The following is a 72,089-nucleotide window of genomic DNA, read 5'->3' as shown; positions in this document are numbered from 1 at the left end:
AAGAACAGAGGGATGATGACGCTAAGAAAATACATACAAAGCAGACAGGTAAAACAATAGACAGACAATTAAAAAAAAACACGGCGACAGTCTGGTTTCTGTTCGCAAAAGACATAAAATTCACACCCAGCGACAGCATGGTTTCTGTTCGCAACACGAGAAAGACGAACAACACTGAACAGTCACTGGAACACTGCACTAAAAAGTTGGCAAATGTGACATACCACAGCCGAGAGCAGGTGGGGGGAAACTGGACAGATGATGGGAAAATAAAAAAAAGGGGGGAGCAGGGAAAGGAGCTGATGGAGGATGAGGACCCATAAGAGGGGTGGGGGGCGCTGGGCAGACGCGACAGGGAGTGGGGTAGGGAGAGGAGGGGAATACAAAAGGACTTGGGGGGGGGGGAGAAGGGAGGTAGGGAGAGGTTTAGTCGGGAGAAAACAGGACAGAAGGGGGGAAGAGGGAGCCCAGGGAAAGGACAGAGGAAAGGAGGGGGAGTGAGGATCAGAGTTGATAGGAGGGATAAATGGAGGGAGAGAGGGCATCATTCGGGAGGGGGAGTTCATGGAAGCCACCTTGGGAAAGGAGATGTAGGGTGTAGAGATGGAGGGTAGGGGGGACACAACGGTGAAGACGTGGCAGGGGGCGGGGATGGGAGAGGAGAGGAGCAACCAGGGGCTGAGGGGGTTCAAGACGGCGGGAGGTGTAGAGGATGTGGATATGTTCGAGGAATAGGAGCAGATGGGCAGATGGGGGAGAGAAATGAGATCATAGAGGATCTGCGTGGGGGACGGGAGGGGGGGGGGCAGATATCCAGGCAGGACTGGCATAACAGAGGATGGGACGGATTAAGGATTTGTAGGTGTGGAGGATGGTAGAGGGGTGCAACCCCCATGTCCGGCCAGAGAGGAGTTTGAGGAGTCGGAGGCGGTTGTTGGCTTTGGATTGGATGGAGCGGAGATGAGGGATCCAGGTGAGGTGACAGTCAATGGTGAGGCCAAGGTAGGTGAGGGTGGGGGTGAGGCGGACAGGACGGGCGCAGACAGTAAGGGAGAAATCCAGGAGCCGGAAGGAGCGAGTGGTACGACCTACGATGATTGCCTGGGTCTTGGAAGGGTTGAGTTTCAGGAGCCACTGGTTACACCATGCAGCAAAAAGGCCAAGGTGAATCTGGAGAAGGCGTTGGGACCGTTGGAGGGTAGGAGCGAGGGCGAGGAATGCGGTGTCATCAGCATATTGCAAGAGGTGTACTGGGGGGGGGGGGGGGGTTGGGGCATATCTGCCGTGTACGGGAGGTAGAGGAGAGGGGAGAGGACAGAGCCCTGGGGCACACCTGCAGAGGGGTAGAAAGTGTGGGAATTGGCATTATGGATGGTAACATAGGAGGGGCGGTGGGAGAGGAAGGAGGCCACCAGACGGATGTAGTTGGTAGGAAGGGCATAGGTTTGGAGTTTAAACAGGAGACCGGGATGCCAGACACTGTCGTAGGCCTTTTCGAGGTCAAGGGAGACAAAAATGGCGGAGCGACGGGAGTTAAGCTGGAGGGAGAGGAGATGAGTGAGGCGGAGGAGTTGGTTATCAGCAGAGAAGGAAGGTCTTTACACCAGAGGAAGCTATCATTATTTAACCATACAGTAGAGCTGCATGTCCTCGGGAAGAATTACGGCTGTCGTTTCCCCTTGCTTTCAGCCGTTCGCAGTACTGGCACAGCAAGGCCGTTTAGGTTGATGTTACAAGGCCACATTAGTCAACCATCCAGATTGTTGCCCCTGCTGTGGTATCGATAGCAATGATGCCACGGCGTAGGGCAAGTTCAGAAGTTGGTACTACAAGACACCGACGACAGCACCCTCTAGCCGGCGCTGTGGAGCTCTACGAGCGTCGCTCCGGACTCAGCCCATTTGATTCCGAGGAGACGACCTAGCAACATTGTTTCTATTTCACAATGGGCGATCCACTACTTGTACGCAAAGTTAAGTAAAAAGTGATTTTAATTCACACTGCAGTGCCGAGAGTTCTATCTCACCTCCTCCTCCTAGCTTCCTACCTTCGGCCTACCTTTCAGTTTTCAGGAGCAGACCCAAGCGCCGCCTTCCAAGAGGGATTCAAAACCTGCAACTATTGAAACGGGACCACACGTTTTTCTGGCCTCTCAACAAACACCTCTCCGTTGTGGTTGCACCTACGGTACGGCTATCTGTATCCCTGAGGCACACAAGCCTCCCCACCAACGGCATGGTCCATGGTTCATGGGGAGGAAGGAGGGAAAGGGGGGGACTGTGCACTGTAAGATTAAAACTCAATTTTGTGTGGAGTATTGACTTTCGGTAGTTTATTTGGGAATTTTATACTATTGATCACAAATAAACTTCTCAAAGTCAATACTGCAAACAAAAATGAAGATTCGAAGAGAAAGAATTGTTTTTTCTTAAACGTACTGACACTTGCTGAGGCCAAACTAACATACTAGTGTTGTGAAATGCTTCTAACTATACCAAGCACTACAGGGAGGGATCGAGTTGGAGCGGGTAAGCCGTTCCGGGTATTCCGGGGTTGTAGGGGAGGAGATTGGAGTTCCATATAACATTTTTTTTTTCAGGGATTAGACTACTTGCCTTATATTTTAGAAGATTCAATTATCTTTTAAGGCAGTAAAAAAATGATGCTGAAAATTCTCCAGCAGTGTTATCCCTCAAGACACAGCAAACTTTGTTTTCTTCCTGTCGAACTTCTTACTGGCACACGAGACGTTCTTAAACTTTGCTAATCAAGAATGAAATGTTTAGGATTTTGTTCCACCTTGGATGAATTTCTGCCGACACCCATGCTTGTGCCGGCCGGTGTGGCCGAGCAGTTCTAGGCGCTTCAGTCTGGAACCGCGCGACCGCTACGGTCGCAGGTTCGAATGTCAATGATGTCCTTAGGTTAGTTAGGTTTAAGTAGTTCTAAGTTCTAGGGGACTGATGACCTCATATGTTAAGTCCCATAGTGCTCAGAGCCATTTGAACCATTCGAACCCATGCTTGTGTGGTAGTGCCTAATCTAATTTCTGCTTTAATCATACCTGAAGGTGGCAGGGGTAAAATACAGGGAGCGAAAGGCTATTTACAATTTGTACAGAAACCAGATGGCAGTTATAAGAGTCGAGGGACATGAAAGGGGAGCTGTGGTTGGGAAGGGAGTGAGACAGGGTTGTAGCCTCTCCCCGATGCTATTCAATCTGTATATTGTGCAAGCAGTAAAGGAAAAAATGGTTCAAATGGCTCTGAGCACTATGGGACTCAACATCTGTGGTCATAAGTCCCCTAGAACTTAGTAAAGGAAACAAAAGAAAAGTTCGGAGTATGTATTAAAGTCCATGGAGAAGAAATGAAAACGTTGAGGTTCGCCGATGACATTGTAATTCTGTCAGAGACAGCAAAGGACTTGGAAGAGCAGATGAACGGAATGGACAGTGTCTTGAAAGGAGGATACAAGATGAACATCAATAAAATCGAAATGAGGATAATGGAATGTAATCGAATTAAGTCGGGTGATGTGAGGGAATTAGATTAGGAAATGAGACACTTAAAGTAGTGAAGGGGTTTTGCTATTTGGGGAGCAAAATAACTGATGATGGTCGAAGTAAACAGGATATAAAATGTACTCTGGCAATGGAAAGGAAAGCATTTCTGAAGAAGAGAAATTTGTTAACCTTGAGTATAGATTTAAGTGTCAGGAAGTCGTTTCTGAAAGTATTTGTATGGAGTGTAGCCATGTATGGAGGTGAAACATGGACGATAACTAGTTTGGACAAGAAGAGAATAGAAGCTTTCGAAATGTGGTGCTACAGAAGAATGCTGAAGATTAGATGGGTAGATCACATAACTAATGAGGACGTATTGAGTAGGATTGGGGAGAAGAGAAGTTTGTGGCACAACTTGACCAGAAGAAGGGATCGGTTGGTAGGACATGTTCTGAGGCATCAATGGATCACCAATTTAGTACTGGAGGGCAGCGTGGAGGGTAAAAATCGTAGAGGGAGACCAAGAGATGAATACACTAAGCAGATTCAGAAGGATGTAGGCTGCAATAGGTACTGGGAGATCAAGAAGCTTGCGCAGGATAGAGTAGCATGGAGAGCTGCATCAAACCAGTCTCAGGACTGAAGACCACAACAGCAACTCATACCCTTGCCTTACTTTGGTTTACTGTCAATCCGTAAGTCCTCGCTCTGACGTCACAGAGAGCACTTGGAGCGGTTTCGTCCAGAAAGGGTAGGCAGCTGACGTGCGGACAGTGTGGGTTCGCTTCCGGGCCAGCCCGTCGGCTGCTGCAGTTCTCTTGAGCAGGACCCGGTCGGCTCCGAGGCAGATAGATGTATGGGAGGCGAGATCCGCGCGCCGGGCCCCATGCTGCGCTTCCCGTGTCCGCTCGTTTCTGATTGGGCACGGATCGCGGGCTTATAAGAGAATTATGGCCGCGCCGCTATTGATACGCCGTACAAATGGGTCCGCTCAGTCTTCCTGTCCGGCGGCTCGCAACACGAGGCCGAGCCAGCCACCCACGGCCACGAATTGATTCGGAATTGAACCCGCGAGAGAGAGAGCGGCCCGGCGTCTGGCGGGGGGAGATTTACTGCGCGCGCCGCGGCTGACTCGCGAGACTCCGCGCCAGCCCCTCAAAGCGCGCGCGCTCAGCCGTTTTTAGTTCCAATCCGACCGGCGGGCTACCTAAAAGTCAGGCCGCGCCATTCTGCCGTATAAATCACTCCATCCGCTCGTTCTTCTTACTCCACGAAAGGCAGGCAAAAGGAGTAGAAAAAAAATAAGGCCTCAGAGGAGAAGCAGAGGGGAGGAGAAGAAGGAGGAGGAGGAGGAGGCCGTTAATAGCCGTGGCCTTCTATTTTATTGCAGTCATACACACCTGGGAGATATAGACGAGCTTTATTGAGTACGGTAATTCATTTGTAACGCCGGCCGCTGCTTCCAATGAAATGTTTGTGATAATCGAATATAAGATTTAGTGGGCTTATTTGCTGCCAAACTGAGTTATGGGGCGAGACGCGGGATGGTCGCCGCCGCTGCCGCCGCCGCCGCCTCTGGAATGCCATCGCGATGACGGAGACGCGACGACTCCCACGCAACCGGAGGGCACCACAGCCGCCGAGCCGCTCGGCCTAACTCTTCAGCATCGGACAGCGTTGCAGGAGTCGGGCTCAAACAAGGGTATTTTGTGTGGAAACTCGTGGCTAGGGACAAGGGAGAGATACGGAGAAGGGGTGAGGTCTTAAGGCATGGCCGGCCGGAGTGGCCAAGCGGTTCTAGGCGCTGCAGTCCGGAACAAAGCGACCGCTACGGTCGCAGGTTCGAATCCTGCCTCGGGCATGGATGTGTGTGATGTCCTTAGGTTATTTAGGTTTAACTAGTTCTAAGTTCTAGGGGACTGATGACCTCGGATGTTAAGTCCCATAGTGCTCAGAGCCATTTGAACCATTTTGAACTTAAGGCAGGAATTTTGGGAAATAGATGAGTCTGGCAGAAGAACCTTCAGACTGTTGCGAAATGTTAAAGAAAGGTTAGGCGTGAGGTACTTCGAACCAACCCGGGGTCTAATTCATTTTCTCACTGGTCATGGACCCTACCCGACCTATCTATGTAGGTTTGGGAACAGGGCTACACCTGAGTGTGACTGTGGCGCTTCGGAGGGTACTCCCGACCACGTGGTTTACGAGTTCCCTCTTTTCGAAGATTTAGCAGTTATATTAAGACAACAACCACCAAACAACAACACATATGACTTATTAAGACATGAAGAGACTTTTGAAACCATGAACAACCTGCAAATGAGGTATCACGTAAAGTTCTGACTCCACACCTGAGGGACTATCGCGATTAGAACCAACCACTGAACGTGTCCTAGTACCCTAACCCTACACCGCCTGTGCGTGGACAGATCTACTTGTTAGTAAGAATCCGCCACGTGCAGGGCTAGGGGGACGAGGGTGCACCAATTCACGATCATGACAGCACCGGATTTGGCGTAGGTTAGTTAGTAGTTAGTAGGATTAGAAGTAGATACTAAACTAGGAACCTGCAGCGACCAGTAGTTTGGCCTGCCCAGTGTCAGGGGCACGCTCATCGGGATTAGCTCGATCAAAAAAATGGTTCAAATGGCTCTGAGCACTATGGGACTTAACATCTATGGTCATCAGTCCCTTAGAACATAGAACTACTTAAACCTAACTAACCTAAGGACATCACACACATCCATGCCTGAGGCAGGATTCGAACCTGCGACGCCGGCCGAAGTGGCCGTGCGGTTAAAGGCGCTGCAGTCTGGAACCGCAAGACCGCTACGGTCGCAGGTTCGAATCCTGCCTCGGGCATGGATGTTTGTGATGTCCTTAGGTTAGTTAGGTTTAACTAGTTCTAAGTTCTAGGGGACTAATGACCTCAGCAGTTGAGTCCCATAGTGCTCAGAGCCATTTGAACCATTTTTTTGAACCTGCGACCGTAGCAGTCGCGCGGTTCCGGACTGAGCGCCTAGAACCGCTCGGCCACCGCGGCCGGCTTAGCTCGATCAGCAAGGCCTTGAAGTAGGTTTATATCTATGGTGACACACCTATAACGCTGCAGACACTTAGGATTACTGACAAGTAGGTAGTAGTGAATAGTTTCACAAATCGTAATTTGCCCATTAACATGCACTGTGTCGCACTGTCTGTAGCTCACAAATTCACTGTAATAATTGTAATAACTGCAATAGCTGCAAATAACATATAATATTGTATTAACATTAGAATACACTAATCATTAAGGTTGTGGGTTAATTTGTATAATTATTATTATTATTGCAATAAAGATTTTTTTTAAAAACCTCATCGCACCGTCAAAAGCTGCTGTAATGAACACACTGATGGGAAATAAAATCGCAACACCAAGAGGCAGTTGTGCGACATAAGCGAAAGTTCGTAGGCGTGTTTCGACATCTCAAAGATGACGTCTACTCAAAATTCGCACCAGTAGCATTACAGTGGCGCTAGCAGTGCCACTACCACGATGCAAATCAGGTTTGCTTTAAATACGCGCTGTAGATGTCATGGGCGTTAGTCACTTTTGAGATTGGATGTGGCGAGTTGATGTTAGTCAAGAACGCCTTTAAGGCGACAGAGACACCTCACTCAGTTATAACGAGTTCGTGTAACAGGGCTAGAAGGAGCTGGAAGTTCCTTCTGCGATCCTGCAGAAAGACTTAGCAGGAATGTAATCACCTGTGTATGATTTTGGGCAGCAGTGCAGCAGTGATCACGAGAATGTACGGTCGCAAGAAGAAGAGGCTGCGGACTGCCACGTGGCCTTCCCGGGAGGAAAGACCGTCATGTTCAGCGTATGGCTCTGGCGCATCGTGCTGCATCTGCAGCAGCAATTTGAGAAGCAGTTGCCAGCACAGCGACACAACGAATTGTTTCAAATCGGTTACTTCAAGGACAGCTCTGAGCCAGACATCTTGCAGCTTGCATTCCACTCACCCCACACCACAACCATTGAGACTTCAGTGGTGCCGGCCGGGGTGGCCGTGCGGTTCTAGGCGCTACAGTCTGGAACCGCGTGACCGCTACGGTCAGAGGTTCGAATCCTGCCTCGGGCATGGATGTGTGTGATGTCCTTAGGTTTAAGTAGTTCTAAACTGTAGGGGACTGATGACCCCAGAAGGTAAGTCCCATAGTGCTCAGAGCCATTTCAACCATTTTGAACTTCCGTGGTGTCAAGCGAAAGCTCATTAGATGACAGGGGAGAGGTCTGTTGTGTTCTCTTATGACAGCTGGTTCTGCGTTGATGCCAGTGATGGCCGTGTGTTGGTTAGGAGCAGGCCAGCTGATAGCCTTCGCGCTACACACACTGTACGTACACCTGGAGCTATGGTCTAAGGTGCGAATTCGTATGACAGCAGGAACACTCTCGTAGTTATCCCATACACATCGACTGAAAATTTCTACATCAATCTGGTATTCGACGTGCTGTGCTAGCACTGATGAACAATATTCCATGGAGAGTTTTATGAGAGATACCACTGTTGTAACCCAAGATGGTCTACAGAGAGTCGACATGTTGCCTCGATCTGATCTGTCACCACATCTGTCTCCAATCGTCCACGTATTGGATATCATCGGAGGACAACTCCAACGTCAGCCACAGATAGAATTAACCCTCCCTACACTGACGGCATTGAACTCCATCCCACAAACTCACATACAGCACCTGTTGAACTCATTGCTTGCATGCAGCGTTCTGGTGGCCACATCGATTATTAATGTACCAGTATTTAACATTCGCAGTGGCTTGCCTCGCGCTTACTTTAACCTGTGATCCTGCAATGTTAATCACACATACATTACCTAGCCGATATTTCTTTACTTTGCATTAATCATCTTTGTTCAAAAATGGTTCAAATGGCTCTGAGCATTATGGGACTTAACATCTCAGGTCATCAGTGCCCTAGAACTTAGAACTACTTAAACCTAACTAACCTAACGTCATAACACAGATCCATGCCTGAGGCAGGATTGGAACCTGTGACCGTATCGGTCGCGCGGTTCCAGACTGAAGAGCCTAGAACCGCTCGGCCACCAGCGGCCGGCAATCATCTTTGTCACTGCGTTTTTTTCAAGAGTGCACTTATTCACAGACAAGAGCACTAACTGGACAAATGTATCGAGACAAACATATGTAATGCGAAATTGACCACATAATATCACAGGAGACGGATCCCCCAATACAGATGGGGGCGTCTAGTACTGCGTTGTTAGTGGAGCCCTGTGGCTTCGCACGTGAACTAGTCACCGGGTGTCACCTGCCTAACAAATCCATCAAGCAAATTTCAACTGTTCTAAAGTAGCACAGGTCTGACTGCTGTTGATGTGATTGCACAATGGAGACGTGAAGGAACAGCCACTTTTAAACCGAGACCAGGCAGATGTAGCGTCGATTGTTGTGGAGGGTAGTTGTTAAACATCGCATGAAATCCGCCGAAAGAATCACTCGTGAGCTACAAAGCGCTACCAGCAGTACAGGTAGCAAAAAGACTGTGCTGATTGAGTAAAAAAGAATGGGGTACGATGTTCACCTACATCTCAGAAGCCACATACGAAGACGTGGTGAAAAGTAATGCCTCGAATGCTTTATGTGAAAATGCTTAAAACTTTTATATAAAACAATCGTTATTGTTGTTGTGTTATTTTGCTCACCAAATAGCAAAAGTCCTTTACCACTTAAAGTGTCTCATTTCCTAATCTAATTCCCTCAGCATCACCCGACTTAATTCGACTACATTCCATTATCCTCGTTTTGCTTTCGTTGATGTTCATCTTATATCCTCCTTTCAAGACACTACCCATTCCGTTCAACTGCTCTTCCAAGTCCTTTGCTGTCTCTGACAGAGTTACAATGTCATCGGCGAACCTCAAAGTTTTTATTTCTTCTCCATGGATTTTAATACCTACTATTAAGATTCTGCAAAACTTTTCTTCATGTCTGTATATTTATTTCTCACCATTGTCACCCTGACGACGAACAAATTCTCCCAATGAGAGGCCACTTTGTTCATACAGCCACTGTAGAACGTCTCACTGAGTTGACGGAGCCAAAAAATCACCTTTGCTTGCACCGCTTCATCACTGTCAAAATGAAGTTATGAAACGTCTTCTTTACGTTCTGGAAACAAATGAAAGTGTGACGGGGCCAATTCGGCAGTGTATGGGGAATCATCGATGACAGTTAAACCCAAGGCCCGGAGTGTCGCAGAAGCCGCAGCGCTCGTGTGTGGACCAGCTTTGCCATGCTGAAGGAATGGGTGCTCCTTTTGTAGATGAATCCTGCGAATTCGTAAAACTTGATTACGGAACGCTATTTCTCAAGTGCTGACATAGTTACGTTACAAACGGCCATGTCAGACGCTTCAATTCGGTCACCTAGAGGTGACGGCAGACGGCTGGCAGTAGGTAGACGCGAAGAACAAAGGTGTAGAACATTATTAATGTTTGTTTTATTCAAAAAACTTTGAGAGTTCACATAAAAAATTAGGAGGCACTACTTTTCAGCACGACCTCGTATTTCTGTAGTCAGTCTAGATGAGACTAGACGTCACAGGACAGAAGATGACTGGTAAAAAGTGATTTCGGGTAGTGAATTACGCTATACCCTGTGACAATTCGATCGAAGGCTTTGGGTTTCACGAATACTTTGAGAATGTTACCTGTCAAAATACGTAGCACCATCAGTGAAGTTCGAAGAAAGTGGTGTTACGGTACGGGATGTTTCTCGTGGTTGGGTTGCGTCTCCCATATTACGCTTAAGAAAACACCAATTGCGGAAGAATATGAATAAATTTTACGTAACAGCGAACTATGTACGACAGAGTAGTATCTCAGATACGATGACTGTTTATATCAACCTTACATTTCACCCTGTCAAAAATCTGCATCTAGCAATCGTTTGTGGACTGTAACATTTCTGGAGCGGACTAACCTGCCTCAGACTTGACCTGAATCCAATGGAATACCTTTGAGATGGATTTATTTATTTATTTTTCGAGTCCAGGACATAAAATAATTACAAAAACTAATAAGTATTGATTCACATAACAAATTTGCGAAATTAAATATGTACAGTAGTATTTATGACACAGATTCCAAAATATATACAAACACGCAACAGTGAAACATACCCTTAGAAAAATTATAAATGACTGTGCTTAAACTGACACACAATATTTTTAGCACAACGCGATCTGACTTTCAAAAATCCCTACAAAAGAATGGCCCTGACTAACAATAACCTACACCTTTCATGGATCACTTACGTCAGAAAAATCTTCGTTACTCAAACTACTGCAATACAGCGTGCGCCAATACTGCCAGCTGAATAAAAGATTCTAACTACTAAAGGCACTAACTACTGATAGACATAGTTAGCAAATGAAAGATTTTGATAGAGAACAAACAATGTATTTACCTTAATAGTGTTCAAAAGTCATAATGTATGTATCAGTTCATGATATCCAGTATTACAAATTTACTCTTTCTGGCGGACACACGTCCAGATCGTCCGCTCTTAAAATTCTGCCATCTCTCTCCCCACATCCACCACTGGCGGCGGCTCACAAACTGTGCAACGCTATGCGCTGTTCGCATCCAACTGCCCACCACTACAATAGCGAATATTTCAGCAATGCCAACCAGCCACAGACTGCATACAGCACAGCCAGTGATTTTCATAGAGAGCGCTACGTGGTGTTACCAACATAAAAACCTAAACAGCCTACTTACAGCAGATAAACAAGCAGCAAGATGCTTATATTTTTTGAAGGGGCCCAGTATTCGGCGGTTGTCACAGCAGTTTCGCTGGCTGCGGCAGGGTCACAGATAGTGCATGCAGCCGGTAGGTTCCTGCAAAGTAGCAGATGTTGCTCGTCCTGTATATCACCACACTGACAAGTTTCCTCCTTATTACTGAAGCCTCACTTCCTGAGGTTGGCTTTGCACCTTGACACCCCAACTCGTAGTCTGTTCAAAGCCTTCCGGGTCACGTATGACAGGGGTGAACCTTCGGCTATTGGGATGAATGATTTGAGAAAACCAGCCAAACAGGTATAAAGGTTTATTAATAATCTTTGACTGTGGTTTTAGCAACTACGAAACTGTGTTCTTCGGAACTACTTGGACGCGTATAACCACATATTGGCGGCGACAAATTTCAGAACAAGGAAGTTCATGTCAAGTAACATGCTATGTGTAGCCATCAATAAAACCAAAATAAATTCCATTAAAAACATTTCCGTTGGAGCCGGTCTAAGCATAAAGGTCTTCACATTAAAATGTACATGTAATTAATTGAAAGGCAACGAAACGGTCTGTACGTGGCTGGTGCCGTGGGGTGGGCTGGAAAGTCGACTTCCTTCGAGACTCCAACGTAAAACGTCACTATCTGCTCTGGATATGGCTCTTGTCGAAGAGAGGTTTGCCATTTCTCCACAGACATTCAGTCACATTGTAAGTATCCGCAACAGAGTTTAAGCCGTCATGAAGGTGAAGCGTGAACGGACCCCACGTCAAATATTCAGAAACAGGTGTCTGGATATTTTTAATCAAAAAGTGTAGTTTCAGTCAGGCCAACATCTTCAGGTGACGAATTTACACTGCATCCACATTAAGGAAGGTTTCTTGGTGTCAGGTAGATAGCTGCAGCGGGGTTAGTTCAATTCAAGGTACGACTTTCACAAGATATTACTCTCAGCTCTGCACTATGCTGTGGACTTTGGCACACGGGGACTGATGAAAAACGTGTATCATAAGAAACACGTGTATACGTGGCAGATGCTGCAACTAAACTCAGTTACTGCGAGTAGGAATGAATTTGCCTCAGAGGGAGTTTAACCTTCATGCGCTCGCGCTAGAAATAGTCACGCGAGCGCTCGCGCGGGCGGTCGGCCGACCGCCCGAGAGTTTTCATCAGTCTCTTGAGGTCTTCCGGTTTTAAAGGTCATATTTACATGAAATATCGACATAGGATATCTCACACAATATTGAAAACACATTTGTAATCAAAATTATTTATTTAATTAGAAAATATACAATGGAATACAAAAAGGAAGCCAAATACCCAAATGAAATGTAAGAACATTTTTTTAATTGTAATGTTTTGGGACTATATAGTGTCATACTTCAGACTAGAATTATTCACTGTCTTAACTCGTCACAAGAAAAGCTTATTTTGCTTTGAAAAAAGAATTTTTGATTGAAAACGTGACAAACATTTCTGTCAGATGAAAAATGCTGATCAGTCTGTATGCATTTCATTTTCGTTTTGAGGCTGACAACAATTATTGCACGTAACTGTCGTGGTTGAACGTCGTAGACAGACGTTTCTTCCACATTCTCCGCATTCTCGCTTTGATTTTATATTCTTTTTTGAGCCACACAAATAACATATTCCTCTCCTTGTAGGGGTTGATACAGCTGGATAAACTACGTCACTCTCTCTGTAATTTTCCAAAAATACTAACAAATCTTTTGGTAAATGCTTCAATTTAGCTCTTTCTTTCCGGTTTTCGCTCATCAGTTCCAAAGTTAACGCATGTAAGAATTGTCTTCTCGTTTTTTCTTTCATATTACCTGTGTTGAACAGAAAAATGCGTAACGAATTTATTCCTGTCAAGTCAAGTAAGCGGAAAAATATAATGCAGGCCACCTTTGTGTTCTTCTTGATGTTGAAATTCTGGAGCGTATGCACATTCACTAGAGAATTGGAAAAGTCTATAAAATTGAAGAATTATAGGAGAATTATAAAAAGAAATACTTACATTCCGAAGTAGACGAGTAGAACACAAGTCTCGTAAGCGCTCGCAAGGCGGTAACTGACCGTTTTTGTAGGTGCCGCAAGCGCTTGCAAGGCGGTAAACTGACCGCCGAACGTGTTCGGACCTATTTGAACTTGTCCTGAGAGGCAGAGACGCGCGACTTGGACGAACTTTGAGCAGCATCTGTCGAAAAAAAGGTGCAACTAGAGAATACATGTCCCTCCAGCCGCCTCGTTACCTTTGTGGAGTAAGTATGGCGCGAAATTGCAAAGAGGCGGTCACTTCAGCGCATGAAGGTTAAATGATCTTCCATTTCTTTTTACTTTAACGTGATCGATTTCGAGGCTACTAGCCCCATCTTCAGATTTATCTTTTCACATCAGTTACAGCAGGCCAGTGCATACAACAAACAGTTGCACTACTTATTGATTGCGAGTTACACCCTCCTCCGTCTCTTCTGGCCGTGGGATTGATTGATGCGCTAATGTTCGTGTCAAATATGTATGTAATTGCAATTTCTCACAATCAAAGGCGAGAACTATTATTGTAGTGCAATTGTCTAATTTGCATATATTAAATATCATAAAGACACAGAAATATAAAATCGTTCCATTTCAGAACTCTAAAATACCATGGTGGAGTTCTTCTATCAAAGTATTGTGAAACATTTACCCAGTAGCAGCACTTCATACGCTGCACACACCGTATTGGTGGGATGTGACACACATAACAACTTGAATTTCACACTGTTCTGTGCTACATGAGTTGGATGGTCATAGGCTAAAATTAGGTATGTTGTCAGCTGTCAGTACATAATAGTGTGAGAACATTACTAAAACCAACCAGGAGTTGTTACTTTTAATGCACGATATATTATATTGTTCTGACATATGTTTAACCTAATTCCTTGATGGTAACTACTTGTTCTTTTTCCTGAGTTTGTACCACATCTTCACGGGGTCAGCGTATTAAGCAGGATTTGGTAATGGTGCCCGGTTGCCCCCACCCCTGCCCCCGCCTCCCTCCCCCTTGTCTACACCTAGGTCTTTCAATGCTCTCTCAAATTTCTCTCGCATTTAATTTGGCTTCTATTTCTTCATGCGCCCTTTCGCCCTTCCCCTCCTTACCTCCAGGCAGTCATAAGACAGTATTAAAAATGAAAGAGCCAAGGAATAATCGAAGATGGAGGAGATAGCCCAGTTGTCTTAATGGAATATTAGAAATCCTTTCCTCACCTTATCTCCAGCTAATCATAGCACAGCGTTACAAACCCACGATGACGGAAATAGACCAGTTGTGCTTTATACATCGCCCCTACAGCGGTTACAAATAGTACTGGCGATGTAATGAAAGTGCGAATAATTTTGAGTATTTCCAGGTGTATGGCTGACGGACACTTTCACCAACAACAATTCAAACGTTTAAGTTGGCACTTCCACAGTCTCTGGCTACGATTACCGCCGAAACAGTCTAATTCATTAGTATATTATTTGCCCTTTCAACAGAATTATATTTACGTCTTCTGTCTTGAAGAAAAGGGAACACATTCCATTACCGTGATAAAGAACGCCATCGTTTTCGAAGACTACAGGTTCTTGTTCTTGTGGGTATAGGTATCTCACGCTACAAGTCAGAATCACGAACGGGAAAAAGATAGTTGATGACTGAAAAAATTGATACTGGCTAAAGAAACATTAGAAGGTAGATAAATATTCATTTTTGCTTCGTACACATCTCTTCTTGGCGCGGGCATATTTATGTGACATCTTTATCCCGCACAGTGCTCCGACATGTACTAAATAACATTTGTTTTATGGGTAAACCAAAACAGGATCCATCACACCCCTCTCCTCTTTCCTTGCAGTTAGAGTGTAGTATTTAGATGTTGTGTGAAAATGGTGTCAAATTACATTATTTATGATCTTCGTATCAAGCCATGCTCCCTTTCCCCCTCCTTCCTCCCCGTCGCCTGCGTAGTGTTAAGTGTCACAACACCAATAGGGGAGGGGGTATTACTTTACGCCCATCTTTTGAAAATATTGTCATCTGGTCAGTTAATCTATACTTTAAAATTAAAAAATACATTTATTATTTTTAGTGAATTATTCTACCATATTCCACAAGTATTTCAAAGTTTTCAGATAAACGTAATTCAAAAATTTAAATCTTAGAAGTAGAAGTCACTTTCTCCAGAGAATGTCATATTCAGTATTTTCAGGTTCAGGATCTTAATTACACAAAATGTCTCTTTAAAAAGTATGTTTTGAGTAAAAGTAAACAGTTCAAGAATTTTTAATTTTTTTATAATGGGTATAAAGTAAACAGTTCAAGAATTTTGAATTTTAAACTTTTTTTATAACGGGTATAAGATACCATCCATCCCACCCAGAGTCATTAGTACACATTACTGAAAGTCCGTTGATATTGCTAAGAGTGTGCAAAAATATATTGTCGTTTATGGCTCTGGAGCCTACTTACACATCAGTCCCTCTTTAAAAACAGTCCATAATATTTAAAGAATTTTGTCTATTTCTTTAAAGTGTGTATAAAGTAACGTGTGTTGTGGAAATTGCATTGATATTGCTAGGGTTAAAATGATGCACACGTTTAAAGTCGAAGACATTCATTATTTCCCGTTAAAGACATAATGTGAAAATGAAGCGAAGGTCAAAATTAGGTAATAATTACCTACATATAGATACCTCTGGTACAATATTAAAATGACTCCAAGATCAAAGACATTGTTATGTGCAGACCACACAGAATATTTCTGTATTTGCTAAGTCAAATATAGTTAAGTTTCGTACAAAGTAAATCATTTGTTTTTATTCCACTTTCTCTCTCTCTCTCTCTCACTGTCCCTCCCTTCCCCCCCCCCCCTCCCCCAACACACCCACCCACCCACTCACACACCTACCACCCGCCCACACACACACATCAAATACTGTAATCCCTATAAACATAATTATGTATTTCTTCTACTGCATCATCTTGGTTTTCAATACTGTGCTATGACTGGCTGGAGATAAGGAGAGGAGAGGATTTTTAATTTTCTGTCAACAGCTATTTTTCCCACCTTGCACTTTTCATTAGCTCTTTTACTTATAATAGTGCAATGTAGAGGGGGAAAAACTGTAGAGAAAGACAAGGATTGGAATACATCCAGCAAGAATTGGGGACGAAGGTTGCAAGTGCTACTCTAAGATGAAGAGGTTAGCACAGGAGAGGAATTCGTGGCCGGCCGCATCAAACTATTCAAAGAACCAAAAAAAAAAAGGGAAGGGAAAAGGGGGCGTGGCTTCCCAATGATAAGGATGTTGATATAACGGATACAGTAAAAAATTGTGCAACTGTCAATGGTGACATCAGTAGATCAATGACCTCAGACATTTCATGTAAACAAAGTCCGCCAGAATTCCCAATATAAAAAAGTGCCCAGGATATGCTTAGGCTTGCTTTTCACGCCCCTAAAGGATATACAAAAATCGTGCTGCCATCTTTCGTTTAGGTCTCTCCAGCGGCGTACTACAGCACTGTGGAGATACAGTTTTCAATATTTACCAGGATTACTGATAGGTACCTGAAAACTAAAATTAATTAGGTGACTTAATTTGTTCGTGGTCATGTAAGTTGGGAGGTACCCGTGGTCTAAGGGTAGCGTCTTTGATTCCTATTCAAAAAACGTCTTCGATCCCGGGTTCGATCCTCGCCACTGCTTAAATTTTGATAAATAATCAGCATTGGCGGCCGAAGACTTCCGGCATAAGAAGTCAGCCTCATTCTGCCAACGGCCTTGTCAAAGAGGGCGGAGGAGCGGATAGAGGCTCAGGGCACTCTCTTGTCCTAGGGGTGGGAAATTGCCCCTGAAGGCGGAAGAATCAGCATTGATCAACGACATGAGGATGCAGAAGGCAATGGAAACCACTGCATTAAAGACACGTAACGTGTATCCACAGGACATGTGGCCTGTAATTGAAGAAGTGTCATGATGATCTCTCCATTGGCAAAAGATTCCGGAATAGTCCCCCATTCGGATCTCCGGGAGGGGACTGCCAAGGGAGAGGTTACCATGAGAAAAAGATTGAATAATCAACGAAAGGATAACGTTCGACGAGTCGGGGCGTGGAATGTCAGAAGCTTGAACGTGGTAGGGAAACTAGAAAATCTGAAAAGGGAAATGCAAAGGCTCAATCTAGATATAGTAGGGGTCAGTGAAGTGAAGTGGAAGGAAGGCAAGGATTTCTGGTCAGATGAGTATCGGGTAATATCAACAGCAGCAGAAAATGGTATAACAGGTGTAGGATTCGTTATGAATAGGAAGGTAGGGCAGAGGATGTGTTACTGTGAACAGTTCGGTGACCGGGTTGTTCTAATCAGAATCGACAGCAGACCAACACCGAGAACGATAGTTCAGGTATACATGCCGACGTCAGATACTGGATTGTAAGGCGTACCCAGGAGCAGATACAGACTCAGATCACAATATAGTAGTGATGAAGAGTAGGCTGAAGTTTAAGACATTAGTCAGGAAGGGTCAATACGCAAAGAAGTTGGATACGGAAGTACTAAGGAATGACGAGATACGTTTGAAGTTCTCTAACGCTGTAGATACAGCAATAAGGAATAGCGCAGTAGGCAGTACAGTTGAAGAGAAATGGACATCTCTAAAAAGGGCCATCACAGAAGTTGGGAAGGAAAACATAGGTACAAAGAAGGTAGCTGCGAAGAAACCATGGGTAACAGAAGAAATACTTCAGTTGATTGATGAAAGGAGGAAGTACAAACATGTTCCGGGAAAATCAGGAACACAGAAATACAAGTCGCTGAGGAATGAAATAAATAGGAAGTGCAGGGAAGCTAAGACGAAATGGCTGCAGGAAAAATGTGAAGACATCGAAAAAGATATGACTGTCGGAAGGACAGACTCAGCATACAGGAAAGTCAAAACAACCTTTGGTGACATTAAAAGCAACGGTGGTAACATTAAGAGTGCAACGGGAATTCCACTGTTAACTGCAGGGGAGAAAGCAGATAGGTGGGAAGAATACACTGAAAGCCTCTATGAGGGTGAAGATTTGTCTGATGTGATAGAAGAAGAAACAGGAGTCGATTTAGAAGAGATAGGGGATCCAGTATTAGAATCGGAATTTAAAAGAGCCTTGGAAGACTTACGGTCTAATAAGGCAGAAGGGATAGATAACATCCCATCAGAATTTCTAAAATCATTGGGGGAAGTGGCAACAAAACGACTATTCACGTTGGTGTGTAGAATATATGAGTCTGGCGATATACCATCTGACTTTCGGAAAAACATCATCCACACAATTCCGAAGACGGCAAGAGCTGACAAGTGCGAGAATTATCGCACAATCAGCTTAACAGCTCATGCATCGAAGCTGCTTACAAGAATAATATACAGAAGAATGGAAAAGCAAATTGAGAATGCGCTAGGTGACGATCAGTTTGGCTTTAGGGAAAGTAAAGGGACAAGAGAGGCAATTCTGACGTTACGGCTAATAGTGGAAGCAAGGCTAAAGAAAGATCAAGACACTTTCATAGGATTTGTCGACCTGGAAAAAGCGTTCGACAATATAAAATAGTGCAAGCTGTTCGAGATTCTGAAAAAAGTAGGGGTAAGCTATAGGGAGAGACGGGTCATATACAATATGTACAACAACCAAGAGGGAATAATAAGAGTGGACGATCAAGAACGAAGTGGTCGTATTAAGAAGGGTGTTAGACAAGGCTGTAGCCTTTCGCCCCTACTCTTCAATCTGTACATCGAGGAAGCAATGATGGAAATAAAAGAAAGGTTCAGGAGTGGGATTAAAATACAAGGTGAAAGGATATCAATGATACGATTCGCTGATGACATTGCTATCCTGAGTGAAAGTGAAGAAGAATTAAACGATCTGCTGAACGGAATGAACAGTCTGATGAGTACACAGTATGGTTTGAGAGTAAATCGGAGAAAGACGAAGGTAATGAGAAGTAGTAGCAATGAGAACAGTGAGAAACTTAACATCAGCATTGATGGTCACGAAGTCAATGAAGTTAAGGAATTCTGCTACCTAGGCAGCAAAATAACCAATGACGGACGGAGCAAGGAGGACATCAAAAGCAGACTCGCTATGGCAAAAAAGGCATTTCTGGCCAAGAGAAGTCTACTAATATCAAATACCGGCCTTAATTTGAGGAAGAAATTTCTGAGGATGTACGTCTGAAGTACGGCATTGAATGGTAGTGAAACATGGACTGTGGGAAAACCGGAACAGAAGAGAATCGAAGCATTTGAGATGTGGTGCTATAGACGAATGTTGAAAATTAGGTGGACTGATAAGGTAAAGAATGAGGAGGTTCTACGCAGAATCGGAGAGGAAAGGAATATGTGGAAAACACTGATAAGGAGAAGGGACAGGATGATAGGACATCTGCTAAGACATGAGGGAATGACTTCCATGGTACTAGAGGGAGCTGTAGAGGGCAAAAACTGTAGAGGAAGACAGAGATTGGAATACGTCAAGCAAATAATTGAGGACGTAGGTTGCAAGTGCTACTCTGAGATGAAGAGGTTAGCACAGGAAAGGAATTCGTGGCGGGCCGCATCAAACCAGTCAGTAGACTGATGACCAAAAAAAGAAAAAAGATGTAAGTTAATGATGAACCTTCGTACTCGACAATTTTCGGAGATGCAGAAATGGTTAGGTTTAGTCCCGTTGAAATGCGATCGCTGGTGACCCCAACAACTGGGGCGACTCTGCTCTGCGAACGGGCACGTGATCGGGCCGGCTCGTTCGTCTCTTTGCTATTCAGCGGGAGTCTCACGCCGCGGCCGCCAGATGGATGCACTGGCGAACGCTTTAGCACTCGCTTAGAGCGAGGGCCCGTAAATCAGAGGCGCGTCTCTTTCCAGCTCCCACAGCGCTCCACGCCTCCAGCCGCTGGACTCTGCTGGAGAGCTACACTGCTGGAATCGAGAAGAGGACCCGCCGCGGAGGGGGACGAGGCGTCGACCGCGAGGGCAGCAGAGCAGCGGATTCCTCGGAGACAAACCCATTCGTAATGCGGCACTCCATAAATATCTGACGCTAACGATATACGCCCGTTACAATTGGCTATGCGCACTTTGTATTTCAGAGCTATCGTTATACTTCTCTCGCTCCCAGAGCCGTTTGTTTCGTCTCACTTTTTTTCTCATCTGTCACAGTTTCTCGCTGCTTCTTTTGTGTCGTCGTCTTCCCTTTTTCCCTGTTACCCCCTTGTGTGATTCTCATCCGCGGCCGAGTGCGCCAGCAGAAACACACACACACACAAACACACACACACATAGAAATACCGATGTAATTTATGCTCTGTTTGACCCGGGTAAAACGAAACGCTTTAAAACAAAACACGACGAAATATCACATAGTTCCGTGTCGTCTTGAATTATCTAAGAGACAAAAGAGAAAACGCCGTGTAAGTAATGGGCGCCAGTTTTAATCGGGGGACTTTACATAACGGCATAAATTACGACCGCTCGCAGCTAGCTCGCGCGCTCCACGCCTCTGGTGTATCGGCGCTGCCCGCTGCTGGACCGAAAGCGTGTGGCGATGATCGAAGGGCGTTGGCCGACCGGACGGGACCCCCGCTATCCCACCCCCTTCCCCCTTTATATATATATATAAATATATCTGCCGAGCGCGTGCGGGGGTGAGGGAAACAGACCTCCTCCCGATTCCTACAAAACTACCTCGTGTAATTACCACATTTTAATTAGATCATAAATTACATCACTCCCTATAAGGTTCGGAGCGGGCCGCTGCGTGATTGGTGGCCATCCGTGGCTCCTCTCCGACGATCTGTGAGACACACACACACACACACACGCACACACACACACACACACACACACACACACACACACACACAAGGAAAGCAGAGAGAGACAGACTGAATCACAGTCAGGAGTAGGGAAGGTCTAGCCATCTCCGACACCTATCTTCGTCATTAATGTACTCGCGCTACCTTGAGAGCGCCGCGTCTGTTTTGACAAATGTCACTGAGGCACAAAACCGATGGTGTATCCAGTGAGGGGCAGCTTTCGCCATCCTCACACTCCCCCCAAATACCTACTAAAAGTGAAAATCTTTGCAAAACCAAGTCGTACAGTTTCCAATAAATAGCCAAACATATCACTTCGGTATTTTTTTATATGCATTTGTCATGTTCCGTAGGACCAAAGTGAGGAATAAGTCTTCATGGTCATAGAATGAAATATAACAGAAGGGAAATGTTGTTGTTGTTGTGGTCTTCAGTCCTGAGACTGGTTTGATGCAGCTCTCCATGCTACTCTATCCTGTGCAAGCTTCTTCATCTGCCATTATCTACTGCAGCCTACATCCTTCTGAATCTGCTTAGTGTATTCATCTCTTGTTCTCCCTCTACGAATTTTTACCCTCCACGCTGCCCTCTAATACTAAATCGATGATCCCTTGGTGCCTCAGAACATGTCCTACCAACCAATCCCTTCTTCTTGTCAAGTTGTGCCACAAACTCCTCTTCTCCCCAATTCTATTCAATACCTCCTCATTAGCTATGTGATCTACCCATCTAATCTTCAGCATTCTTCTGTAGCATCACATTTCGAAAGCTTCTATTCTCTTCTTGTCTAAACTATTTATCGTCCACGTTTCACTTCCATACATGACTACGCTCCATACAAATACTTTAATAACAAATAACAAATGAAGCGTATATCAATCCTACGTAAACGACAAACCATAAGTTTAAATAACCATAATCAACAACGTAGCACAGGTGTTAGCAACTCCTCGGAAGAACAGAAGGACTGAGCCATGAGGAAACTCTTCAGTTTGGACTTGAAAGTGCGTGGATTACTTCTAAGTTTTTTTGATTTGGGTTGGCAGCTTATCGAAAAAATAATTCAAATGGCTCTGAGCACTATGCGACTTAACTTCTCAGGTCATCAATCTCCTAGAACTTAGAACTAATTAAACCTAACCAACCTAAGGACATCACACACGTCCATGCCCGAGGCAGGATTCGAACCTGCGACCGTAGCGGTCGCCCGGCTCCAGATTGCAGCGCCCAGAACCGCACGGCCACTCTGGCCGGCCCAGCTTATTGAAAATGGATGTAGCAGAATGGTGCACGCCTTTCAGCACAAAAGTCAAAAAGATGCGTTCCAGATGCAGATTGGATTTCTGCCTAGTATTAACTCAGTGAAAGCTGCTAACTCTTGGGAATAAGCTGATATTGTTAACAAGAAAGACAGTAAAGAAAATATGTATTGACACACCAATGTCAGAATTCTCAGACTACTGAACTGGGGGTCGACAAGAGATTTGCGAACTTATACCACATATTGCCCGAACCACCAGTTTCTGAGCCATAAATACCTTGTTTGAATCAGAAGAATTACCCCAAAGAATAATACCGTACGCCTTGAGCGAATGAAAATAAGCGAAGTAGACTACTTTTCGTGCTGACTATCACTTCATTCAGATACTGTCCTAATGGTAAATAAAGCGGCATTTAGTTTTTGAACAAGATCGTGGACATGTGGTTTCCACGACAGCTTACCTATCTGTACGCCGAGCAATTTCAGTTTCACTAATCATATGCCCATTCTGTATAATCAAAATGTCAGTTTTTGTTGAATAGCGTGTTGAAAAAGGTAAAAACTGAGTTTCGCTGTGATTTGGTATCAATTTATTTTCTACAAGCCACAAACTTATGTTTTGAACTGCATTATTTGATTATCAATACTGCACACAACAACATTCATTACCAATCTGCTGTTATCAGCAAGCAGAAATATTTTAGAAACACCTGTAATACTAGAAGTCCTATCACTTGTGCGAATAAGAAAGTGTAGCGGTGCCAGCACCCGCTCCCGGGGCACCGCCCACTTAACTGTGCCCCAATGGGACAGCACGTCGTAGCCATTCCTAGTACTGTGGAGAATGACCTTCTGCTTTCTAGCCGGCCGAAGTGGCCGTGCGGTTAAAGGCGCTGCAGTCTGGAACTGCAAGACCGCTACGGTCGCAGGTTCGAATCCTGCCTCGGGCATGGATGTTTGTGATGTCCTTAGGTTAGTTAGGTTTAACTGGTTCTAAGTTCTAGGGGACTAATGACCTCAGCAGTTGAGTCCCATAGTGCTCAGAGCCATTTGAGCCTTCTGCTTTCTGTTGTTACGGCAAGACATGAGCCAACTGCGAGCTACTTCTCTTAGTCCTTAATGGTCCAACTTCCGCAGTAGAATTTTGTGATCAACACAATCAGACGCCTTAGTTAAATTAAAGAAGACGCCTAGCTCTCGACCATCCAGAGTCGTACTGGTGAAAGGCAATACAGAATTTCAGTTGTTAAACCACTTCTAAAACCAAACTGTACATTTGACAGCAAGTTATGTACCATTTTGAAGAAAGTCAGAACAAGACATGGCTCCTGACTAGTAGAGGGTTATACCAAAAGTCATTTGCCATCGGAGTTCAAAACTAGTTAGCACAAAACTTACAAAAATGCCCTTCGATTGCCCTCAGCCCTCGTATTTTCATGAACAAAACTGCAGTACTAGGTGCCATAATCGTGAAGACTCCTTTAAATAACAACACATGCACCAAAACGACTGACTTATTTATTCTTCTTCTGTTGGCCGATTTCGTCGTTACCGTTTGAATACATAATAACAACACAATGAGCATCTAACAGGACAGAATGACTGTGTGCTGCACTTGAACAAAGCTGACCACATTCAACATACAGGGTGGATCGGAACTCCACCGACAATCTTTCAGAGGTTATGGCATGGCTCTGAGGTGCTTACCTTAAGAGCTATGAAAACTTGTTCATCATCGCTACTGTGTAACACATCAAGTGCTCATAGCTGTTAAGGCACGCGTTTTAGAGCTCATGTTTACTGGGAATGTGTTTCTTGTTTTGGCCCATATTACCTCCTCCGAAAATATTGAAAGCAATGAGCTTTCAATAGAAGAGGTGTGCCTCATAATGTCGAAGATGAACAAGTGCACATAGCCCTGAAGGTATGCACTTTCAAGTCCATATTTAGTTGCCTTTCTTTCTTATTTCAGTCCTGTGAAAGTTTATCGGTGGAGATCTGGTAGACTGGTTTAACGGTTAAATAACGAGATAGTATTGTAGTTGTATGACATGAATGATGTTATTACTTTGGTATGGTGTGTGCAGTAAATATTGAACGTTGTTCTTTCTATTAGACTGTGAATGTTTACGTTACAAAAAGTAAAGCAGTCGCCATTTGCAGGGTATTATGAACACAACAGTGCTATACTAGCCACCGTCCTGTTGGAGGTGACATGCAGTTGTCTTTCTTCGCCCTCTGAACTGTCTTAACCAGCCAGTTGGATACCGACCTAAAGTTAACGCGGATTCCGAACTATGGTGCTGCTCGACATTTTTCACTCCAAAGAACATTTTCAGAGGTGAAATGAATGTTAAGTGACAGATAAAAATCCTAGGACTGAGTTGGGATCGAACCGGACTTTTGGACTGGAAGTTTGGCACGTTATCGCCTTTTTACCCCTTTTCTCCTTTCGACCTGTTTCTTCGTCGTTTATCGTCAGCGGTTTTGCGCGGATGTCGCATGACATCTTTCAGCTTCCATCGATGAGAACGTCACTCAGCTGTTTATTACAAAGGTCAACATGACACGGTATATACGCGGGAGTACCCCAGGGAAGCGTCCTAGGGGCCCTACTGTTTAACCTCTACATAAACGATCTCCCAACCACACACAACACAACGATGGCAATCTACGCGGATGACACAGCCATCCTTGCGCAAGATTGGAAACCATGAAACATTACGTCACGCCTACAGACTGCACTCAGAGTGGCTGAGCCTTGGTTGGAGAAATGGCGTGTTAGAGTAAACGTCGACAAGTGCGAAGCCGTTCTGTTCACTAGAAGACCGAAGCAACTGCGCAAACACCGCTACTGCAGACCAATAACTCTACATACACGCCCAATACGTTTCCGCGAGAAAGTCAAATACCTCGGTGTCTGGCTGGACCGGAAATTACTCTCGGGGAACCACATACAACACATGACCAACCGAGCTAGCGCGAGGCTCAAACAGCTCTATCCTATGCTCAATAGGCGTAGCACACTGAACAGAAGGGTGTCGAGGTCCATGTACATGACATTTATCCGACCCCTGTCTGGGGATACGCTGCGCCTACACGCCTGCGCCGTCTGCAGCTCATACAAAACAAAGTACTCAAAATCATAAGCAATGCTCCGCGATACTCACGCATCGCGGACCTTCACCGGGAATACCGACTTGAGACTCTCACGGAGGTAATCCACAAACTCACCACAAGACTATACAGAAACTCCAGACATTCGCAGAACCCGTTTATTCTGAATCTGGGGAACTACGACCACAACCATAGATGGAAACATTAAAGACCAAAAGACATACTTGTAAGGACCTAGCATCTATGGCCAAGCATACGCAAACATAACGGTACAACCGGCCGAAGTGGCCGTGCGGTTCTAGATGCTGCAGTCTGGAACCGCGAGACCGCTACGGTCGCAGGTTCGAATCCTGCCTCGGGCATGGATGTGTGTGATGTCCTTAGGTTAGTTAGGTTTAACTAGTTCTAAGTTCTAGGGGACTAATGACCTCAGCAGTGGAGTCCTGTAGTGCTCAGAGCCATTTTGAACGTAACGGTACAGGCGAGCCCCTGTTAATCAGACACTGCCAAATAACTGGCACCACACAGGGAAGCCGTACCGTACACTGCATGCAGACAAGCTCCACACATCCCCCACACATTGAGATGATATATGGCCGATCTTCCACTACTGTATAACGATCTTGATTGTTCCAGGAATGTAGCAGCTGCAGCAACTGGTATACATCGCCATCGCTTGCCACGGTAATGATGCATGATACCCATACTAACAAATCCAACCTTGCATGAACTATCGCAGCTAGTAAGCCACTACTGCTCTTACTGCCCATCCCACTGTCGCAGAGGTTTTTTCCCCTCGGCACGAGCCATGGCACTTTTTTCCCTCTGCTCTTCAAATCGCTACCCTCACTCGCGTTTCGTCCACTATCTATCACCTGATGGACCGTGTTAATGAGTAGTCTTACCCAGACGCACGGATAACATCACAGTCCAGCATCCTGTGATCCACTTACTAGATAACTAACATGTTTACAGAGGTGACAGTAGAACTTTTGGTTTGGTCATCACGTTGGTGCGGGCGTGGAAGGGCCCCATCTCTAATTTTATTTAATTTGGTCTGCCTGTCCTGTAACTAAACAAGCTGAGCCACCGTGCTGGCACCCTTGAGTCACCGACACACAGGTTTTGAGCTACACGACAACTGACATATGACTGTTCGAGCAGAGAGGGGGGTTACGTGTGACGTACAAATTTGATCGATGAAATCAGTATTTCAGTTTTTTTTTTCATTTTTTGCCTCCACTTTCAACTGAGCCAGCTCTCAAGCTATTCTCAGTGCCCTGTGTTCTGCACTGACAAGTTCCTCGTAGTGAAGAGGTTTGACAAGACGGCGTGGCTGCTCACTATTTATTATTGTCTTGAATTGGATAGTCTATTCACTGTTAACCTACGTGGCTAATAGCAGAGACTAGAAGAAATGGTGGAACGCTGTTGCGATACAAGGAATCGCGGGATTGCAATTAATTTGTAAAATTTGGAAATGCCTATTCCTTCATTTAGAGGAAAGGTGTAAGAGATGAAAGGGAATGCTCACGTGAACTAATGATAACTGAACAAATGTCTCAGACAAGTATGCTGAGTCAAAAGTAGTCGAAAGAGTTCTGCCTTCGTTTAGAACATAACTCTGTCTGCGTTTCAGTTTAAAACTCTAGGTACTTGTTCTTCGAAGAAGTGGACTGAATAAAAGAAAACTCTTCTTGTGGTAAATTGTTATTCCTGCAAGCTTCACATTAGGCTTTTCTACTCTTCCAACCGACACACTTCTATTTTTCTCCTTCGTATTTTTTGTCTGAGCTATCACAGTAACTTTTTGTTCTCTTAATGCTCAACATCACCACTGAACAATCATAGAACTGACGTTTACAGTAGTTACTTGTCGCTTCTTTAACGGGTATTGTAACAGAAGATTTTGCCCTCTTCCTTTCATTGTAGTGTATATCGTTAATTGCCTTTCAATTCATGGTTCCCGTGAACAGTTTTTCTGTGGCACATGTGGCTTTACCGGTGGCTGTGCTGGTCATCTACATCTGCATCTACATCTACGTTCGTGCTTCGTAAGCTTCTTACGGTGTGAGGCGGAGAGTACTTTGTGTACCACCATCACTTCGTCCCTTACCGATCCAAAAAAAAAAAAAAAAAAAAAAAAAAAAATGTAGGTTCACATGGCTCTGAGCACTAGAGACTTAACTTCTGAGTTCATCAGTCCCCTAGAACTTAGAACTGCTTAAACCTAACCAACTTAAAAACATCACACATATCCATGCCCGAGGCAGGATTCGAATCTCCGACCGTAGCGGTCGCGCGGTTCCCGACTGTAGCGCCTAGAACCGTTCGGCCACCCCGGCCGGCTTTCCTGTTCCAGTCAAGAATGGTCTTCCGTAAGAACGACTGTTGGTAAGCCGTATTAGTACCAGACTCTCGGCAGGCCGGGGTGGCCGAACGGTTCTAGGCGCTTCAGTCTGGAACCGCGCGACCGCTACGGTCGCAGGTTCGAATCCTGCCTCGGGCATGGGTGTGTGTGATATCCTTAGGTTAGTTACGTTTAAGTAGTTGTAAGTTCTAGGGGACTGATGACCTCAGATGTTAAGTCCCATAGTGCTCAGACCCTTTTGAACCATTTTTTTCCAGTCTCTCTAATGTCAACTTCGTTGTACTTTCGCGAAATGTAGGTAGGAGGGAGCAATATACTGGCTGACTCTTCTAGAAACGTACGCTTTTTAAACTAAACCATACCATGATGCGGATCAGCTATAGTCTGTAGTTAGTTCGTATCAGAACTATTTTTGAAGTTTCTCATAATTAGAGGCTCGTATGAGCGATCTTTATTTGATTTGAAGAAACGATCTTGCCCAGGTAATTTATCTTGACGATGGAGGTTTCCGCCACATGGAGATGCTCACGATAAACAGTGCCACATCAAGAACCCAGACCCTTAAGGAAACTCGGAAATAGAGTGTTGCATCTGTCAGCCCCTCCACCCCGCAAACGTAGCGACATCAATCGCCTTGCCCGCCCTGGGCTTCACTGTCAAGCACAGGGCCACCAACAGGCGGCGTGACACTACACACTATTCCACTCATGACGGCAACAGCAGTGGGAACTCTGTCTCCAACACAGCAGCTGTATTTAATTCAGCTGCTCGTAAGTGTATCTGGAGAGAAAGCAGTCCCCAGCAGCAATCAACCGCACATGGCGAGCTGTGCTCTCCACGAAATTTTGCTGTGTTTACATAGAGTGGCCCAGGAGCCGAATACATCCTCAGGAAGTGTAGTCTAGCCACAAAAGAGATAGCTCACCAAACCCTCGTTCCACCAGTACTTGAATATTGGTCGTCAGTCTGGGATCCGTACCAGATATGAATGATAGGGGAAATGGAGAAGATACATAGAAAAGCAGGGCCTTTTGTTACGGATTTATTTAGTAAGGGCGAAAGCGTCACGGAGAGCTCACTCGAGAGGCAGACGTTACAAGAAAGGCGCTCCGCATCACGGTGCGATCTACTTTTAAAATTCCGAAAGCGTTCGTTCCTAGAAGAATCAATCAGTAAATCGTTTCCTCCAACTTGCATCTCGGAAAAATGCAACGAAGTTGAAATGAGAGACTCTGGAGCTCATACGGCTTACCAACAGCCGTTCTTACGGAAGACCATTCGCGACAACAACAGGAAAGGACAGAGGTGATGGTGGTTCACAAAGTACGCTCCGCCTCACACCGTAAGACGGCTTGCGAAGTGCGAATGTAGATGTTGATGTTGAGCAGTTCCACCGGTAAAGCCACATTTGTCACAGCAGAACTGTGAAAGACTAGCAACGATGTACACAACAATGAAAGGAACAGGGGAAAATCTGTTATTACAATACCTTCTCAAGACGCGACAAGTAACCATTGTAAACGCCAGTACTATGATTATTTACTGGTGATGCTGAGCACTAAGAGAGCGAAAAGTTACTGTGACAGCTCAGACAAAAAATACGAAGGGGAAGAAGAAGGAAAGTGCCCGTTAGAAAGAGTAGAGAGACCCAATGTGGGATATGCAGGAATAGCACATTTACCCCGACGAGAAGACATTTCATTTATTCAGTTTACTTCTTCGAAGAACAAATAGTTATGGTTTTAAACTAAAACGCAGACAGAGTTATGTTTTAAACAAAGACAGAGTTATTTCCACTACTAGCCGCGCGGGATTAGCCGAGCGCTCTCAGGCGCTGCAGTCATGGACTGTGCGGCTGGTCCTGCCGGAGGTTCGAGTCCTCCCTCGGGCATGCGTGTGTGTGTTTGTCCTTAGGATAATTTAGGTTAAGAAGTGTGTAAGCATAGGGACTGATGACCTTAGCAGTTAAGTCCCATAAGATTTCACACACGTTGTTGTTGTTGTTGTTGTGGTCTTCAGTCCTGAGACTGGTTTGATGCAGCTCTCCATGCTACTCTATCCGGTGCAAGCTTCTTCATCTCCCAGTACCTACTGCAGCCTACATCCTTCTGAATCTGCTTAGTGTATTCATCTCTTGGTCTCCCTCTAAGATTTTTACCCTCCACGCTGCCCTCCAATACTAAATTGGTGATCCCTCGATGTCTCAGAACATGTCCTACCAACCGATCCCTTCTTCTAGTCAAGTTGTGCCACAAGCTCCTCTTCTCCCCAATTCTATTCAATACCTCCTCATTAGTTATGTGATCTACCCATCTAATCTTCAGCATTCTTCTGTAGCACCACATTTCAAAAGCTTCTATTCTCTTTTTGTCTAAACTATTTGTCGTCCACGTTTCACTTCCATACATGGCTACAATCCATACAAATACTTTCAGAAACGACTTCCTGACATTTGAATCTATACTAGATTTTAACAAATTTTTCTTCTCCAGAAACGCTTTCCTTACCATTGCCAGTCTACGTTTTACATCCTGTTTACTTCGACCATCATCAGTTATTTTGCTCCCCAAGTAGCAAAACTCCTTTACTTCTTTAAGTGTCTCATTTCCTAATCTAATTCCCGCAGCATCACCCGACTTAATTCGACTACATTCCATTATCCTCGTTTTGCTTTTCTTGATGTTCATCTTATATCCTCCTTTGAAGACACTGTCCATTCCGTTCAACTGCTCTTCCAAGTCCTTTGCTGTCTCTGACAGAATTACAATGTCATCGGCGAACCTCAAAGTTTTTATTTCTTCTCCATGGATTTTAATACCTACGCCGAACTTTTCTTTTGTTTCCTTTACTGCTTGCTCAATATACAGATTGAATAACATCGGGGATAGGCTACAACCCTGTCTCACTCCCTTCCCAACCACTGCTTCCCTTTCATACCCCTCGACTCTAATAACTGCCATCTGCTTTCTGTACAAATTTTAAATAGCCTTTCGTTCCCTGTATTTTGCCCCTGCCACCTTCAGAATTTGAAAGAGAGCATTCCAATCAACATTGTCAAAAGTTTTCTCTAAATCTACAAATGCTAGAAACGTAGGTTTGCCTTTCCTTTTTTTTCTTCTAAGATAAGTCGTAGGGTCAGTATTGCCTGACGTGTTCCAACATTTCTACGGAATCCAAAGTGATCTTCCCCGAGGTCGGCTTCTACCAGTTTTTCCATTCGTCTATAAAGAATTCGCGTTAGTATTTTGCAGCTGTGACTTATTAAACTGATAGTTCGGTAATTTTCGCATCTGTCGACACCTACTTTCTTTGGGATTGTAATTATTATATTCTTCTTGAAGTCTGACGGTATTTCGCCTGTCTCATAAATCTTGCTCACCAGATGGCAGAGTTTTGTCAGGACTGGCTCTCCCAAGGCTGTCAGTAGTTCCAATGGAATGTTGTCTACTCCCAGGGCCTTGTTTCGACTCAGGTCCTTCAGTGCTCTGTCAAACTCTTCACGCAGTATCATATCTCCCATTTCATCTTCATCTGCATCCTCTTCCATTTCCATAATATTGTCCTCAAGTACATCACCCTTGTATAGACCCTCTATATACTCCTTCCACCTTTCTGCTTTCCCTTCTTTGTTTAGAACTGGGTTTCCATCAAAGCACTTGATATTCATGCAAGTGGTTCTCCTTTCTCCAAAGGTCTCTTTAATTTTCCTGTAGTCATTATCTATCTTACCCCTAGTGAGATAAGCCTCTACATCCTTACATTTGTCCTCTAGCCATCCCTGCTTAGCCATTTTGCACTTCCTGTCGATCTCATTTTTGAGACGTTTGTATTCCGTTTTGCCTGCTTCATATACTGCATTTTTATGTTTTCTCCTTTCATCAATTAAATTCAATATTTCTTCTGTTACCCAAGGATTTCTACTAGCCCTCGTCTTTTTACCTATTTGATCCTCTGCTGCCTTCACTATTTCATCCCTCAAAGCTACCCATTCTTCTTCTACTGTATTTCTTTCCCCCATTCCTGTCAATTGTTCCCCATGCTCTCCCTGAACCTCTGCTGCCCCTCTTCAGGAACCACATGTTTGTCTGGCCTCTCAACAGATACCCCTCCGTTGTGGTTGCACCTACGGTACGGCCATCTGTATCGCTGAGGCACGCAAGCCTCCCCACCAACGGCAAGGTCCATGGTTCATGGGGGAAGAACCATACCTTATAAAAACTTTACTTTGTAAGTAGCCTGTTTGTATGTTGGCAGCGCTATATACTGTGCTAATATCGCTGACAGCGCTCTGCGCCCTCGGCAAGAGATTCTGTGGTTGGACGGATTAGCAGTTAACGAGTGGGTAGGGATGTGTGTGGACATTAAATTTTTAGTGGAGGCTCTGTGTTGGTACGACATGCACTGTAAAGTGAGACGCAAGGAAATGTATGATAATGGATGTATGGTTGATAATGTTTGGGTAGTAGAATTATTGACAACTATATAATTTTTGGAACTGGGTGTCACATGAATAAACTAAAATTTTCTAAATACTTTGTTTGCTCTTCAACAAAATGTTTCTTTCGCTAACCATATGCCTCGTAGTGGTTAGGATCTACAGTAGTTAGAATCTTTTTGCTATCTTGCTGTAGTTCGTGTTATGAAGATTTTCTTTGGGATAAGTGACTTATGAAAGAGAATGGTGTTTCCACTATCGTGATTCGTGATTGAAATGAGGTTAGGCAATTAAAAGAGTTGGAGGTAGTTTCATATTTCTTTGATTTCATATTGTTTTGGATCTGTATTATTGCTAGGAGTTCTTGGAATTCTGGGCTAATTTTTTGTGTTAATTACTGGAAGTCATGTTGTCAATATATATTTTGGGTAATAAATGAATAGGTTAAGGTTGAGTTCTCTTTGTCAGGGAAAATTCTGTTGGTCAGTGTTTAGTAAAAAAAAATTAAAGTGTTAGTTTCACATTTTATTCAAATGAAAACAAACATTTATTCGTTTTACTGTACGAAGAAGAGATGATGATACCGGGAAAGGCCCTAGGCTTCAGCCAGAAGTGGCGGGAAAAGCAAGATTAAACGATGGTAGGTGCCACAACAGATCATAACTTATCTATACACCCGATGCAGACGAATCATTTCTGATCTCGTTGCTGTTCATGTCTTCGGGCTGGATTAAAATAAATAATTACAGCATTAGTACTTTCATCCCTCCAAGATTGTTTTTCTTTATTGCCATTTTTTAAAGGAACTTCCCATACTAGTTGGACAACGTCGACTGTTCCATATTTTCGACAGTCTGACTGAGCGTTTCTCAACTACCTTCTCCCAAGTAGGCCTAATACAACTGTGTAAGTTTCAACAATCGGAAACGAAACCTTAAACAAGTGAATAATTAATTATAATCTTGATTCATGAAATTTACGGGCTCTTAAAGCAGTTTTACTTTTCTTCTATGAAAAACAATTTGTCAGTTATTTAATATTTCCAGCTAATTTTCCACTTTTCAAATTTGTACTTTTGCAAACTTAATTTGATCAGCTAAGGTCTTATTCGAAAAAGCGATGTACTCAAATGGTAGTCTCACATTCTAGTAGAAACAACTAACTTAGCACATCACAGCTTGAATTCCAGAAGTTTTGCTCGAATGAGAATGGTATTTATAGATTTACTCATCAGATTTTAGAAGCCTGAAATAATAAAATATCGCCAATTGGATTTTTTTTGTATTGTTTATATCATGTTACTGTTTCAGCAGCATGTAAGTTTTATGGTACATGGCTTTACAAATACCTAGTTTGAATCGTACTTAACAATCTAAGTGCAAAACGTTATGCTGCATACTTCAATCAATGTTGGAGGAAGAGAAAATATTAACGACGAGAAAGAAACCAGAGTGTCACAGGGTTCAATTTTAGGTACACTCCCATTCTTTATACATGTGAACGACCTCCCAATTGATATTCACCAAGCAGAATCGGTTCTTTTTTCAGGTCATAATAGTACTGTAATAAATCCCAATTGAGGGAACGCAACAGAAGAATATGTTGGTGACGATTTCAAAGGAATTATTAAATGATTATATGAAAATGGATCATCCCAGATTATGAGAAAACGCACTATATTTAGTATATACCAACAATTTATGTAGCACATGAGCAGGAATTTGTAAACAGGAGAATGCTCCAAATTTTTGGGTGCACATATTGATGAAAATTTGAACTCGAAGAAGCGTATCACCGATCTTCACAAACAGCTATGTTCAGCTACCCCGGCTGCTTGTATAATCGCTAGTCGTTGAAGAAAACGGGTCAACTTTCTAACATGTTTTACATAGTTTTGCCCAGTAATGTGTTTTGGATTAACTTTCTTGAGTAACAGATCTCTTAGAAAGAAAGTACTGATTTGATGTTTTCGATTCCTATTATCTATTACAGGCTTCTAGGCGGTGTAAAGGGGACTTGTAAAGTTTTGATGAGGAATTCACTCCTGAAATGTATCGTCTGGATGCAAAACATCTTAGAAAGAGAGGATCACTCGTTAATCCTCCGCCTCACTGTACGCACGCAGCGGAGACAATGAGTTCTGATTTGTGTGCTCCAACAGGAGCTCCTCAACGTAGTGACCCTACCGTTTGCTACACAAGGTGTATCTATGACGCGTGTTTTCACACACGGTGTGGGTCCATGAAACACCAGAGTTAACGCTACCCCGTTGCGAACGTACAAATTTCTTACAGCCGATGTTATAATCGGACGAAAATGATGATGCTGATGGACTGAGGCGATCCGGAAGATGTCCTCGATATGTTCATTGTGAAGCTCTACCACCACGTACCGAACTATGAAATAGGGATTTGAATGTGATTCGATCTTCAGACATTTTTAGTGAAATTCGTCATAAGCGATCCATTACAGTTTGAGAAAAGTAGTGATGTTCATATCTACAATACTTGAAGAATTACCATTATTAAAGCTGTCAGGGTTCAGAAATGAGTACAATATGCATCAACAAAATAGTTGATCATTTGCGCCGGACAGTGTGGCCGAGCGGGTCTAGGCACTTCAGTTTGGAACCGCGCGACCGCTCCGCTCGCAGGTTCGCATCCTGCCTCCGGCATGGATGTGTGTGATGTCCTTAGGTTAGTTAGGTTTAAGTAGTTCTAAGTTCTAGGGGGCTGATGACCTCAGATGTTAAGTCTCATAGTGCTCAGAGCCATTTGAACCATTTTTTTGATCATTTGCCCAATAACACTGAATGTCTGACAGGCAATTAGGTAAGTTTTAAATCTAACCTAAAACCATTCCTACTGTTCCCCAGAGGGAATCAAAACGGTGTGCAACTGAAATCGATAAAAAGATTATTTTTAGCGGCCGTGAGGGGAAGAGGCCATGTTCACTTAATGTAAGACATGGATGGAATTCAAATGACAGTTCGGAAGTTGTACTCCACGATTACACTACACAGACTTCAACATAGAAGAAAGCTCACGTGGCTAATAGAAGTGACCAGATGAAATCGTGGAACGCTGTTGGGGCGAATACAAGGAATTGCAATTAATTTGTCAAATCTGGAATGGACTCTTTCTTCACATGGAGGAAAGGTGCAAGAGAGGGAAGGGAATGATCAAGTAAACAAATGAGTCTCACAAATATCCTAAGTCAAAAGTAGTCGAAATGTTCAAAAATGTTCAAATGTGTGTAGCCGTACCTTAGGTGCAACCACAACGGAGGGGTATCTGTTGAGAGGCCAGACAAACGTGTGGTTCCTGAAGAGGGGCAGCAGCCTTTTCAGTAGTTGCAGGGGCAACAGTGTGGATGATTGACTGATCTGGCCTTGTAACACTAACCAAAATGGCCTTGCTGTTCTGGTACTGCGAACGGCTGAAAGCAAGGGGAAACTACAGCCGTAATTTTTCCCGAGAGAATGCAGCTTTACTGTATGATTAAATGATGATGGCGTCCTCTTGGGTAAAATATTCCGGAGGTAAAATAGTCCCCCATTCGGATCTCCGGGCGGGGACTACTCAGGAGGACGTCGTTATCAGGAGAAAGAAAACTGGCATTCTACGGATCGGAGCGTAGAATGTCAGATCCCTTAATCGAGCAGGTAGGTTAGAAAATTTAAAAAGGAAAATGGATAGGTTAAAGTTAGATATAGTGGGAATTAGTGAAGTTCGGTGGCAGGAGGAACAACACTTTTGGTCAGGTGAATACAGGGTTATAAATACAAAATCAATTAGGGGTAATGCAGGAGCAGGTTTAATAATGAATAAAAAAATAGGAGTGCGGGTAAGCTACTGCAAACAGCATAGTGAACGCATTATTGTGGCCAAGATAGACACGAAGCCCACGCCTACTACAGTAGTACAAGTTTATATACCAACTAGCTCTGCAGATGATGAAGAAATTGATGAAATGTATGACGAGATAAAAGAAATTATTCAGGTAGTGAAGGGAGACGAAAATTTAATAGTCATGGGTGACTGGAATTCGTCAGTAGGAAAAGGGAGAGAAGGAAACATAGTAGGTGAATATGGATTGGGGGGAAGAAATGAAAGAGGAAGCCGCCTTGTAGAATTTTGCACAGAGCATAACTTAATCATAGCACTTGGTTCAAGAATCATAAAAGAAGGTTGTATACATGGAAGAATCCTGGAGATACTAATAGGTATCAGATAGATTGTATAATGGTAAGACAGAGATTTAGGAACCAGGTTTTAAATTGTAAGACATTTCCAGGGACAGATGTGGATTCTGACCACAATCTATTGATTATGAACTGCAGATTGAAACTGAAGAAACTGCAAAAAGGTGGGAATTTAAGGAGATGGGACCTGCATAAACTGAAAGAACCAGAGGTTGTAGAGAGTTTCAGGGAGAGCATAAGGGAACAATTGACAGGAATGGGTAGCTATGAGGGATGAAATAGTGAAGGCAGCAGACGATCAAGTAGGTAAAAAGACGAGGGCTAATAGACATCCTTGGGTAACAGAAGAAATATTGAATTTAATTGATGAAAGGAGAAAATATAAAAATGCAGTAAATGAAGCAGGCAAAAGGGAATACAAACGTCCCAAAAATGAGATCGACAGAAAGTGCAAAATGGCTAAGCAGGGATGGCTAGAGGACAAATGTAAGGATGTAGAGGCTTGTCTCACTAGGGGTAAGATAGATACTGCCTACAGGAAAATTAAAGAGACCTTTGGAGAGAAGAGAACCACTTGTATGAATATCAAGAGCTCAGATGGCAACGCAGTTCTAAGCAAAGAAGGGAAGGCAGAAAGGTGGAAGGAGTATATACAGGGTTTATACAAGGGCGATGTACTTGAGGACAATATTATGGAAATGGAAGAGGATGTAGATGAAGACGAAATGGGAGATACGATACTGCGTGAAGAGTTTGACAGAGCACTGAAAGACCTGAGTCGAAACAAGGCCCCGGGAGTAGACAACATTCCATTAGAACTACTGACAGCCTTGGGAGAGCCAGTCATGACAAAACTCTACCATCTGGTGAGCAAGATGTATGAGACAGGCGAAATACCCACAGACTTTAAGAAGAACATAATAATTCCAATACCAAAGAAAGCAGGTGTTGACAGATGTGAAAATTACCGAACTATCAGTTTAATAAGTCACAGCTGCAAAATACTAACGCGAATTCTTTATAGACGAATGGAAAAACTGGTAGAAGCCGACCTCGGGGAAGATCACTTTGGATTCCGTAGAAATGTTGGAACACGTGAGGCAATACTAACCTTACGACTTATCTTAGAAGAAAGATTAAGAAAAGGCAAACCTACGTTTGTAGCATTTGTAGACTTAGAGAAAGCATTTGACAACGTTAACTGGAATACTCTCTTTCAAATTCTGAAGGTGGCAGGGGTAAAATACAGGGAGCGAAAGGCTATTTTCAATTTGTACAGAAACCAGATGGCAGTTATAAGAGTCGAGAGGCATGAAAGGGAAGCAGTGGTTGGGAAAGGGGTGAGACAGGGTTGTAGCCTCTCCCCGATGTTATTCAATCTGTATATTGAGCAAGCAGTAAAGGAAACAAAAGAAAAATTCGGAGTAGGTATTAAAATTCATGGAGAAGAAATAAAAACTTTGAGGTTCGCCGATGACTTTGTAATTCTGTCAGAGACAGCAAAGGACTTGGAAGAGCAGATGAACGGAATGGACAGTGTCTTCAAAGGAGGATATAAGATGAACATCAAGAAGAGCAAAACGAGGATAATGGAATGTAGTCAAATTAAATCGGGTGATGCTGAGGGAATTAGATTAGGAAATGAGACACTTAAAGTAGTAAAGGAGTTTTGCTATTTAGGGAGTAAAATAACTGATGATGGTCGAAGTAGAGAGGATATAAAATGTAGACTGGCAATGGCAAGGAAATCGTTTCTGAAGAAGAGAAATTTGTTAACATCGAGTATAGATTTAAGTGTCAGGAAGTCGTTTCTGAAAGTATTTGTATGGAGTGTAGCCATGTATGGAAGTGAAACATGGACGATAACCAGTTTGGACAAGAAGAGGATAGAAGCTTTCGAAATGTGGTGCTACAGAAGAATGCTGAAGATAAGGTGGGTAGATCACGTAACTAATGAGGAGGTATTGAATAGAATTGGGGAGAAGAGAAGTTTGTGGCACAACTTGACTAGAAGAAGGGATCGGTTGGTAGGACATGTTTTGAGGCATCAAGGGATCACAAATTTAGCATTGGAGGGCAGCGTGGAGGGTAAAAATCGTAGAGGGAGACCAAGAGATGAATACACTAAGCAGATTCAGAAGGATGCAGGTTGCAGTAGGTACTGGGAGATGAAGAAGCTTGCACAGGATAGAGTAGCATGGAGAGCTGCATCAAACCAGTCTCAGGACTGAAGACCACAACAACAACAACAAGGTACGGTTTCATTAGGAAAGTTGCGCCGGCGGGTATAGAACCCCGCTCCTCTCAAACGGGGGCGTTAAGAACTGCGCCGCCTCTTTCCGAATTAAGGCCAAAGACTGAATCCTGCTACTGTCACAACGTACTTCCCAAAATACCACCAAGTTGCAGATTAAACACAAAGGCTCCAAGAGCCAAATGGATTGCCCCTAACATTGTATAATTTGAAACTTCCTGGCAGATTAAAACTGTGCGCCCGACCGAGACTCGAACTCGGGACCTTTGCCTTTCGCGGGCAAGTGCTCTACCATCTGAGCTACCGAAGCACGACTCACGCCCGGCACTCACAGCTTCACTTCTGCCCGTACCTCGTCTCCTACCTTCCAAACATTACAGAAGCTCTCTTGCGAACCTTGCAGAACTTGCACTCCTGAAAGAAAGGATATTGCGGAGACATGGCTTTGCCACAGCCTGGGGGATGTTTCCAGAATGAGATTTTTCACTCTGCAGCGGAGTGTACGCTGATAATCTCAATCTGGAAACATTGTATAATTTCTTTACCATGTGAAACATTGCAGAGAAGTCTGGAATAAACTCTAGACGTATCGACACTTCTTCTTCCTTCACGTACGGTGGTTACAATGAACTGTGCCTGTTAACGAGATTCGAAATAGGTACGTGTTTTCCAAACGTTAGCAACCTCACAAATGAAGCTTCGTTCTAATCTCATCTTTTGCGCACTCAAAACTAAGCAACATGGTGAAAATGTTCAGTTATTACGGTTTTGCTCCCTAAAAAGGAAAGTTTAGTGACCGACAAAGCGTCATATGGACGGTGGATAGGTGGAGCAGAGGTGGTTCGCGTGCGTGCGGAAGCGCGTAAGGTTGTGAGGTCGAACGCACAGCAGGAAACGCTGTGGCAGCTGAGTGATGGTTTCCGGTATCGATAGCGCTGCTCTCCTCAGGGGCCGCGTTCGAGCTCTCGATTTATTTTACGGTCGGTTTAATTAGCCGTCACGGCCGCGACCACAGAAAGGGCAGCCGAGATGCGTACCGGCTGTGAGCCGCCGGGGTGGTTGGTAGGTCCGTGTGAAGAACTCCGTCCGATGCACATGATTCCGTTAGTGAACGCAGGCTATACCTCCCCTCAATAGGAGGTGGACAAAAATATGGGAACATCACAAATACCACACCGTACCATACGGTGTAGGAAACCCGTTGGCATTCAAAACAGCTTCCAGTCGTCACGAAGAGGATAATTATTGTTCCTGTGAGGTTTTAAAGAGATCATAGAACGAAGACTTTCACAACCGGAGAAGAAATAAAAACTGGAGAAGAAATAAAAATTCTGTCAGAGACAGCAAAGGGCTTGGTAGAGCACTTGAACGGAATGGGCAGTGGCTTGAAAGGAGGATATAAGATGAACATCAACAAAAGCAAAACGAGGATAACGAGGATAGTCTAATTAAGTCGGGTGATGCTGAGGGAATTAGATGAGGAAATGAGACACTTAAAGTAGTAAAGGAGTTTTGCTACTTGGGGAGCAAAATAACTGACGATAGTCGAAGTAGGGAGGATGTAAAATGTAGACTGGCAATGGCAAGGGAAGCGTTTCTGAAGAAGAGAAATTTGTTAACATCGAGTATAGATTTAAGTGTCAGCAAGTTGTTTCTGAAAGTATTTGTATGGAGTGTATCCATGTATGAAAGTGAAACATTGACGATAAATAGTTCGGACAAGAAGAGAATAGAAGCTTTCGAAATGTGGTGCTACAGAAGAATGCTGAAGATTAAATGGGTAGATCACATAACTAATGAGGAGGTATTGAATATAATTGGGGAGAAGAGGAGTTTGTGGCACAAGTTCATAAGAAGAAGGGACGGGTCGGTAGGACATGTTCTGAGGCATCAAGGGATCACAAATTCAGTATTGGAGGGCAGCGTGGAGGGTAAAAATCGTAGAGGGAGACCAAGATATGAATACACTAAGCAGATTCAGAAGTATGTAGGTTGCAGTAGGTACTGGGAGATGAAGAAGCTTGCACAGGATAGGGTAGCGTGGAGAGCTGCATCAGACCAGTCTCAGGACTGAAGACCACAACAACAACGAGGTTTTCAAGAGATCATAGAATGAGGGCTTTCACAACCGGATGGCATAGCTGCTGGTAAACCTTTAGGGATGTGAGGTCGTGGTCCGAGAAACTCTTCTGTTCATGACGTTTCGTCCAGGACTGCACTGGACATCCTCAGAGGCGCCTCCCCGTTGAGTCTTGCCGACTGACCGGTCAGACATCCGAGAGCGACATAAATACTGTAGGAAAGGGGGCGAGGTCAAAGTAACACGTGATGAGCAGAGGTAACCCTTGTCAGAGATAAAACTTAACTATCGATTGTCGTCTTGTCAAAGATAAAACTGTTATAGTGATTCTGCAGAGCTACTGTCCATATGTCGCTAAGTTTCATTGCCTCCTCTTTCATATTAAAATTATCCCGAAGCTTATAAATTTCTATGGATTTTCTACATAGTTGTGGACAATAATTTAACGTTGTAGATAAAATTTATTTTTCAGGAAACCTCCCTTCGTGGTTTGCACGCTGAAGAGCATGCTCTACTACAGCTGATTTCTCTATTTATATTTATTAATAATTTTAGAAATTTACTATATAAATTAACATTTAGAAGCATAGCGCAAAAATTTTGCCTTATGCCGTATGTGCGTTTCTTCCGTAGTCTGATAGAAGCTCGACTGTTGAAACGTTACAGTCGTAGCTCACAATTGACACGGCAGCACAGAGTCGCACCTACCTAGGTGCGCTCTAAGACAACAATGAACTCAAGAGATTTTCTTGTAATGTTATCTTCAGATAAATTGCTTTAAGCTTGAAAAAGCTGCTACAGTAATGTTTTCAAAACGTCTAAGAATATACAAAGTGAAAATACATCCCTTCAAATCGTTTACTGTTTTTTCTCTATTACAACACAAATTTTAGCTAGTTGCCGTGTATTTCGTCTTCTTTCGGAACGTCCTTCCTTCTCTTTGCTTTCTTGCCTTTTTATCTCTATTTCAACATCTGCTTTAGCCAGTTGCTACATATTTGTTCTTTAATGAGTACCGTTTCACTGTATGCTGGTCGGCGGAAGAGTATCATACAGGTACAATAATATTACAGATAGAGAGTTCTATGCTGATGGTGCTCCTGGTGTCACTATACCCTGCATTATCTAAGCTTAATGTATCATCGAAGAAGTTCCGTTAACCACTAAGCAGTAGCTTAGTTGGTAATGGACTGTCGAAGAAACCAGCCATAATGTTAAGTATCCATTCCAGCATCCACGTACACTGTAAACGCGAATTTGAACAGATACACACCATTTTAAAATTTGCTTATGCATCTCACGTTCTTTTGCTGCTACTGTGAATAACACTCTTCCCAGTATACTTTCCAACTTTGTGCTGTGAATGTCTGAATGAGATCTGAACCTCCGTCCTCCCAGATGCAATGCCAGCGGCAAAGTATCTGAGTGTCTTCCTAGACGATGCAAAGATATGCAACGCGCGAAGTTGTTCAGAAGCGGAGAGTGTGAAGCACAAAATCGTTATGAGGTTCTCATGAAACGCTTTTCAGTGCTGCTTAAAGGCTACTGGGAGGAGCATACACTGCAACAAACTATATCTTCGAAATATTGTGTGGAATGCAGCGGAGAGTACTGCTCAGGTTCACTGAGACCTGCAGAACAATGTCTGCAGACAATCTGCTAGTAATTGTTATCCAATGATATAAAAATAAGAAGACGTTGTGCCGATTACTACAGCGGAGTTTACGCGAAAGAACTTGCCCCCCTTCTAACAGCCGTGTACCGCAAGTCTCTAGAGGAACGGAGGGTTCCAAATGATTGGAAAAGAGCACAGGTAGTCCCAGTCTTCAAGAAGGGTCGTCGAGCAGATGTGCAAAACTATAGACCTATATCTCTGACGTCGATCTGCTGTAGAATTTTAGAACATGTTTTTTGCTCGAGTATCATGTCGTTTTTGGAAACCCAGAATCTACTATGTAGGAATCAACATGGATTCCGGAAACAGCGATCGTGTGAGACCTAACTCGCTTTATTTGTTCATGAGACCCAGAAAATATCAGATACAGGCTCCCAGGTAGATGCCATTTTTCTTGACTTCCGGAAGGCGTTCGATACAGTTCCGCACTGTCGCCTGATAAACAAAGTAAGAGCCTACGGAATATCAGACAAGCTGTCTGGCTGGATTGAAGAGTTTTTAGCAAACAGAACACAGCATGTTGTTATCAATGGAGAGACGTCTACAGACGTTAAAGTAACCTCTGGCGTGCCACAGGGGAGTGTTATGGGACCATTGCTTTTCACAATATACATAAATGACCTAGTAGATAGTGTCGGAAGTTCCATGCGGCTTTTCGCGGATGATGCTGTGATATACAGAGAAGTTGCAGCATTAGAAAATTGTAGCGAAATGCAGGAAGATCTGCAGCGGATAGGCAATTGGTGCAGGGAGTGGCAACTGTCCCTTAACATAGACAAATGTAATGTATTGCGAATACATAGAAAGAAGGATCCTTTATTGTATGATTATATGATAGCGGAACAAACACTGGTAGCAGTTACTTCTGTAAAATATCTGGGAGTATGCGTGCGGAACGATTTGAAGTGGAATGATCATATAAAATTAATTGTTGGTAAGGCGGGTACCAGGTTGAGATTCATTGGGAGAGTGCTTAGAAAATGTAGTCCATCAACAAAGGAGGTGGCTTACAAAACACTCATTCGACCTATACTTGAGTATTGGTCATCAGTGTGGGATCCGTACCAATTCGGTTTGACGGACGAGATAGAGATGATCCAAAGAAGAGCGGCGCGTTTCGTCACAGGGTTATTTGGTAACCGTGATAGCGTTACGGAGATGTTTAATAAAGTCAAGTGGCAGACTCTGTAAGAGAGGCGCTCTGCATCGCGGTGTAGATTGTTCGCCAGGTTTCGAGAGGGTGCGTTTCTGGATGAGGTGTCGATTATATTGCTTCCCCCTACTTATACCTCCCGAGGAGTTCACGAATGTAAAATTAGAGAGATTCGAGCGCGCACGGAGGCTTTCAGACAGTCGGTCTTCCCGTGAACCATAAGCGACTGGAACAGGAAAGGGAGGTAATGACAGTGGCACGTAAAGTGCCCTCCGCCACACACTGTTGGGTGGCTTGCGGAGTATAAATGTAGATGTAGATGTAGATGTATGTTGATCCCTGACAGTGCCACAGATTCATGGGCTTACCTCGACCAATATCTTAATGCGACTTTGGAACGTCTCTATGGCAACGCCTCAGTGTTGTCACAGTTCTGTAGACGGCTGCTGTTTTTGCCTGCACCCGTTACTCTTCACAACTGTAAGCTGGCAACAGCGCTATGAGCTTCCAGGGGTCTTCTTACGCCACGTCGATTTAGCTCCATAAAGGAAACACGGATGGATGAAGCAAGGATCACATGGCTCAGTTTGGGTAACAATAATGATTTAAATACCTGCATGGAGAACGAATGAAAGCAAATCTGCAGTGAGTGCGTTGTGTGCAATGACTCGTGTGGACGAGAATAAGGAAGGAAGGAAGGAAGCTTAGAGTTTAACATCCTGAAGACTGTGCGGTCATCAGGAACGGAGGACAAGCTCAGATTACGAAAGAAAGGGGAAGAAAATCGGCTGTGCCCGTTTTCAAACGAACCCTCCCAGTATTTACAATAAGCAGTTTAGAGAAATCAAAGAAAACCTAAATCTGGACGGCTGAATGGAGATTTGAGCTGTCACACTCCCAAAAGCGAGTCCAATGTGCTAATCAATGGGCTACTTCCTATTGTGGGATAGAATAAGCGCCAGCCGCGGTGGCCGTCCGGTTCTAGGCGCTGCAATCCGGAACCGCGGGACTGCTACGGTCGCAGGTTTGAATCCTGCCTTGGGTGTGATGTCCTTAGGTTAGTTAGGTTTAAGTAGTTCTAAGTACTAGGGGACAGATGACCTAAGATGTTAAGTCCCATACTGCTCAGAGCCATTTCAACCATTTTTGGTAGAATAAGTAGTGTAACATTAGTTTCGTGATTCGCTAGACTTGTAAGTAATCATGTGCGTACATTTTTTTAAACTTTTAATAGCGCTTTACTGTGAAATTAAGCGAGCATGTCTAATACCAGTATTAAATGATTTCTTAGTTAATAAATCATTAACTAGCCAACACTAAGGAAGCTGGAAGGGGACTTCACTAGCTGCATCGATATGTCAAGAAATCTATGAAGTGAAGTACACCACTGGCCATTAAAATTGCTGCACCAAGAGAAAATGCAGATGATAAACGGGTATTCATTGGACAAATAAATTATACCAGAACTGACATGTGGTGGTGGTGGTGGTTAGTGTTTAACGTCCCGTCGACAACGAGGTCATTAGAGACGGAGCGCAAGCTCGGGTTAGGGAAGGATTGAGAAGGAAATCGGCCGTGCCCTTTTCAAAGGAACCATCCCGGCATTTGCCTGAAACGATTTAGGGAAATCACGGAAAACCTAAATCAGGATGGCCGGAGACGGGATTGAACCGTCGTCCTCCCGAATGCGAGTCCAGTGTGCTAACCAGTGCGCCACCTCGCTCGGTTGAGAACTGACATGTGTTTACATTTTCATACAATTTGGGTGCATAGGTCCTGAAACATCAGTACTCAGAACCACCTCTGGCCGTTATAACCGCATTGAGTCAAACAGAGCTTGGATGGCGTGTTCAGGTACAGCTGCCCTTGCAGCTTCAACACGATACCACTGTTCATCAAGAGTAGTGACTGGCGTATTGTAACTAGCCAGTTGCTCGGCCACCATTGACCAGACGTTTTCAGTTGGTGAGAGATCTGGAGAATGTGCTGGCCAGGACAGCAGTCGAAAACTTTGTGTGTCCAGAAAGGCCAGTACAGGACCTGCAACATGCGGTCGTGCATTATCCTGTTGAAATGTAGGGTTTCGCAGGGATCGAATGAAGGGTCGAGCCACGAGTTGTAACATATCTGAAATGTAACGTCCACTGTTCAAAGTGCCGTCATTGCGAGAAAGAGGTGACCGAGACGTGTAACCAATGGCACCTCATACCATCACGCCGGGTGATATGCCAGTATGGCGATGATGAATACACGCTTCCAATGTGCGTTCACCGCGATGACGCCAAACTCGGATGCGACCATCACGATGCTGTAAACATAACCTGGATTCATCCGAAAGAATGACGTTTTGCCATTCGTGCACCCAGGTTCCTCGTTGAGTACACCATCGCAGGCGCTCCAGTCTGTGATGCAGCGTCGAGGGTAACCGCAGCCATGGTCTCCGAGCTGATAGTCCATACTGCTGCAAACGTCGTCGAACTGTTCGTGCAGATGGTGGTTGTCTTGCAAACGTCCCCATCTGTTAACTCAGGGATCGAGACGTGGCTGCACGATCCGTTACAGCCATGCGGATAAGATGCCTGTCATCTCGACTGCTAGTGATACGAGGCCATTGGGATCCAGCACGGCGTTCCGTATTACCCTCCTGAACCCACCGATTCCATATTCTGCCAACAGTCATTGGATCTCGACCAACCCGAGCAGTAATGTCGCTATACGATAAACCGCAATCGCGATAGTCTACAATCCGACCTTTATCAAAGTCGGAAACGTGATGGTACGCATTTCTCCTCCTTACACGAGGCATCTCAACAATGTTTCGCCAGGCACCGCCGGTCAACTCCGGTTTGTGTATGAGAAATCGGTTGGAAGCTTTCCTCATGTCAGCACGTTGTAGGTGTCGCCACCGGCGCGAACCTTGTGTGAATGCTCTGAAAAGCTAATCATTTGCATATCACAGCATCTTCTTCCTGTCGGTTAAATTTCGCGTCTGTAGTACGTCATCTTCGTGGTGTAGCAATTTTAATGGCCAGTGGTGTACTTCAAAATGGCAGGAGTAAAAGAACTCAAGTTGAAAAATTACAGGAGTATCTTCATTATCGTTAGAAATAAGAGCTCTTATGTAGTTTTACGAAAAGTCGTGGATAAATATTCACAGACAGATATTTAACTCTCTGTATGAGTACACGACACGAAGTGAAATGTTTGACCGACTATCAGAAAGCAAAATAGGTGTACGTAACAACAGTGAAGACATAGCTGTGATACTGGTGGTTTAGTCGCTCTCCTTCTCTCCGTCCCTTTTGAAATGTATGTTTATTTAGGTAGTGTAAAAAAATAGGTTTATTAATAGTAACCTTAGCCTATAGGTAGACATTTAGAAGTATTATGCACATAATCGCAGGATTGCTAGCTAGCTAGGGCATAGCCACCTATGGTTAACTAACATACGCAAACAGCGACAAACGTCGGCAAGCCCCTGCATATCAGCAACACTGACTTGCAACTACCAGCTGCTATTAGTGCCGACCAACAGGCCACAGCAGGGACACCGACGAGCTCGCCCACAGACGCACAAACAATCTGCCAACATTGCCTCAGACTGTGCCTCCGGTATATGACCTATCGGACACAAGATCGATAACAAACCTAACTGTTGCAGGTTGCTGACGCTGAACGAGGACTCTGTACCAGCACCCAGCGCCAGCCGCCGAGCAGCACAAACGCACAACGTCAAGGTATCGACATGCATGATACCCACCACTAACAAAGCCTATCCTTGCACAACCTATCGCAGGCAGCAAGACAACCGCTACTGCTCTTGCCGCCCGACCTAACTTTCGCAGAGGTTTTTTTTCCCTTGGCTCTTGCCTTGGCACTTTTTTTCCTCTGCCCTACAAACCGCTACCCTTCGTCATATTTCGACCAATCTATCTCCAGATGAGCGCGTATTAATGGTTAATCCTAACCAGACGAACGCAAACATCGCAGTACCCACATCCTGCGACACCTCACTTTAGTGAATACTAACCCTTATGCAGAGATGGCAGTAGACCTTTTGTGTTGGCCATCATGCCGGTGTGGGCGTGGAGGGGCTCCACCTCTTATTTTTTTTATAGGACAAACACACACACCCATGCCCGAGGGAGGAACCTCCGCTGGGGTCAGCCGCACAGTCCATTACTGCAGCGCCTTTGACCGCTCGGCTAATCCCGCGCGGCGTGTATGATCTCCTTAGGTTAGTTAGTTTTCAGTAGCTCTTAGTTCTAGGGGACTGATGATCTCAGAAGTTAAGTCGCATAGTGCTCAGAGGCATTTGAACCATTTTGAACCATAGAAGCAGCACGAGTGATGTGATGCAATGGTATACCATTGTACTCATATCCGGTATAAGCGAGTTCAGGGCCGCGTATAGCCATTCTAATCTCGGTTTTCTATTGCGTCGATAAATCATATCAGCCGGATCTACATTTATACGTACTATGCAAACTATTGTAACGTGCATAGCAAAGAGTACTTAGCATAATACAACACGTTAATGCTTCTTCCCGTTCCAATCATACGAGGAGTTTCTTGCTGCTGACCTTGTCAAATGCTTTTTTTAATGCCTGTGCGTGCTATAATTTACTTTGTCTTCACAATCCCTACGGCGCTGATACTTACGCGACTGAAGGCTATCTTTAAATATCTCAGTTAAAACTGGTTCTTGAAATTTTGTAAGGAGGGTTTCTGCCAGTTCAGAGGATTCAATATTTTTTTGACACTCTCCCGTGAGTCAGACAGATCTGGGACCCTTCGTGTCACTCTCCTTTGTATGCGTTCAGATCCCCTGTTAGTCATATCTGTTGCATACAGATACCTGTCCATCACTCTCTCAGAGACCGGTCAATCAACCAACGTCTAAAACCTATGCTATATCGTTGCAACCGTCTTTTGCTATTTTGTGACGTCTTCTACATGTCTTTATAATTCTGACGTTTCACTACCCCCAAGTGAGCTCCTATTTTCTTTCTTGAACTTCTCCTACGTTTTCTTCCCGTAATTTCTCACGCCAATAAATTTTTGAGGATCTAATTGCGTATAAATTGTGCTGTGATTGAGTCAAACTGTAAAATAGCCGAGTCATGTGTGACAGCAGAAAGGAATTGGGTGTGGCATAAGGAAGTGGCAACAGCTAGTGGGAGAACAAGACTTTGCATGCTGGATCGGGCCATGGATGGTGCGCTGTCTGGTCTTGTTTACATCCTGGCGTGGCTGTTGAAGGGAGACGTCTGGCGATCAGCAGCACCTGGGAAGACAGGTGGCCTTGGGCTCCTCGTAGCCGGTGATAGCAGAACCTGGTGTGAGGAGGATGGAGCGACAGCTGCCGTCATGGGGACTGGAAGCTGAATGAGGCCTGGACAGCTTGCAGAGAGCCAGCAAGGAAACACAACAAGCGAGCACCTGTGCTGACGCAGCACCAAGTTCATTTGGACAGAACTGCCGGCGACCTGGTGGAATCTGGGCCCAATGTAGTAGAGAACTCTTATCAACAAGAGCCGTCGGTTCCTGTTCTGAGCAAGCAGACGGTGCCTGTCGCCTTGTGTCCATGAAAGGTCGTGTCGTGATCTCGAGACACAAGTAACGCCTAACCGTGCTTTTTGTTCTTGAATGGCGATGTACAAGAAGAGTGTGATGCCGGTTTTGCTCAACAGAAACATCGGTGTACAGGTGCCTCTGTCTGGCTGAGAAATGAACCTCATCGCAATTCGGATTGATGTAATGTACATGCAACTGTTGGCAGCACGCTGCCCAAACACGTTGTGCTACTTAAACAGGAGAGCTATTCGGAAAGTAACTTCCGATCAGTCGCAAAATGGAAACCACTATGAAAATCAAAACTGTTTTATTTCATCTACATCTACATCTACATACATACGCCGCAATCTACCATACGGTGCGTGGCGGAGGGCACCTCGTACCACAACTAGCATCTTCTCTCTCTCTTCCACTCCCAAACAGAACGAGGGAAAAATGACTGCCTATATGCCTCTGTATGAGCCCTAATCTCTCTTATCTTATCTTAGTGCTCTTTCGGCGAAATGTAAGTTGGCGGCAGTAAAATTGTACTGCAGTCAGCCTGAAATGCTGGTTCTCTAAATTTCCTCAGTAGCGATTCACGAAAAGAACGCCTACTTTCCTCTAGAGACTCCCACACGAGTTCCTGAAGCATTTCCGTAACACTCGCGTGATGATCAAACCCACCAGTAACAAATCTAGCAGCCCGCCTTTGAATTCCTTCTATGTCCTCCCTCAATCCGACCTGATAGGTATCCCAAACGCTCGAGCAGTACTCAAGAATAGGTCGCACCAGCGTTCTATAAGCGGTCTCCTTTACAGATGACCCACATCTTCCCAAAATTCTACGAATGAACCGAAGACGACCATCCGCCTTCCCGACAACTGCCATTACATGCTTGTCTCACTTCATATCGTTCTGCAGTGTTACGCCCAAATATTTAATCGACGCGACTGTGTCAAGCGCTACACTACTAATGGAGTATTCAAACATTATAGGATTCTTTTTCCTATTCATCTGCATTAATTTACATTTATCTATATTTCGAGTTAGCTGCCATTCTTTACACCAATCACAAGTCCTGTCCAAATCATCTTGTATCCTCCTACAGTCACTCAACGACGACACCTTCCCGTACACCACAGCATCATCAGCAAACAGCCGCACATTGCCATCCACCCTATCCAAAAGATCATTTATGTAGATAGAAAACAACAGCGGACCTACCACACTTCCCTGGGGCACTCCAGATGATACCCTCACCTCCGATGAACACTCACCATCGAGGACAACGTACTGGGTTCTATTACTTAAGAAGTCTTCGAGCCACTCACATACTTGGGAACCAATCCCATATGCTCGTACCTTAGTTAGGAGTCTGCAGTGGGGCACCAAGTCGAACGCTTTCCGGAAGTCAAGGAATATGGCATCCGTCTGATACCCTTCATCCATGGTTCGCAAGATATCATGTGGAAAAAGGGCGAGTTGCGTTTCGCAGGAGCGATGCTTTCTAAAGCCGTGCTGATGCAATAGTTAACAACACCTTACAGCTACTTCTCTCCATAGGCGTGCTCCGACCTAGATATTTCCCGTAGCGTTGTACCAACTTTCAAATACCCTCGTCATGTATGCCGGCAGGTGTGGTCGAGCGGTTCTAGGCACTTCAGTCCGGGACGGCGCAGCTGCTTCGGTCGCAGGTTCGAATCCTGCCTCAGGCATGGATGTGTGTGATGTCCTTAGGTTTAAGTAGTTCTAAGTTTAGGGGACTGATGACCTCAGATGTTAAGTCCCATAGTGTTCAGAACCATTTGAACCATTTGAACCTCGTCATGTGAGGCAGCCGCCAGTGCTTTCTGCCAATTCTCTACACTTGCCGGAGGATTTTCATTGCTCCTGCAGAATGCGGCCTGGACCTGACCTGAAAAACGAAAAGCATGATAGTTATGTTATGTGGGTTGCATGATGTCAGGTGAAATCTCTCACCAGGCCCTCGTGCTTGGCGGGAAACACTATTTTCGTCTTTACACGCTCACTGTGTTCTCAGAATTGACAAAACGGACATGCCGCGTTCGTCGGGCATACTAGAGACATAAACAAACACCCCTGTCCAAAACGTCATCGTACTTTAACAGTGGTTTCCATTTCGCGACCGATCAGAACTTACTGCCGGAATAGCCTTTGTAGTATTAAAAAGTACAACAGAAATTATTTCATAAATTTCATTGTGTAGGCCTGTTCTGTATGGTTAAATTATATGTTTATTATTATCTCTTGTTGATTAGCTGAAATTGTATTACTTTTGAAGATTTTCTGTTTCGGCTATAGTTTGTTTATTTTTAGCTATTGTGTCCTAACTTACAGCCTTTTTACTTTTATTTGCCTTGTCATTCCTTCCAGCTTGTGTAGTTGTTGAAGGTAGCGTTGCTTATTGTGTGGTCCCCTCCTTAAGGAATATACCTTATTGGCGTGTTATGTTGGGTATTAAATCAATGTTTTTTGTTGGACTAAGCGACGGTAATTTTTTTGTGTTTTTATATTGCTCATGCACTATGAGTTGCTGCACTATGTTGTTAATAAATGTGTTTAGATTCCAACCGAAGTCAGTTTCCACTCCCAACGTTTCCTGCATTACTGCGCCACAAGATGAATATGTAAATTGTTCTGTTTTCTTTTTTGGGTAGTTTCTAAGAGGTTTGACTGCTCTCTGCTCGTTCAAAACATCAATCCACTCTCACAATAAGATTGTTGAATGTTTGTTAGCCAAAGTATGACGGCAAGATTCGACGTTATCTGGCTGCAGTGTTACATTTCCCTCGTTTCACAGTGCCTTCAGTTTCTTATCAACACTGTCCAGTTTTGTCCGCCATACAGAATCACACTCCAGAGAAATGTCCGACAAACTTTATTTTTGTTTATTTTATTCTCGCTCGAATTGTACACTAGTAGTTGCCTTCTTTCATCGAAAGCTTATTTTGCTGTTGCAATTATTTTTCTAGTTTCTGTGCAGCATCTCTTCTCTTCTTCAATCAAGGTACCTAAACGAAGAAATTTCTGATTGTCTCCTCATAACTGATTTGCTTACTTCTTTTTAGAAACGTTCCAAATTTAGTTAGTTTACAGCACATCTTTTTCACTATCGGAGGAAACTGTCATGCATAAATGTTGTGCAGTGAAATGCAATACTGTTCACTATAAGTGAACTTTTGCTTTGATGTTCTTGCTAGATTTTTTATGGGAATATCACACAGCCATCCCGACGATCAGCAGCCTGCACCTTCCCTTTTTCCAATATTGGCTTTAGGTATTCTCGGTTAATCTCTATGGTTGCACTTCGGCTTTTGTACAAGTTTGCAATTGTTCTTGTGCCATTCCAGTTTGTTTGTTTCTGAGCAACTTGAGTATTTCTTAGGGCTAATCCTGTCAAACGCCTTTTTTAAATTAATAAAGGCTACTTCACTATCCGTGATTAATTGCCAGCTGCTGCTAAGAAAACTCTTGAGGACTATAGTAGCTTCTCTCGTCCCCGCTTTCGGCCGAAAACCAAATCAAGAAGGCAAATGCTCACAGATGTGAATATTACCGAACAATTAGTTTAATAAGTAATGGTTGTTAAATACTGCGACGAATCAGCTATATGTGGATGGAACAAATGGTTGAAGATAACCTTACTGAAAACTATAGGAACACCCGATACAGTACTGACAGTGAAACTTGTCATAAAAATTAATTGACTTTTTAGTTCTGTAAAAGACACCAAAGACTTGGAGGATCAGTTGAACGGAATGGACAGTGTCTTGAAAAGAGATTAAAAGACTGACAAGAATAAACATAAGCAATGGCAGTGGGATATGAATGGAAGCAGGTGATGCCGTAGTAACTAAATTAGGAAACACTGAAAGTTGTAAACGGGTTCTGCTGTCTCGAAACTGATATTTCTCTATTCATTCACATTAGCTAGAAATGGCCAACAAAAAGTCAATTACATATATCATATGTTTCTTGGTTTCATTTAGTAAGCAAACGTAGCAATGTGTCAGGGTACTGCTGGCTGTGATTCAAGAAGAACATCAAGAGTTTGGGTTCACGTGCACTTCATTTATTAGCTTTGTTGGACTGAAACTGTCTATCGGTGAACATTGCGCCAGTTTTTGTTAGTCCCCTATATGTCTGACAAAGCTGCCAATGTCGGTTGTCAATAGTTCAGGAATTACAAGTAGGGAATAACAATCCATCAAGTAGGTATTGTAAGAGGTGAGGTATGCGCTATATGCGCTGCCTGCAATAGCCAAGACTTAGGAGAGTCTCTGACCAGAGAGCTGTATGTAGTTAGTTGTTGCTTGTCGCCAGTCTGCGCTTGTCTGCGCGAGTCGACAGTAGTCTTGAGTAGTCTGCGTGAGTCGGAGGTAGTCGGCGCGTGTCGGCTGTCTGCTCTGCTCGGGACTCTGGAGGATGAGTATTGTTGTAGAAGGTAAAGAAGCAGCCTTGCGCATATCTAATAATGTATGTTAATTGTCATTTAATTTGTTTAAAAAAATGCCTCAATAATAATTTTTATAATATAAAGAATTTTTTTTAAAAAAAAGCATTCATTTCGATTTAAAGATTTTATCCAATGAATAATTAATTCCTTTCACGAATCACAAAGCATGGGCCAGCATTGCACGGAGCTCTGCCGAAAATTTTTATGTAAGAGCAGATATATTTGCAGTTTTTATTGAGGTAACAATTTTTGCTTTTTATTCAGAATACAGGGCCGAGGCGCAGCGTTGCTGTCGTCATAAAATTTAATAGGTTACTGATTTTTTTATTTTTATTTTGGTGTTTAGGAATTTTTCTGTTTCGAACTTAACATTAAATGAGAAAAGAATTTTGCGGGAACATTAAATGTGAATGCATTTCTGCACACAGATTGTAAATGGGAGCCAATTTTGTTCAGAGCTTACAATATTAAAAATTCTTTTTATTATTATTTTTGTGGGGAGTTTACGCTTGGTTCATTTAATTTAATATATTCTGTGGGGAGGTTACAGTATTTTCTAGACATGATAGAATTACAAGTACCGAAGAGTAAACGATCAGGATTTCGTGTTTTACACTACGTTATTAGAAACTTTACAGCTTTGTGTGAAGTGCACCGTGTTTAGTCAACACACGGCGCGCATCTCCGTTTGCATTTAGTCATGCTTCAGTTGGACATCAGACCGTTGGGTGCATTGATCTGCTTTCGTAGTTTTTGCTGTGTGGAACCTACAGCGAGACATCAGTCGTGCAGGTTTTCTTTTGTGGCTCCTCGTCACGTTATTTACTTTACTGATGTGTATTAGCTCACCAAGCGGCAGAAACGTGCACACTCACGTGCGGAGTAAGTGTGTGACAGAGTTAGCGTGCGCAGTTAAATATTTAAAGGCTATGTGTCCCTGTCGCTTCCGCGCTAATCACGAGTGCTATGTCTCATCTGTGCACTGCGATCAGGAGTCACTTAAATCACAAGCAAGTACAAAAATGAATTAAAAATATAGTTCATGGTTTTTCATTACTTGTAACTTGCAGCCTGCACATAGACTGCATTTGAAAGTTTTGAAACATAAATGAGTAATAGCACTTCTCATCAACACGTTTTCTACAGATAAATCGATTCAAAAAGCCGTCTACATTCTGAGATTTTATGAAAAGTTTAATGCACTAAACAAAATAATTTCGATGAAAATGCAACACAAATCCTCGAAAAAAGTTGTCACCCTATCTTCCGTGGTAAAGCTCCCAAATGAAAAATGTCATGCGGGAAACATCTGTTCCTGCAGGGACGTCATGATGGCCAGCTGTACAAAGTTTTCCGGGATCCTGCATGAGAAAGATATAACGGATATAGATCTGTAGTTGTATATCTTGCTTGTGTAGGCAAGCATATAGTTCTCCATGTCAAGTCTCTTACCCTTCTTTCTAAGATACCAGCCTTTCGCTTAGATTCATATTCTCAATTGTTTTTACGGTCTTACACTTATATGTTCATCTCTAAGAAACAAAGTCTCCCAAGGTCCTCTAATTTTTCTTATATGTTTTAGTCTTCATCTCCTACTACCTCTACTGCCCATTTGAGAGCAAAATTAACTTTTCCCAGGTGCCGTAGCAGACATGCCAATAAAATGTTCCTCTTTCTTATGGGACCCGTCCATAGCTGTCTACCTTCAGCTACTCTTTTTGGTACGTCTTCACTTCTTACTTTACGTAACCACATCATTTTTAATGTTCTTCGATAACACCAACTCTCAGATGCTATCAGGTTTCTCTTCTCCGGGGTTCCCTTCGTCCACCTTTCACTTTTACTTGAGGCCATCTTCCAGAGTACACTTTCGGGAACTTCTTCCTCAGTTCCACACAAGTATGTTACACCACTAAAGATTTTTATTTAAGAAAGCTTTTTTTGTCTTTGTCAATCTGATTCTGATATCTTCCTCGTTTCCGCCATCCTGAGTATCTTGTTTCCAAGAAGCGATATTTCGTTCCATCCTTCCACTACTACGTCGCTCCCAATTATGATGTTAAGCAGGTCGTTATTCTTCGCTCTATTACTCTTCATCACCTCTTTTTTTTTTTTGGTTATTTATGTTCTGTGCGAAGTATGCAGTATATGGCTTTCAACACGTTTTCCACGTCTTTCGTCATCTGGTCAGTAGCGCTATGTGATGTCAACTTCTGCTTTTCTACGGATTTATTATTTTTTTTTCACTTCAATCCTTACTTTTTCGACACAGAAGTTGAACAACGTTGTTGATAAGCTTAACAGCGCCTTATATCCTCCTAAATACGAATCATAGAATTTTATTACTCTCACTTATTTTTTGCCATTGTTGTGAATTAGTCGTCTGCCTCTGTACTCTTGTAAGGATTGTGAACATCTTGTTCCACTGTCAATTGTCGATGGCTTTCTCTGCGTCCACAGACGCTGGGTAGATGGCCTAACTTTTCTTCAATCTGCTTTGCACCACCAAGTACCATGTGAGAAATGCGTCTCCTGATCCTTTTCCTCAGCTTCTAATCAAACTGACATTCGCTCTCAACATCGTCAAAATTTCCTATTCTTCTTAATATTATTTTGTTCTCTAGATCACATATGTGACAAGTTACATTCGTTAATGAGGCACTAGAGGTGGTTCGTCGTAAAAGACGGCAACGCCCTGCCAAATAACACTGGTCTCGTGCAATATTACCTGCAACAGTAAACGTATCAGCGTAGGATGTGTTCAGTTAAATTTCTTGATCTGAGTCCCACGGATCATGCTTGCGATGGTCTGGCTGGACCGTGGAAGGTGCGGGCGTGGGTGGGGTAGAGGCGCGGGGCGGGGGGGAATTAGGAGCGAGAGGAACTCCTGTGGCCGCCGGTCTACTCGCTGCAGCTTTATCGATCTGAGAACAGCTTGAGTTTCTCAAGGTGAAGAATAGCTTTCGCTTCCTGTTTAATTTCTTCGCACCGACAATAACAGTGAAACATGCGCCGTACATCTTTTTCGGCTTTTCGTGCCATTGGCACTAGCTGAGCTGTTGGAAACTCACATATTCATCTGGTACACTTCTAACATGATCTGAGACATTTCTTTTTTAGTTGTGATGTATCATGTATTGTGCATGACAGTTCTACGTGGGAGCTAAGTTCCATTGCAACAGTGGACAACATTTTTCATTATCGCCACTCTGTCATTTTTTCTGAATTCGCTTTCCATCTCTTCTGTTTCTTAGAGTCTGTGATATATATATATATATATATATATATATATATATATATATATATATATATATCTGTGTGTGTGTGTGTGTGTGTGTGTGTGTGTGTGTGTGTGTGTATGTGTGTGTGTGTGTGTGTGTACCACAAAAGTAATGAGACTGGCATAAATACGTGGTTAGTAAGTGGAAGGTGCAGTCTCGTCCGTTAATTATGCGAACATAAAGAAAGAGCGTAATACTTGACTTACCTAGATTAATATTCCGCAGGTCACTGTGCAGTGCATGGTGGAGGGTGGTGGAGGTCACTTTGTATCAAAATTAACAATTTTATGTCCTATACCTTTCGAGTATTGAGGGAGGAATGATAACTGTCCACATTCTTCTGTATGCGGCCTATCTTATTCTCATTAGCCCTATGCGACACTTACAATGGTGTGATCTCTATAGTCGTACAGACTTCCTCGAATAGAGGAGCTCTGTATTTTGCAAATGGGTTTCGCGAGTATTAAGTCGCCTTTCTTCCGAGCATTCTCGATTATATTTGTTAGTATATCGTACGAGCTAAACCGACCTTAACGATACTAGCAGCGTATCTGTGAATTCGTTCGATCAGTTGTAAGGTCCAGTTTATACGGACTCCGAACTCTAGAACAGTACTAAAGAATTGGTCGCACTAGCGGCGTATACGCAAACTCCTTTGCAAGCACACTGCTCTCTCCCAGAAGCCCCCCAACAAGTACGAACCTACCATTCATCGAACCCAATACCGATTCTCTATGTTCGTCTCACTTCATATCCCTTCTTAACATACGCCTGAAACTTATTCAGTGTGACGTGTTTAAGATGTTTACCACTTGCCCTGTAGTGCGATATTGTCGGATTCTTTCTGTTTGTCACAAGCATTATCTCAGCATATCGGCATTTCCGCTCGATCGTCCTGTGACGCTGCTTTACTGTAGACAAAACACCGTCAGCGAACAATCTGTTTGGAGCCGGCCTGTGTGGCCGTGCGGTTCTAGGCGCTTCAGTCTGGAGCCGTGTGACCGCTACGGTCGCAGGTTCGAATCCTGCCTCGGACATGGATGTGTGTGATGTCCTTAGGTTAGTTAGGTTTAAGTAGTTCTAAGTTCTAGGGGACTGATGACCACAGATGTTAAGTCCCATAGTGTTCAGAGCCATTTGAACCATTGAACCAATCTGTTTGGGCCTCTGTCACTAATTGACAAATCTTTTTTCTTCTTCTTTTTTTTTATTACTTTTCTTTATGGTACACCACGTGTTACTTTCTTCCTATGGAGCATTTGCTGTCCATTATTGTATTTTTACGGACTGAATTCTATTAGAAAAATATTCGTCGAGCCGATCACATATTCGCGAACATACTCCGTAGGATAGTAATTTTTGGGAACATTTCTCGCTCAGAAAAAAAAGCGGCCTTTCTAAAATGCTTTAAAAATCGGTTAAAACAGGCTTGACAACAATGAAAAATTTAATAATTTAACTAAGCACGCAGTTAAAATCCTCGTATCGTTCATGTGTGATTTTTATTGTTTATGTGCATTTTACCAACCGTATGTATCTTAGCAACTGTATCTTTATCAAGACATGCATATGTGGGGAGTGCCTTATACTTTTACTTCTTGTAATGTAACATGGCAATTTTATAGCAAGTTCCATAAGATCAGATGGTGGCAACATAAGACTGTTGAAACCGATCGTCTTGGGGCAACAAAAATGTGTACACTGCGATCTCGGTGTATGAAGTGTGTTCATTCTCAACTGCACTCATCGCTCCACAGCACAGCAAGTGTATCCTACAAAATTCTATCTTCTTATGCAGTTAATTCCCTACAACTCAGTCTAGGACACTGAAGTTTAGTCTCTTAACTCATATTCTACCATGCTATCCCTTCTATTCAGAGTTTTCTCCATATTGCTTTCCTCACCGGTTCCAAGAAAAACCTCCACATGCGTTGTATTTCCAGTTCATCTAATTTGCGGCTTCCTTGCATAACACCACATCCCAAATGATTTTCCCACAGTTCATGACTTACTTCCATGGAACGTTGTGTTTCAGTTATATATTATCAGGTATTTAAGGCCTATGTTCGATATCAGTAATGAGATTTGGCAAGGATTGCTGTTTTGGATCGTGTGCTTTTCATCATCTTTTGCCATCTTTGCTTCCTCTGTCATACTTCATTTCGCTTCCCCCGTCTGCTACATGCTACCCAAGTTCGATTGTAGGTTTATCGCTAATCTCATTCCGGCACCCCTCATATTTTCTTCTCTGTCCAATTTTGTCTTAAGCTGTGTTCTTTTCTCACTAGACTATTAATTCAATTTAGCTGCTCCTGTAACCTCCTCCACTTTCACTGCGGGGGTAGCGAACCTTATCAATAAGATTCTTCCACCTTGAACTGTAATTCCGCTTATGAGCCACTCTTCTAGTTCGTGGTTCGTGCATTACGTCTTCAGTGATCTCCTCGTTTCTCCATTGCTATTGTATCGCTCTCTCTAGGTTATCGTTTACAAAGTATACCACTCGACTTTCACAGCAGTTTATATGCCTTTTTGTTAGTATTTTAAAGCTCATGCACGGAATTACGTTCTTGAAGTTTCTTCTACGTCGACAAAAACCTATGAAAGTGCCTCGAAATTTCGTAATATTTTGTTTACGTTATCACACGCACAGTCATAACTGACTACCTTGCGTCTTTACTAGTCCTACAGCCAAACTGATAGTCATGTAGCTGCTTCTTGAGTTTCCTTTCCATTATTCTATGACTTATAATGTTCTTGTGGATTTAAAAAATTTCTCGTCGAATTGAATGATCGAAGAAATTTTGGGCTTACGGCTGGTAGTCTTCAACTGCACAGTATTTCGACTGGGCACCAGCCAGTCATCCTCAGGTGTCCCGTCGAAGACTCTCCATGTCAGCAACTGGCCGCATGAACCGTTAAATCGATTGTACAACCTTACTTCTTGTGGATTGTGCAGATAAAGTTCTGCTGAAAATCCGATGTCCAAAAAATGATACAAATGGCTCTAAGCACTATGGGACTTAACATCTGAGGTCATCAGTCTCTACTACTTGAACCTAACTAGCCTGAAGACATCACACACATCCATGCAGGATTCGAACCTGCGGCCGTAGCAGCAGCTCGGTTTCGGACTGAAGCGCCTAGAACCGCTCGGCCACAGCGGCCGGCTAAAATCCGATGTTACGTCTCCAGTCTGAGTAGCACAAGCTCTTGCTTCCCAATCCAGAACTTCCACCGGAAGTCTATCTCTACTGCCGTGCTTCATCCCAAGACATTTAAAACTCTGTCAACCTGTAATACCGGACGCAGTATGGTATCCAATACGACGCCAGTTCCTTTCCAGTCACGTTGTCAGAGTGTTCCTTCCCATCGAAGAGGCTCTCAGTATACTTTTCCTGTCCATGCGGTCTCTTCTTTCCATTTAATACTGGAGCTTCTTTTCTGCCCCTTAATTTTATCTTCTGCGAAGATTATTTTGCTTTTTCTGTGATCTGAATAGCCTCTTCATGAGGAAGACAGAAATTTTAGGGTTTAATCCTCCGTCGACAACGAGGTCATTAGAAGTCGATCACAGATTTGGATTTGGGGAAGCATGCTGAAGTAAATCACTCATGTTCTCTCTAAACCAATCCTCGCCATTAAAAACAGTTTAGGTGACTGACAAAGCATGGTACTTCTGTGCAGCACCCTGGTATGAGAAATTTGTTATCTCACAATTTTATCTACATACTCCGCGAACCACCGTATGGTGCGTGGCGGAGGGTACCTCGTACTACTACTATTCATTTCCTTTCCTGTTCCACTAGCAAATAGAGCGAAGGAATAACAGTTGTCTATATACCTTCGTACGAGCCCTAATTTATCTTATCTTCGTCGTCCTTACGTGCAATGTACGTTGGCGATCGTAGAAAATACTGAATGTACATTGTACGCTGAAGAGCCAAAGAAACTGATACACCAACCTAATACTGTGTAGGGCCTCCGTGAGCACACTGAAGAGCCTCATGACAATGTGGCATGGACTCGACTAATGTCTGAAGTAGTGCTGGAGCAAACTGATACCATGAATCCTGCAGGGCTCTCCATAAATCCGTAAGAGTACGAGGGGCTGGAGATCTTTTCTGAACAGCACGTTGCAAGACAACCCATATACGCTCAACAATGTTCATGTCTGGGGAGTTTAATGGCTATCGGAAGTGTTTAAACTGAGAAGAGTGTTCCTCGAGCCACTCTGTAGCAATTATGTACGTGTGGGATGTGGCATTGTCCTGCTTAAATTGCCCAAGTCTGTCAGAATTCGCAATGGTCATGAATGGATGTAGGTGATCAGACACCGATGCTTACGTAGGTGTCACCTGTCAGAGTCGTATCTAGACATATCATGGGTCCCATATCACTCCAACTGCACACGCCCCACGCCATTACAGAGCCTCCACATTCCCCTGCTGACATGCAGGGTCCATGGATTCATGAGGTTGTCTCCATACCGGTAAACGCCCATCCGCTTGATACAATTTAAAGCGAGACTCGTCCGACTAGGCTACACGTTTCCAGTCATCAACAATCCAACGACGGTGTTGATGTGCCCATGCAAGGCGAAAAGCTTTGTGTCGTGCAGTCATCAAGGGTACACGAGTGAGCCTTCTGCTCCGAAAGCCCATATCGATGATGTTTCGTTGAATTTTTCGCACGCTGACACTTGTTGATGGCCCAGCATTGATATCTGTAGCAATTCGGGAAGGGTTGCGCTTGTGTCACGTTGAACTATTCTCTTCAGTCTTCGTTGGTTCTGTTCTTGTAGGATCTTTTTCCAGCTGCAGCAATGTCGGAGATTTGATGTTTTACGAGATTCCTGATATTCTCGGTACACTCGTGAAATCATCGTACGGGAAAATCCCCACTTCATCGCTACATCGGAGATACTGTGTACCATCGCTTGTGTGCCGACTACAACACTCTTCATAACCTGCCATTGTAGCTGCTGTAACCGACCTAACAACTGCGCCAGACACTTGTTGTCTTATGTAGGCGTCGCCAACCGCAGCACCGTATTCTGCCTGTTTACATATCTCTGTATTCGAATACTCATGCCTATACCAGTTTCTTTGGCGCTTCAGTGTATATCGTCAGTCAAAGAGACAATAATAGAGATCATGGGTGTGAGTGTGGAGGATAAGAAGGAAATAAGAAACAGAGGGGAGGAACTTTGGCAGAGGGCTTGGGAGGAAGAAGAAACTGGGAGAAGAACCTTCCAGTTTTTACCAGATGTAAAAGAGCGTGGGGGCATGAAATACTTCCAACCTACACGAGGACTCATTCACTTTCTCGCTGGCCATGGACCCTATCCGACAAATTCATGTCGGTTTGGGAAAAGGGCAACCCCCGAGTGTGACTGTGGCGCGGCAGAGGGTACTCCCGACCATGTGGTTTTTTAGTGCCCTCTCTTCAATGATGTCGCGACAACACTCGGACACAGACTTCCAAATAACGACACATACCAACTACTCAGACAAGAAGACACTTTTCACACTTTGAATGCATTGGCAGATGGGGTATCACGAAAAGTGTTAGGAGAATTCCTGAGGGACCTAGATTAGGTATCAACTTGTAGCTCAAACCGATTGAGACCAGATCCCATTCCCATACCGCCTGTGCGTGAGCTGGTCGACTTCCATCATAGTTGGAATCTGCCACGTACAGGACTAGCAGGACTAGGGGAGGGGGGGGGGGGGGGTCAACACCACCGATTACAACAAAGCACCGGGTACGACGTAGATTAAGTTAGTTTTGTAGGACTTAGATTAGGACATTAATTTAGGAAACTGCAGCGATTACTTACCTTGGCCAGCCCAGTGCTCCTCGGGATTAGCTCGTTGAGCCTGGCTATCCTAAGTAGGTTTATACTCTACTGGCACACCTGTGACGCTGCAGGTAATAATCATAGTAGATTAGTTGAGTAACAAGTAGTAAGATCAAATTGCCCATTGTCGTAGAAAACTAAAAGTAACACATCGTAGTAGTTAAACTATAGCTCACTAACATAATTGTAATTGTAAAAGCTGCATTGTAGACTAATTTATGTATCATTTTATGACCCACTAATCATCTTAGGAGGTGGGTTAACATTGTATAATTAGTATTAGTATTGTTTAAAAAAAAAGTCAAAGAGTATAGAAGTACATTGTTATTTGTAGGTATGAAGAACTGGCAAACTAAAAAAAAAAAGAAAAAAAAAAAAAAAAGGATTTTGTTTGGCAATTAAAATGATTCTAGCCAAAATGGTTATTATCGTTCACTTTCGCTTCGGCACACAGCAGAATGATCGACGCAGATGCAGTCTTCTCGTACATTCTTGCATTGTGACGCGTGTCGAGCACCGTTGAAGACATCCAGCTGCCTAGGTCTTATGACTTCGAGACCAGCTTGTCGTTAGGTCTCTTCCGGACACCGAGCAAATCCTTCTGATTTCGTAGTTCTTTTTGTTTTTACTCACAGTGAACGGCGATTGCCCTGTTGGGAGAGAGGCACTTCCGCCTATCGAGTGCCTCCCACACCCGGGGCGGCCTCCCTGGGCAAGTCACGCCCAGCCGAGGCTGGCGGGCCGTCTCTCAAGCTGAAGCCAGGCGACCCTCGCGGGCGGCGCACGGCGGCCAATTTGTAACGCCGTTGTCACCTTCCTTTGACAGCAGCAGTAAATACGCACCGACCGGCCCGGTAAATCAAGTCGAGTCTCCAGCCAGACACACACAAGCACACACACACGCACAAAAGGGCGCGACGAGCGCTGCGTTTTATGCCGAAGGCATCTGTCTGTCTCATGCCCTACAATGAGAAAACCGTAATATACTGCTTGACAAAAAAGGAACCTGAAGGGGAGAAGGAAAAGAAAGAAACTTCACCGGCTGGGAGGGCATATTTTGGTGTTTACAGAATCGATTCAAATTTACGATGGACTGGAGAGTACTGGCCACTTGTCAATACGACGATGCGCACCCTGTGTCCTGGATCCATTCACTGATTCAGTTAGGAACGGGTGTCCTCGAGGCACTGTGTGTCTTCTCCTGAGGACAGCTGGCCCGCAGTTGTTACAACTGGCCGTTCATATCCTGGATACCGACACCGGGACGGAGATATCGTCCAGGCTTGTGCTACACATGTTCTGTTGGGTACAGATCTGGCGGTCTTTCCAACTACGAGGGTCACTCCAAAAGATATGCACACTATTTTTTTTAATCCATCTTTTATTCTACATGTTTGAAACTTTTACAGTGTGTAGATCCATCCTTTAGGAACAATGTTCTCATTTCTCCACATAATTTCCATTCCTCTCAACTGCCTTACGCCATCTTGGAACCAGCGCCTGTATATCCGCACGGTAAAATTCTGTTGGAGCCACTGTTTGGCAACGTGCATAAGGCAGTCATCGTCTCCAAACCTTGTTCCACGAAGAGAGTCTTTCAGTTTCCTAAAAAGATGATAGTCACATGGAGCCAGGTCAGGACTGTAAGGCGGGTGTTTCAGTGTTGTCCATCCGAATTTTGTGATCGCTTCCATGGTTTTTTGACTGACATGTGGCCGTGCATTGTCGTGCAACAGCAAAACATCCTGCTTTTGCCGATGTGGTCGAGCTTGAAGTTTCTTCAGTGTCGTCACATATGCATCAGAATTTATGGTGGTTCCACTTGCCATGATGTCCACAAGTAAGAGTCCTTCGGAATCGAAAAACACCGTAGCCATATCTTTTCCAGCAGAAAGTGTGGTTTTGAATTTTTTTTTTCTTGGGTGAATTTGCATGATGCCACTACATTGATTGCCTCTTCGTCTCTGGTGAAAAATGATGGAGCCATGTTTCATCACCTGTCACAATTCTTCCAGGACATTCATCTCCACCATTCTCGCACTGTTCCAAAAGTTCGCTGCATACCGTTTTTCTTTTTTTCTTTGTGAGCCACCTGGCACAAACCTTTTTTAACGCCACCACTTTCAGTATTCTGAAAAAACTTCCTTCCCCTATCCCAACGTAGCGTGACAATTCGTTCACTGTGATGTGTCTGTCAGCAGTCACCAGTTCGTTAACTCACTGCACATTGTCTGGAGTGTGTGTAGTACGAGGCCTGCCACTGTGAGGACAATCCTCAATATTGCCGTACCTGCTTTCATCACGTAACCTGCTTGCACACCGACTAACTGTTCTGAAATCAACAGCAGCATCTCCATACACCTTTTTCAACCTCTTGTGGATGTTTCCCACTGTCTCGTTTTCACAGTACAGGAATTCTGTGATAGCATCTTGCTTCTGACGAACATCAAGTGTAGCAGCCATCTTGAAGACATGCTGTGACGTCGCTACTCACGGGAATAGGTTGAACTAAGTTTGAAAACAAGCGGGAAGGATGTATCTACACACGGTAAAACTTTCACACATGCAGAATGAAAACTGTATTTTTACAAAAATAGTGTGCATTTCTTTTGGAGTGACACTCGTGTATCACGCTGACAGTTCACAGAGCCACGTGTCATGTGCTAGCGAACATTCACCTGTTGAAACATGGCACCACGGCACTGGCGCATGACACGTAGCACATGAGGACCTTGACGTCCGTGACGTAATGGTTGTGGCGTCAGAGTTCTCTCCGCCACTACCAACCGTTACCTGAAGCCATACCCGATTGCTTCCAACACCACGACTCCAGGAGTGACACCACTCAGCCTCTGTAAAACACTGGATAGAATGAGACCTCTCCCTAAATCGCCCCCAAGAAGGACAACAGGTAGATTCCATATTTCTAGATTCCCCTTGACAGGCTATTAACGGAGGTACGAGCATGTGGAATGAGTTCACAGACGTGTGAGTGGCTCTAAGACTTCATAAATAATAGAACCCATGTCCTCGACGGCGAGTGTTCATCACTGACAAGGGTTCCGTCAGGCGTGCCCCCATTGAAATTTGATAGGACCGCTGCTCTTCTGTATATACACTAGTGGCCATTAAAATTACTACACCAAGAAGAAATGTAGGTGATACACGGGTATTCATTGGAGAAATATATTATACTAGAGCTGACATGTGATTACATTTTCACGCAATTTGGGTACATAGATCCTGAAAAAATCAGTACCCAGAACAACCACCTCTGGCCGTAATAATGGTCTTCAAACGCCTCGGCATTGAATCAAACAGAGCCTGGATGGCGTGTACAGGTACAGCTGCCCATGCAGCTTCAACACGATACCACAGTTCATCAAGAGTAGTGACTGGTGCATTGTGACGAACCAGTTGCTCAGCCACCATTGACCAGACGTTTTCAATTGTTGAGAGATGTGGACAATGTGCTGACCAGGGCAGCAGTCGAACTTTTTTCTATCCAGAAAGGCCCGTACTGGACCTGCAACACGCGGTCGCGCATTATCCTGCTGAAATGTAGGGTTTCGCAGGGATCGAGTAAAGGCTACAAAAAATGGCTCTGAGCACTATGGGACTTAACATCTGAGGTCATCAGTCCCCTAGAACTTAGAACTACTTAAACCTAACTAACCTAAGGACATCACACACATCCATGCCCTAGGCAGGATACGAACCTGCGACCGTAGCAGTCCCGCGGTTCCGAACTGAGGAGCCTAGAACCGCTCGGCCACCGCGGCCGGCAATGAAGGTTACAGCCACGGGTCGTAACACATCTGAAATGTATCGTCCACTGTTCTAATTGCCGTCAATGCGAACCAGAGGTGACCGAGACGTGTAACCAGTGGCACCCCATACCATCACGCCGGGTGGTGCGCCAGTATGGCGATGACGAATACACGCTTTCAATGTGCGTTCACCGCGATATCCTCAAACACGGATGCGAGCATCATGATGCTGTAAACAGAACCTGAATTCATCCGAAAAAATGACGTTTTCCCATTTGTGCATCCAGGTTCGTCGTCAAGGGTAACCGTAGCCATGGTCTCCGAGCTGATAGTCCATTCTGCTGCAAACGTCGTCGAACTGTTCGTGCAGATGGTTGTTGTCTTGCAAACGTCCCCATCTGTTAACTCAAGGATCGAGACGTGGCTGCACGATCCGTTACAGCCATGCGGATAAGATTCCCGTCATCTCGACTGCTAGTGATACGAGGCCGTTGGGATCCAGCACGGTTTTCCGTATTACCCTCCTGAACCCACCGATTCCATATTCTGCTAACAGTCATTGGATCTCGACCAACGCGAGCAGCAATGTCGCGATACGTAAACCGCAATCGCGATAGGCTACAATCCTACCTTGATCAAAGTCGGAAACGTGATGGTACGCATTTCTCCTCCTTACACGAGGCGTCACAACAACGTTTCACCGGGCAACGCCGGTCAACTGCTGTTTGTGTATCAGTAATCGGTTGGAAACTTTCCTCATGTCAGCACGTTGTAGGTGTCGCCACCGACGCCAACCTTGTGTGAATGCTCTGAAAAGCTAGTCATTTGCATATCACAGCCTCTTCTTCCTGTCGGTTAAATTTCGCGTCTGTAGCACGTCATCTTCGTGGTGTTACAATTTTAATGGCCAGTAGTGTACATAAATGACTGGGCGGACAGGGTGGGCAGCAGTCATTGGTTGTTTGCTGATGGTGCCGTGGTGTACGGAAAGGCGTCGAAGTTGAATGACTGTAATAAGATACGACTTAGACAAAATTTCCATTTGGTGCGATGAACGGCAGCTAGCCCTACATGTGGAAAAATGTAAGTTAATGTGGGTGAGTAGGAATATCAAACCTGTAACGTTCGGATACAGTATTACTAGTGTACTGCTTGACACAGTCAACTGGTTCTAATATCTGGGTGTAACGTTGCAAAGCGATATGAGATTGTACGAGCATGTTGTATCGTATATGCAACAAATATGCCTATGTTCGTCAGTGAAAATGGACTCGAAAGGCAACCTGAGGTATCAGTAAACGTAATCTAACACGCATAACACTGTGTGTGTGTTGTATGAATGTTAGTTTCACTCTCATTTAAGTCCTCAACGGATCGTTTCATGAACAACTTGAAACTAACATTTGGATTAGCTATCTGACTGCGTATTTGAATATGAAAAACGACAGGGACAAATGAAGCTGTAACAATGAATACCTAAGCTATCTGACTGCGTTTTCGAACAAGAATTATCAAGTGATACGGAATCTGACTTGTGCAATGGAGTTTACTGCATCAAAGTACATAACATGTTGTGGTGTGTCAGTGTCTCCGTTTTGGCCCTTAGTTTTGTACTCATCTCTTTAAGATGACTGTCTTTTTCCATATGGTTTAGAGCAATTCACAGCAGCGTGCAGCAGCAGCGGATAAAGCTTATTGTTACTAAAAATGAATTTAATAGAAAGGAGTTTTCTTAGGTCCTGTTAACTTCTAAATAACTTGTGAGAAGGTATTTCATAAATTAAGTCTATTTAAAACTTCAGAATCGTCATGAAAAAGTATTAATGATGCCAAAATGCCTCACATTGATCGTATAAGTATCAATAATGGCTGAGTGCCAGATTAGCAAATTATTTCAGTTTCAAAGTTACTTTAACGTTTAATACCCACAGCATATTATTTAGATGTCCGCCCCTCTTGGTCTCGCGGTAGCGTTCTCGCTTCCCGAGCATGGGGTCCCGGGTTCGATTCCCGGCGGGGTCAGGAATTTTTCCTGCCTCGAGATGACTGGGTGTTGTTGTGTCGTCTTCATCATCATCATTCATTCCCATTACGGTCGGAGGAAGGCAACGGCAAACCACCTCCATTAGGACCTTGCTTAGTAAGGCGGTGCGGGTCTCCCACATCGTTCCCCTACGCTCTGTAAAGAAGCATGGGACTTCATTTCCATTATTTACATGTGGAGAATAATTATTATTATTTGGAGGATAAGGAGGCTTCTTTAACTAACAAGCAAAACATGGGCTTATTGCAAACTCGGACTAACAACATGATCCTAACCCAGCAACTGCTTTTGCGCTATGCTTGCGAATTTTACCTGGAATTCCATCTTCAAGAGTAGTTAAGCCATCCAAATCTCTCCTGGCTACAAAAATGAAATCATGCCTTAAGTGTGGTGAGATCTGCCATCACCGACGTGAGGGCAGCGTGACACGTCTTCTGTCTTCGAGCTCTCGACCGACACTACTTCTTCCACTCTCGCAGACAGACCTCGCCTCACAACAATGCTTAGAATCGCCCTCCCATGTTTCGCCCTCAGATTCTTACTATCGATATCTGAGTGCTTACACAATGCAAAGACTAGCGTTAAGTTGGACGTATTGTTTTATGTAGTGGAGCGTTCTGACACACTAGTTACTGTGTGAGAACTGTGGTAAGGAATGCGCAAGGTCGACTACGATTTAGTGGGAGAATTTTAGGAAAGAGTGGAGATTGCATGAGGACGCTGAGACGCTTGTGCGACCTATTCTAGAGTCCTGCTCGAGTGTTTGGGATCCGTACCAGGTCGGACTGAAGGAAGACATCGAACCATTTCAGAGGCGGGCTGCTAGATTTGTTACCAGTAGGTTCGAATAACACATAAGTGGTACGGACATGCTCGGGGAAAAATGGGAATCGCGGGAGGGAAGGCGACGTTGTTTTCGAGGAATATTATTGAGAAAATTTGGAGAACCGGCACCTGAAGTTGACTGCAGAACGATTCCACTGCTGCCAACGAAGATTTCGCGTAAGGACCACAGAGATAAGATACTTTAAATTAGGGCTCATACGGAGGCATACAGACAGACGTCACCCCCCCCCCCCCTCCCCCTCTGTTGGCGAGTGGAACGGAAAGGAAATGACTAGTAGTGGTACAGGGTACCCTCCGCTACGCACCGTATGGTGGCTTGCGGAGTAGTTAGCTGTAGATGTAGATACGCCGCGTCGAAGGCCATCTGGACTAGTGCACAACCATGATTAATCGCTGACCTCATTGCGATGCCATTCCTCAGCAGTTCCCGGTTCCCATGGTCACGGCACGACACCAACCGCAGCCGTTTGTGTTCTGGTGTAGGCGGGAGCCAGCACGTGGGTCGGTAATTCCCCAGACCGGCTGCTGCTAGTCTCCAATGAATGGTGCGGGATGATACAGATTGTTGCACGGAGTCCATTACTTGTTCTACGGTGGCAGAGGCATTTGTTTTTCAGGCTACGATAGTGGTGCACAATATGGCGATCCTTCCATGTGGTGGTCAGACGTGATCGACTGGAATCTTGGTAACTGTAACGCCTGCCCTCAGATTCCCATGCAGTCCAACGTGGGTCCATTGTCACATCCGGATGACCCGCAAATCTGGATATTGCACGATTCGACCAGCCCCCGAAATGGAGAGCCCTCAATTAGACCTCTTTTGAACTCTGTCAGCTGCTGATAACGCTGTTTGACAAGAGTAAACGGCAGCTCTGTGTCCCTGACCCAACATCTGACGCTGTTCGTGCCGTTTATTTGTCCTAAGAATCCCTTGGAACAGTATCAAACACGAACAACACTAATGTACTTTGGTGGCTGCTCTACCTGTACTAAAAAATTGCAGTTGTAATCATTTACATACCTGCCGATGGTTTGTATGTGTACGAAGTTACAATGACATTCGCTTGTGTTTTCCGGGGCTTCTCTTTTTTGTCATGCAACGTATAATGCTTCAAAGTACGGATCTTGCACCCCCCGTTTATGACTTCTCCTTCGACTGTGTCAGTCACATCAATTCAACAGTGTTAGCACTGTAGATTTGGTTCTCGTCTTCATCATAATGGAGAAAATTTGATGATGAAGAAAATCGTTCAATAGACAGCGTTTCGTATCCAACTTTGGTATGACACAGTCGTTTGGGGCTATTGGCCAGATTCCTTGGTGGCAGCGATCTAGAGTCGTGCGTTATTGCACTGTTGTGATGAATCAAACAACAATGTTTATAATCAGTGCAGTCTCGAGGAAGCGCCAATGACTCGCAAACGGAAGTATTGGCATCTTATCTCGCTTGGGGCACTGATTTGGGTTCTAAATAAGGCGTTACTTCAAAAGAGCCTTGTGACAGCTGAAAATTGGTAACAGTATTAATTCGTTTTTCTATTCTAATTTTATTTAAATTTTATCCAATACTGTCATACATGTTACGTATGTGAAGAAACCCTGGGTTACAGAAAAAATAACTTCCTCAGCTGATCGGCGACAGAAAGAATATCCAGGAATAGACGTCTCTTGGGATTGAAGTCAATAAGAAAAGCATGGAGGCCAAAGCATAGTTCAGGAGATATGATGTCATAAACACTACCGCATCGTGCCTAACGTTTTAATGTTTTAATTTACTACTTCTGTGCAAATTCTATTCACAACACGTTTTGCAAAATGGTTCAAATGGCTCTGAGCACTATAGGACTTAACATCTGAGGACATCAGTCCCCTAGAACTTAGAACTACTTAAACCTAACTAACCTAAGGACATCACACACATCCATGCCCGAGGCAGGATTCGAACCTACGACCGTAGCAGTCGCGCGGTTCCAGACTGAAGCGCCTAGAACCGCTCGGCCACTCCGGCCGGCTACACGTTTTGCAGATAGTGTCCACGTATACCAGCGGATATACCATCAACATCATATCATTGTACGACATATAGTTCAGGAGATATTACGCTTAAATATTGAACAAGTTAAAATAAAACTGCAGGGCAAAATTCGCTAGAGATACAAGCGAAATATGCATACATGTATGCAAACATGTGTGAAATAATGTGTGTGTGTGAAACATATGACTGTGCGTATGCAGGCAAGGCCAGGGGTAAGAAACTCTTCCTAAACCACTGGATCGATTTCAGCCAAGCCAAGTACACCTAGTGTGGAGTCAAGAACTAGCAACCTCCTATTGAGGTGGGGTGATAACGAGGAAGTGAAGGGGATAAGGAGATCGACAGACACAGAGGAGGAAGGAGAGGATGGACAGAGACGTGGCAGAGGAAGAGTGGGCAGAAAGAGGTGGAAGCGAAAATGGACAGAAAGGGAAAGGGCGGATGTGGACAGAGAGAGAGGAAGAG

This window comes from Schistocerca americana, chromosome 8, assembly GCF_021461395.2.
Source record: "Schistocerca americana isolate TAMUIC-IGC-003095 chromosome 8, iqSchAmer2.1, whole genome shotgun sequence".
In the NCBI taxonomy this organism is placed as follows: Eukaryota; Metazoa; Arthropoda; class Insecta; order Orthoptera; family Acrididae; genus Schistocerca; species Schistocerca americana.
This window is presented reverse-complemented; position numbering follows the sequence as displayed.